The sequence below is a fragment of the Homo sapiens genome, chromosome 1 (assembly GCF_000001405.40).
Source record: "Homo sapiens chromosome 1, GRCh38.p14 Primary Assembly".
In the NCBI taxonomy this organism is placed as follows: domain Eukaryota; kingdom Metazoa; phylum Chordata; class Mammalia; order Primates; family Hominidae; genus Homo; species Homo sapiens.
The window spans coordinates 12772733-12843205 of record NC_000001.11 but is presented as its reverse complement, the minus strand read 5'-3'; the positions used below and the strand labels follow the sequence as shown (position 1 = coordinate 12843205).

At 45.0% G+C, this 70473-nt stretch overlaps 3 protein-coding genes, 1 long non-coding RNA gene and 1 pseudogene across 6 annotated transcripts, besides 1 other annotated feature; 3 read left to right on the top strand and 2 right to left on the bottom strand.

Moving 5' to 3' along the window:
* Positions 1823-4736, top strand: PRAMEF30P (PRAME family member 30, pseudogene; annotated as a pseudogene).
* Positions 11796-18601, top strand: PRAMEF11 (PRAME family member 11). 2 transcript variants are annotated; one of them, NM_001146344.3, is made up of 4 exons: positions 11796-11850; positions 14401-14709; positions 15376-15957; positions 17703-18601. In NM_001146344.3, exons 2-4 carry the CDS (start codon positions 14417-14419, stop codon positions 18262-18264), a joined length of 1437 nt encoding a protein of 478 aa, NP_001139816.2. In that variant the 5' UTR covers positions 11796-11850; positions 14401-14416; the 3' UTR covers positions 18265-18601. The 2 variants fall into 2 exon arrangements, with proteins under 2 accessions (NP_001139816.2, XP_011539781.1); XM_011541479.3 differs by lacking the exon at positions 11796-11850 and having other exon boundaries at positions 14339-14709; positions 17703-18328.
* Positions 18602-19982: 1381 nt separating this feature from the next.
* Positions 19983-20520, top strand: LINC01784 (long intergenic non-protein coding RNA 1784). Its single transcript, NR_146629.1, has 2 exons — positions 19983-20170; positions 20267-20520. It is a non-coding gene; the product is annotated as a long intergenic non-protein coding RNA 1784 (long non-coding RNA).
* Positions 44155-44656: an enhancer, noted in NCBI's record as "H3K4me1 hESC enhancer chr1:12858699-12859200 (GRCh37/hg19 assembly coordinates)". NCBI's record gives its function as "activates a minimal SCP1, AML or CMV promoter by ChIP-STARR-seq in naive H9 embryonic stem cells {active_cell/tissue: H9 hESC(naive)}" and the evidence as "EXISTENCE:reporter gene assay evidence [ECO:0000049][PMID:30033119]".
* On the bottom strand, positions 46578-51809 carry PRAMEF1 (PRAME family member 1). 2 transcript variants are annotated; one of them, NM_023013.4, is made up of 4 exons: positions 51732-51809; positions 49692-50003; positions 48713-49291; positions 46578-47768 (listed from the first exon to the last, which is right to left on the bottom strand). In NM_023013.4, the coding sequence occupies exons 2-4, from the start codon at positions 49976-49978 to the stop codon at positions 47210-47212; spliced, it is 1425 nt and encodes a 474-aa protein (NP_075389.2). In that variant the 5' UTR covers positions 49979-50003; positions 51732-51809; the 3' UTR covers positions 46578-47209. The 2 variants fall into 2 exon arrangements, with proteins under 2 accessions (NP_075389.2, NP_001281068.1); NM_001294139.1 differs by lacking the exons at positions 48713-49291; positions 49692-50003; positions 51732-51809 and adding an exon at positions 48237-48515.
* On the bottom strand, positions 65300-69468 carry PRAMEF12 (PRAME family member 12). Its single transcript, NM_001080830.5, has 3 exons — positions 68052-69468; positions 67088-67663; positions 65300-66195 (listed from the first exon to the last, which is right to left on the bottom strand). The coding sequence occupies exons 1-3, from the start codon at positions 68336-68338 to the stop codon at positions 65607-65609; spliced, it is 1452 nt and encodes a 483-aa protein (NP_001074299.2). The 5' UTR covers positions 68339-69468; the 3' UTR covers positions 65300-65606.
* Between the last annotated feature and the right edge of the window lie 1005 nt (positions 69469-70473).

Below are 70473 nucleotides of genomic sequence, written 5' to 3'. Positions count from 1 at the left end.
TGGTCTCAAACTCCTGACATCAAGTGATCCTCCTGCCTCAGCCCCCCAAAGTGCTGGAATGACAGCCTTGAGCCAATGGTGGTCAGCCTCTACAAAATATATATATCTTTTAATTTGCCAGGCATGGTAGCATGCGTCTGTATTCCCAGCTATTTGGTTTGCTGACATGGGAGAATCACTTGAGCCCAGAAGATTGAGGCTGCAGTGAGCCATGCTCACACCACTGCTGTACTCCAGCCTGGGCAACAGAGTAAGACCCTGCTAAAAACAAAAACAAAACAAAAACAAACAAACAAAAAACCTTAACCAAAGAGAATCTTTGACCTTAATTTTAAACCAATCACATCCTCACTGTAATTCTTCCTCCCGAATGGAGACATGGGTGTGGGGGTGCATGCCTGTAATCCCAGCTACGTGGAAGGTTGAAGCATGAGAATTGCTTGAATCTCAGAGGCGGAAGTTACAGTGAGCTGAGATGGAGCCGCTGCACTCCAGCCTGGGCGACAAAGTGAGATTCAGCTTCACCCACACCAAAAAAAATGAGATTATACCACCCAGGTGATCATTGGATACATGAAGATTTCTATTGTGTTTTCTTGGGGACTGTCAACTCCGTCTTTGAAAACTGTTTTAACTCTGAAAAATTTTGATAAATTTGATGTGGCCAAGGATCCCTCAACAAAGATACTTTCAAGTTTTCTTTCTTTCTATCTAATATCAGGAAGAGATTCAACCCTTCCCTATCTCACACTCAGGACTATGAAGGACACATATTAGTAAACCTCCATGTTTGTGGAGGGAATCAGTGAATGAGTCCTGGACTTTCACCCTATCCCTAAATCTTTCACTCTGATGGATGAATATCTAATTCAATCAGTTAATCTGGAAGAAAGCCAAAAATCCAATCAGGATTAACTGGGTAGAGTTTAAGAAGTCGAATCAAATGTAGTTCTCTCTCTTTTCTTTTTTTTTTTTTCTTTGAATCTAGCCTATTTCCCAGGCTGGAGTGCAGTGGAGTATTGTCAGCTCACTGCGACCTCTGCCTCCTGGGTTCAAGCGAGCCTCCTGCATCAGCCTCCCTAGTAGCTTGGATTATAGGCACAGACAACTGCACCTTGCTAATTTTTCTAATTTTGGTAGAGGTAGGGTTTTACCATGTTGGCCAGGCTGGTCTCAAACTCCTGACCTCGGATAATCCACCTGCCTCTGCCTCCCAGAGTGCTGGGATTACAGGTGTGAGTCACTGCACACAGCCAAAGTGGTTCATTTTGAATATGTGTGAGAGGTGTGTATTGGAAACATCTGTGTCTTGCCAATGATGCATAACACTGTCACATAGCTTTCAAAGCTTCTCGCTGAAATTTTCAATAATGAGACCAGGCAGAGGCTCATGCCTGCAATCCCAGCACTTTGGGAGGCCAAAGTGGGTGGATTGTTTGAGTCTAGGAGTTCAAGACCAGCCTGGACAACATAGTGAAACCCACTGTCTTTACAAAAAGTCAAAAAATAAAAGATTAGCTGGGTACGAGATCTGAGCTTCAGAGATCCTCGGTAACATTTGCCAGTGCTATGAGTTTAGTGGATCAGTGGCTAATAATTCATGGACTACGAGGGATCTTGCCTGCTCTTTAGAAGTTGGGACACATTCTTCATGGTACCAGAAGGGTAGAACTGTGTCTCTGTGGCCACTTATTGCAGAAAGGAACTGGAGTAAACTAAGGGCTCTTTCACACACGCTAGAGAAATGACTTTGGCCCTGGGAGAATTGGGGGTTGCAGGGGATTGGTCTGAGGAACTTGCCTTTTTGCTGGATTGTGCTGTAGAGTTTTTCCTTGTAGATTTGTCAGAATGAGCCTCCAGACCCCATCCAGACTCCTGGAGCTGGCAGGGCAGAGCCTGCTGAGGAACCAGTTCTTGACTATCTTCACCCTGGATGAGCTGCCCAGGGAGGTCTCCCCTCTGTTCATGGAGGCCTTCAGCATGAGATGTTGTGAGGCCCTGAAGCTGATGGTGCAGGCCTGGCCCTCCCTTCACCTCCCTCTGGGATCCCTGATGAAGACAACTCATCTGGAGACCTTGCAAGCTGTGCTGAAGGGACTTGATACACTAGTGTCCCAGAAGGTTTGCCCCAGTTGAGGTGACTCAGGTGGCCTGGTGGGAAGGGTCCAGACATCCAGGGAAGGGACAGCTGGCTCAGGAGGAGTGGCAGTGTGTGGGAGCTAGGGTGGCTCAGAGGCTTCTGATGGTGCCCATGAGAAGCCTTGGCCATTGCCCAGATCCTCTGGAAAAGGACTGCTTACCATACAGGGTCCACTGAGGAAACAGGAACCTGCTTCCTCCCAGTGGAAGGTAAAGGTACTAGAAGTGGGTACCATGCAGAATCCAAGGGGGAACAGGATGGAGAAAAGACAGAAGGAGGAGCACTGGGACAGGAGCAGCTGACTCATGTCCTGGATGCGGAGTGAAAGTTCAGGTCAAGGGTCGGTCCTTGCCTACATTCTGAGCTTTTCCCTTATGTTACTCACAGGAGGTGGAAACTTCAAGTGCTGGATTTGAGGGATGTTGATGAGAATTTCTGGACCATATGGTCTGGAGTCAGGGTCCTCCCCTGCTCCCCAGAGGCCATGAGTAAGAGGCAGACAGTGGAGAACTGTCCAAGGATGGGAGAGTGCCAGCCCTTGAAGGTGTTCATAGACCTCTGCCTGAAGGAAAGTACACTGCATGAATGCCTGAGCTACCTCTGAAGGTGGATCCACTACAGAAGAGGCCTAGTGCACCTGTGTTGTAGTAAGGTGCAGAATTACTCAATGCCCACTTCAAGTTTCAGAAATCTATTGGAAAGGATATACCCAGATAGTATCCAGGAGTTGGAAGTCTGGAAAAAGTGCTCTCTCAATAAAACGGGAAAGTTTGCCCCTTACCTGAGCCAGATGAGCAATCTTTGCAAACTTTTTAGCCTTCGGTTATGAGCCTGAATTATACGTGAGCGGCCAATGGCAGTTCATTCCTGACTTGGATTGGCCATTCCTGTGCCTGTACTACCCCCAGATGCATTATATAAGAAAGGTCAGTAATATCAAAGAGCACCTGGAGCACCTGCTCAGGTAGGAAACGATGGTGGGCTTTCTGTGCAGACCATAACACAGACTTTTGTTCTTTTTCACAGTAAATGTTAGTGGGCATCTACTGTGTGCCATCCACTGAGGATGTCACAGGGAATGGGATGCTAGAATGTCAACTCATTAAGCTGTTCAGTGCTCTATATCCTGAAGTTGGTATCACAAGACCACTCAAATAAGGGCAGAGGGATGGCCTGGGGTAGATGCTACAGAGAGAGATGTATAGGGAGCTAGTTAGTTGGGGATTCACATCTAGTGAAGGGGCATTTGTGAATTCCTCCTTAGGAAGTGTGTATAAAGTTAATATGATGAAAACGTATTCTTCATAAAGAAGAGGGTATGAAAGAAGGGAAAGTGCAGTCTGGTGTGATGTCTCATGCCTGTAATCCCAGGACTTTGGAAGGCTGAGGCAGGCAGATCACGAGGTCAGGAGTTTCAGACCACCCTGACCAACACAGTGAATCCCTATCTCTATTAAAAATACAAAATTTAGCTGAGCATGGTGCCAGGCACCTGTAATCCCAGCTACTTGGGAGGCTGAGGCAAGGGAAGTGAAGGCTGCAGTGAGCTGAGATTGTGCCACTGTAATCCAGCCTAAGTTACAATGTGAGACTCTGTGTCAAAAAAAAAAAAAGAAAAGAAAAGAAAAAGAAGAAGGGAAAGTGCATGAAACCTGTGCATTTCACAGTAGAAGCTCCGTCCTCAGCAGCTTAATAAACACCAATGATCCTGTCTGTAATTCCTTGTCTGTGAAAGGTTGTTTTGAACTCCAGGAAAGGTAATTGATACGGGAAGTGCATGCTTCTGGGATGGAGGGTGAGGGAGTAGGTGTGAGAGTGGTACCAATCACACAAGCGAGGCTGAAAGGACTGAGCCTAAAATAGAGCTGCCCCTGAATGATCTGAGTCTTCATCAGGCAGCACCTTGCACGCAGACCATCATCTGGTGATGGGAACAAACTTGTGTTTGGGTGAAACAGGCTTCCCTATTGCAGTTACTATAACACCTGTGTGGTAGTAAGGTGCAGAATTACTCAATGCCCACTTCAAGTTTACCATTGAGATGATTTCCCACCCCCCTCCTCTAACTGGCACCATTGCCCATAACTAACTTCTTGCTCTCCCCAGGTACCTCAAGAACCCCTTGGGGGCCTTTACATTCAGTGATGCTTACCTAGCTGATCGGGACATGGAGTGTCTGTCTCAGTACCCAAGCCTCAGTCAGCTAAAGGAGCTGCGTCTGATTCATATCCTAATGTGGACCACCAATCTTGAGCCCCTTGGAGCTCTGCTGGAGAAAGTTGCTGCTACTCTCAAGACCCTCGTCTTAGAGGACTGTCGGATCCAGGCCCCCCAACTCAGGGTCCCCCTGCCTGCCCTGAGCCACTGTTCCCAGCTCACCACCTTCTACTTTCATGGAAATGAGACCTCCACGAATGCTCTGAAAGACCTGCTGCGTCACACAGGCAGGCTGAGCAAGTTAGGCCTGGACATGTATCCTGCCCCTCTGGAGTGTCTTGACAACAGGGGTCATGCCAATTGGGAGATCCTCACCCCAATTACGGCTGAGCTGATGCGTACACTCAGGGAAGTCAGGCAGAACAGGAGGATCTTCTTTTTTTTTTTTTTTTTTTTTTTTTTTGAGACGGAGTCTCGCTCTGTCGCCCAGGCTGGAGTGCAGTGGCACAATCTCGGCTCACTGCAAGCTCCGCCTCCCGGGTTCACGCCATTCTCCTGCCTCAGCCTCCCAAGTAGCTGGGACTACAGGCGCCCGCCACTACGCCCGGCTAATTTTTTGTATTTTTAGTAGAGACGGGGTTTCACCGTTTTAGCCGGGATGGTCTCGATCTCCTGACCTCGTGATCCGCCCGCCTTGGCCTCAGGAGGATCTTCTTTGGTCCCACCCCCTGCCCTTCCTGTGGCTCATGGCCATCTGAGAAACTGGAGTTCCATGTGCTCCTAGGGAAGGCCTGGTTAGTGGGATGGATAAGCTTTCTTCCGGACACTTGGGAACTAAAATCTTGTACATGGGTGCATTTTTAATTTTAATTTAATTTAATTTTTTATATTTTTATTTTATTTTATTTTATTTTTGAGACAGAGTCTGACTCTGTCCCTCAGGATGAAGTGTAGTGGCACAATCTCAGCTCATGGCAAGCTTTGCCTCCTGGGTTCAAGTCATTCTCCTGCCTCAGCCTCCCAAGTAACTGGTGTTATGGGTGTGGGCCCCAAGCCCGGCTAATTTTTGTATTTTTAGTAGAGACAGGGTTTCACGATGTTGGCGGAGGCTGGCCTCTAACTCCTAACCTCAAGTGATCTGATTGCCTTGGCCTTCCACAGTTCCAGGTTTACAAGTGTGTGCAGCTGGGCCCGGTCAGCCGTTTCTTAAAGGAAGCACACAGCTGTGTGTTTCAGGTACGTGCTCACCGCGAGTGGAAAAACAAAGGTGACTCAGCCGGGGGCAGGACTGGGTAAAAATGCTGACTTGGAATCAATGAGGCCTTCAGGGACCTGTGTTCTAGACTCAGAAATGGAGCCTGAAGTTCTAGACTGATGCAGGAGTTGCCACCGCAAGGATGGTTATTTAAAAATGTCAAAAATAAATGGAACCTGAATGGAAACTTTCTGGTGTCTTCCACGATTGATCAACTTGTTTTAGACATTTATGTATCAGAAGTCTCTAGAAATCACCCTCCTGGGTTCAAGCAACTCTCCTACCTCAGCCTCCTGAGTAGCTGGGACTACAGGGCACCGCCACCACACCTGGCTAATTTTTGTATTTTAAGTAGAAAGGGGGTTTCACCATGTTGGCCAGTCTGGTCTCGAACCCCTGACCTCAGGAAAACCACTTGCCTCAGCCTCCCAAAGTGCTTGGATTGTAGACATGAGCCACTGCACCTGGCCTGATATTCTGATACAAGCATAAAATGTGTAATATTCAAATCATGGTAACTGGGATATCCACCATCTCAAGAATTTATCTTTTCTTTCTGCTAGCAACATTCCAATTCCATTATTTTAATTATGTAGAAATTTACTACGAACTATTGTCAACATGAGTTGCCCTATTGTGCTACTAAACCCTAGATCTTATTCCTGTCTGTGTTTTTGTTCCCATTAACCATCCCCTTCTTATTCTCTATTTCCCAGTACCCTTCCTAGCTTCTGATAACCATCATTTTACTATTTTTAAGTTTCATGTTTTTTAATTCCCAAATATGAGTGCGAACATGCCATGTTTGTCTTTCTGTATCTGGCTTACTTCACTCAACATAACGCCCTCCAGTTCCTTCCATGTTGTCGCAGATAACTGGATTTCCTTCATGTTTACGGCTCAGTGATATTCTGTTGTGTATATTTACCACATTTTCTTGATCCATTCATCTGCTGATGGACACTTACGTTGATTCCAAATTTTGGCTATTGTGGATAGTGCTGCAATAAATAGGAGAGTGCAGGCTGAGTGCAGTGGCTCATGCCAGTAATCCCAGAATTTCGGGAGGCTGAGGCAGGTGGATTACTTGAGGTCAGGAGTTCAAGACCAGCCTGACCAACATGGTAGTGTAGATATCTCCTGGATATATTACTTTTTTTTTTTCTGGATATATGTCCAGCAGTGGGATTTATGGTTTATATGGTAATCCTATTTTTATTTTTTGGAGGAAGCTCCATTCTGCTTTCCATAGTAGCTGTACTAATTTACATAACTACCAATGTTGTACCAGGGTTCTCATTTCTCCATATTCTTCATAGCATCCATTATTTTCTGTTGGTTTTTTATGGGGGAACTCCCCTTACTATTAAAACTCAAATCCAGTTTGGTGTAAACACAGAAACCCTGCTAGAGTTGCCTGCCACCTTTGAAACAGGCCATTGGAATGAAAATTGTCCACCTATGCACCAGGTCTCTATTGGACAGAATGTTTTGTCCCACAGGTTGTTCACATTAGAGGAGATTTCTTTTTTGTTTTTCTTTACTTTTCTGCCTTTTTTTTTTTTTTTTGAGGTAGAGTTTCACTATTGTTGCCCAGGCTGGAGTGCAATGGTGGGATCTCAGCTCACTGCAACCTCCACCTCCTGAGTTCAAGTGATTCTCCTGCCTCAGCTTCCCAAGTAGCTGGGATTACATTCATGCACCACCACAGCTGGCTAATTTTGTATTTTTAGTAGAGACAGGGTTTCTCCATGTTGGTTAGGCTGGTCTCGAACTCCCAACCTCAGGTTATTCCCCCACCTCAGCCTCCCAAAGTGCTGGGATTACAGGCATGAGCCACCACATCTGGCTAGAGGACATTTCTGATGTCTCCATATTGATGGAATTTAAAATAACTCTCTGGTAAATTGTTTTCTATAATAGCCTTAAATAAAAATGGAGAAGCTGAGATTAAGATCATTGCAGACTTAGGTACAGAATTGGTGGAAACCAGGGCTGCCATATCCAGTTTACAGCCAATATATCAGCAAATCCCTTGGAGAAAGGAAAATATTTCTGAGGAGGGGTTTCACATGAAGTTCAGAAAATTCCTGTGTTTGAAGCAGTCCAAATGACATTTGGACCATTTTTAGGAAAGTATGGCTTTTTATTAAGTGACAACATGGGGATGAGATTTGCTTTCTCCGTTAAGGTGATGCGTAAAGCTTTCTTTGGAGGGAGAGAAAACCCTAGAGTTTCCTGACCTTCCTTAACCTGAGCTGCTTGGTTCCCTAGAAGCAGAAATTGATCATATTAGAACCCAAACTCATACCAACCTTGACCTTCATGAAGTACTCAAGTGTTTCTGCTCTTCTTCCTCATGTGATGTAGAAAGTATTAAAAGTGATGAGTTTAGGCCAGGCACTAACTGGTTCACGCCTGTAATCTCAGCACTTTCAGAGGCCGAGGTGGGTGCATCACCTGTGGTCAGGAGTTCCAGACCAGCCTGGGCAACATGGTGAAACTCTCTCTCTACTAAAAATACAAAAACTAGCTGTGTGTGGTGGTCTGTGCCTGTAATTCCAGCTAACTGGGAGACTGAGGCAGGAGAATCACTTGAACCAGGAGGCAGAAGTTGCAGTGAGCCGAGATCGCACCATTGTACTCCAGCCTGGAAAACAAGAATGAAACTCTATCTCAAAAAAAAATTAATAAATAAATACATTATAAATAAATAAATTAATTAATGCTTTAAAGAAAAAAGAAATAAACTTTGCCTACAAGTTTCATATGCAATTGAGTACCTCTTAAATTTTGATGTGAATCGACCAGGCATGGTGGCTGAGGCCTGTAATCCCAGCACTTTGGGAGGCCGAGGCAGACAGACCACGAAGTCAGGAGATTGAGACCATCCTAGTTAACATGGTGAAACCCCGTCTTTACTAAAAATACAAAAAATTAGCCAGGTGTAGTGGCATGCACCTGTAGTCCCGGCTATTTAGGAGGCTAAGGCAGGAAAATTGCTTGAACCGGGGAGGCAGAGGTCGAAGTGAGCTGAGATCGTGCCACTGCATTCCAGCCTGGTGACACAGTGAGACTCCATCTCAAAAAATAAATGAATAAAATAAATAAATCAATAAAAATATTGTGACAGGAACCAACATTGCTCAACTTGTACACTAATGTCTTACAAAATCCTTTCCTTGTCACCTTCAAATCTCCATTTCAAATGCTACACTCTGCATAACTCTACCACTTTGTTGCCATTTTCTGATGGTGGAGAAGACCATACGTGTGTGTGTGTGTGGCATCAGAACTATTGACTCCTCCTATTGATGTTTAAGATATTCCATTACACAAACCTGGGTTCATACTTTTTGTTGATAGATCTTATGCCAAAAATGTAGGCAAAAAATGCCAAGCAGGAAATGCTATCACTTCTGAAGATGAATTCATAGAGATGGAAATTCTTTCAGAATTTATTTTTCCAGCTTTTTTCTTTGTTTGTTCGTTTGTGTTTGTTTGTTTTGAGACAGTCTCGCTCTGTCACCAAGTTGGAGTGCAGTGGTGAAATCTTGGCTGACTGCAACCTCCTCCTCCTGAGTTCAAGCGACTCTCCTGCCTCAGTCTCTCGAGTAGCTAGTACTATGGGTGGGTGCCACCATGCTCAGCTAATTTTTGTATTTTTAGCAAAGACAGGGTTTCACCATGTTGGCTAGGATGGTCTCAATTTTTTGGCATCGTGATCTACCTGCCTTGGCCTTCTGAAGTGCTGGGATTACAGGTGTGAGCCACCACCATGCCCGGCCTTTTTTTTTTTTTTTCCTTTTGAGATGGAGTCTCACTCTATTGCCCAGGCTGGGAATGGGACTCCTCCTATCAATTATTTTTTTAACTTTTCTTTTGTTTTATTGACCTGACAAGGGTCAAATAGAGTTGAGTTTTTGTTTTTGTTTTTTCCATTGGAAGGGACAATACAGAGGTTACAATCATTGGCTTTAGATGACACGATAAAAGAATAAAACATATTCCTTGCAAGACAACCAGCAAAACTTCATGATCAGCATCAAATCAGTGCCTTCTCACTGTCAGTGGGTGGAAGCCTTCATCAATACTTGTAGAGTTTGAAGCACTCATGAACTCACAATCAGACTCTTTACTCAGGGACAGGATGTAAGCCAATCGAAAGACCTTCCACAGGTGGTGAATTTGGGAGCCTGCCCAATGTGACCTGCAAGTTTTCACTGGCAAAATGCAGGTGCAGATATGACAAAGAATAACCATGACCTTTACATCACCCCCAGCTGTTGAGGAATGGGATCCTTTCGACCCTTTCTGTCCATAGAACCATGTTACTCATCTTGTGTGGCAACAAAATATATGGTCTACTTAACAGAGAAGAAGACTCTGTAAAAAAAAATGTTTATTATGAAGTAAGCAAAGAAGTGGCAATAGATGCGAGATTATTTGGGGAGATAAAGGAAGTTGAAGGTTTTGAAAGGAAAAATAAGGAGGATTATACAAATTGTTTTGAAAGACTCATACTTGGTCATAAGGATTAAAACCAAAAGGGCATCAGTGCAATGTTAGATAGATTCCTCTTACACCCACTCAATAACCCCCAACATGTTCAGCAAGTCTTGCTTCACTCCCAGGTTCCCATTAAAAACCCAGCTCAACCCTGACCAGCTCCACCCTCACTTCCATTTGTAATTTTGACATGACTTTATTACAGGACCATCAGGTTCCTATGCCTGCTGCACAGTAGCTTAGCAATATTCTGAGACAGCAGGGTTTGCAGCAGAGAGTTTAATGATCACAAGGTGGCTGAATGAGAAGCTAGGAGGAGATCCTCAAATTCATCTCCCCAAGGAGTACTGAAGGTTTCCAGTGGATCCTGGATAGCAAGAGGCCGGAAAGTTGGGGTAGCGGTAAGAGGGAAGAAGTCAACAGGATGTAGAAACTGCATTCTTTGGTGAGTTGGTGCATTGCATGGCCCTTCAGATCAGCTGGCATCAGCAGTTTCACTGACATGCAGAACCTGAAAGAATATCTCAGATGAAAAAATTAATGTTTTACAATGCTTGAATCGTTGTCTGCAGGGAAGTTAAGGGGAACTGTAATCTAAGGTCTATATGATTTTGGAACAGTAGGCTGCCAGCAACCATGAGGAACCAGTTCAGAGAGCAAGAAGACCTCCTGATGAAGGCTGAATGTGTTGCAAGCTTCGTTTATTTTTGTTTCTCTCCCTCCCTTCTTCACTGATTAAATTTATAAACTTTAGAGATGTGGTTTCAATTTCTTCCAAAGAAGCCTTAACCTAAGCCCTGAGACCACTCACGCCCTCAGTGGCACCTCTCCTCCACCAGAACGAGCATGTAATCTGCTACCTTAGGTTACACAAAATCCCAAAAACCATTCAATACATTGAGATTTTTATTCTGATTTCGTAGGGATGACTCCTCTGTTTTTATAAAGCTTTTTAAAGTAGAAAGCATTTTTATATTTTGATGTGGCCAAAGATCTCCTAACAACACTACTTTCAGATTTTATTTTTCTGTCTAATGTCGTAACAGATCAAATCCGTCCCTGCCTCACACTCAAGACTATGAAGTTCACATATTAGTAAAATGCCATCAGTGTTTCTGGAGTTCATGAATGAATGATTTTTTTATTTTTTGACAGAATCTCCCTCTGTCACCCAGACTGGAGTGCAGTGGCACAATTCTGGCTCACTGCAACCATTGCCTCCTGGGTTCAAGCAATTCTCCTGCCTCAGCCTCCCAAGTAGCTGGGTTTCAGGTGCCTGCCATCATGCCCAGCTAATTTTTGTATTTTTGTATTTTTGTAGAGACAGGGTTTCACCTTTTTGACCTGGCTCGTCTTGAACCCCTGACATCAGGTGATCTACTCACCTTGTCCTTCCCAAGTGCTGGAATTACAGCTATGAGCCACCTCACCCACCCTTGAATGAATGTATTCTTGACTTCTACCCTATCCCTAACACTGTCAATTTCTTGCTTCACGAACTGAATATAGATATGTGATATGAACGGATATCTGACTCAATCCATTAATCTGGGGAGAGCCAAAAACCCAATCAGGATTAACTGGATGGAGCTTCACAAATGCAATCAGATATTGCTTTTTGATTGGAAGCTAGCAGTGCAAACGTGGAAGGGCATGGGTGGGAGTTGTGATTAGAAAGGTCAATAAAATCTTCTAAAGACCCACAGGAGAGACCCAAAGTCTTCAAGCCTGGAGTTCCTGCTTGGTTCTTCCTGAGGTCTGAGCACCTTCTAGACTACATCCAGATCTGGTAAGTCACTAATTTCTGTAAGGACACTCCCATCTGACCTACAGTCAGTCAGTCTGGGATGGTGACAGTGCAGCCTACGATGGCACAGAGCTATATCCTGTCCTTTTTTTTTCTCATATGAACAATTTGAAGCTTTGAATTTTTTCCTCTAAATGCAGTTCTGTCTTTATTTCAAAAAAGTTGATTGTGCTTTGGTTGATGTCATTTCAAAATTCTTGAAGGGAGCAGTGACTCATGCCTTTAACCCCAACACATTGGGAGGCCAAAGTGGGAGGATCATTTCAGCCCAGGGGTTTGAGACCAACCTGGGCAACATGACAAAAGCCCTCCTCTACACAACGTTTTTTTTTTTTTTTGAGGGTGGGGATGGAGTCTCACTGTGTTGCCCAGACTGGAGTGCAGTGGCATGATCTCAACTCACTGCAACCTTTACCTCCCGGGTTCAAGCAATTCTCATGCCTCAGTCTCCATCCTCAGAAGCTGGTGTCACAGACATCTGAAACCATGCCTCGCTAATTTTTGTATTTTTAGTAGAGGTGGGGTTTCACCATGCTGGCCAGGTTGGTGTCGAACACCTGACCTCAAGTGATCCACCTGCCTTGGCCTCCCAAAGTGCTGGGATTACAGCTGTGAGTCACTGGTGCTTGGCCTCTACTTTTTTTTTTTTTAATTAGCCGAGCATGGTGACATGCATCTGTAGTCCCAGCTATTTGGGTGGCTGGTGTGGGAGAATCACTTGAGCCCAGAAGATTGAGGCTGCAGTGAGCCATGCTCATACCACTCCTGTACTCCAGCCTGGGCAAAAGAGAGACACCCTGTCCAAAAAACAAAAACAAAATCAATCAAAAAGGATCTTTGACCTTAATTTTAAACCAATCACATCCTCTTCCACCCAAATGGAGACATGGCTGTGGGGGGTGCATGCCTGTAGTCCCAGCTACGTGGAAGGCTGAAGCATGAGAATTGCTTGAATCTTGGAGGCCGAGGTAACAGTGAGCCGATATGACACCACTGCACTCTAGCCTGGCCGATGAAGTGAGATTCAGCTCCCTCAACACCAAAAAGAATTACGCCACCTAGGTGATCTTTGGATATATGAAGATTTCTACTGTGTTTTCTTAGGGACTGTCATCTCTGTCTTTGAAAACTGTTTTAACTCTGAAATATTTTGATAAATTTGACATGGCCAAGGATCCCTCAACAAAGATACTTTCAAGTTTTCTTTCTTTCTGTCTAATATCAGGAAGAGGTTCAACCCTTCCCTATCTCACACTCAGGACTTTGAAGGACACATATTAGTAAAACTCCATGTTTGTGAAGGGAATCAGTGAATGAGTCCTGGACTTTCACCCTATCCCTAAATCTTTCATTTTGATGGATGAATATCTAATTCGATCAGTTAATATTTAAGAAAGTCAGAAATCCAATCAGGATTAACTGGGTAGAGATTAAGAATTCTAATCAAATGTAGCTCTCTCTGTCTCTCTGTTCAATCTAGCCTATTTCCCAGGCTGGAGTGGAGTGGTATAATGTCAGCTCACTGCAACTTCTGCCTCCTGGGTTCAAGTGATCCTCCTACCTCAGCCTCCCTATTAGCTTGGACTACAGGCGGAGACCACTGCATCTCACTGAAATTTTCAATAATGAGGCTGGGGCGGAGGCTCACACCTATAATCCCACTATGTTGGGAGGCCAAGAGGGGTAGATTGCTTGAGACTAGGAGTTCAAGACCAGCTTGGACAACATAGCGAAATCCACTGTCTTTACAAAAAGTCAAAAAATAAAAGATGAGCTGGGTGTGGTGATGCATAACTGTGGTCCCAGCTACTTGAGAGGCTGAGGAGGAAGAATCCTTTGAGCTGGGAGGTCAAGGCTGCACTGAGCTGAGATCCCACCACTACACTCCAGGCTGGGTGACAGCAAGACCCTGTCAGAAAGAGAGTGAGAGAGGGAGAGAGAGAAAGAGAGAGAGAATGAGAGAAGGGAGGCAGGGAAAGAAGACAAGAAAGAAAGAAGGGAGAGAGAGGAGGAAAGAAAGAAAGAAGGGAGGGAGAGAGGGAAAGAAGGAAAAAAGAAAGAGAGAAAGAGAAAGCAAGCTTAAATAATGAAAAGAAAACAAATAGAACCTGTTCTAGGGATGCCCCATGAATGTTCCCAACAAGCTTATTTTTAGGAACTGAAATTGTGGGCATGTAGGCTTGTGACACTCCCATTCCCATTGTTTTAGAACCTTAAGTAATTAATAATTTCCCCCAATGGTAGGAGGGGTTCACTTTCAGGTTCCTCCACACTCACTAGTCACTGGATGGAGCACTGGATAGAAAGGAAGGGCTCGTGGTGGCCCTGCTTCCTCACTGCTTCGGAGACGCTCATGCTGATGCAGCAGAGGCAGAATGCTGGCTTAATGGCCACTGAGTACAGAGTAGAATTGGAGTAAACTGAGGGCTGTTTCACCATTGCCAGAGCAGTGACTTTGGCCCTGGGAGAAGATGAGATTGCATGGGCTTGGCCTGAGAGTGATGCCTTTTCTCTGGGTTTGTCCTCTGGAAGTTTTCCCTGCAGATTCATGAAGATGAGCATCCGGATTCCACCCAGACTCCTGGAGCTTGCGGGGCGGAGCCTGCTGAGGGACCAAGCCTTGGCCGTCTCCACCCTGGAGGAGCTGCCCACGGAACTTTTCCCCCCACTGTTCATGGAGGCCTTCAGCAGGAGACGCTGTGAGGCCCTGAAGCTGATGGTGCAGGCCTGGCCCTTCCGCCGCCTCCCTCTGAGGCCTCTGATAAAGATGCCTTGTCTGGAGGCCTTCCAAGCTGTGCTCGATGGGCTGGATGCACTGCTTACCCAAGGGGTTCGTCCCAGGTGAGGTGGCCCAGGTGGGCTGGTGGGGAGGGCCCAGGTGTCCAACTGAAGGAACAGCTGGGTCATGTGAAGTGAGGAGGCCCAAGGGGGATGGTGGTGGTGAGGAAGCCGAGAGGACTTGGCCATTCACCAGCTCCTCAGGGAAAGCACTGCTCACCAGGCAAGGTCCATAGAGGTAACAGGAACCTCTCCTCTAATGGCACTGAAAGGCACCATGAAAAGTGAGAACTGGGCCGGGCACGGTGGCTCACAATGTAATCCCAGCCCATTGGGAGGCTGAGGTCAAGAGTTGGAGGCCAGCCTGTCCAACATGGTAAACCCCAACTCTACTAAAAATACTAAAATTAGCTGGGCATGGTGGTGGGTTCCTGTAATCCCAGCTACTTGTGAGGTTGAGGCAGGAGAATCATTTGAACCCGGGAAGAAGAGGTTGCAGTGAGGTGACATCACACCACTGCACTCTAGCCTGGGCGACAGAAGGAGACTTGGTCTCAAAAAAAAAACAAAAAAATGTGGAAGTGGGTAGGATCCAAGGGGAAAACAGGGTGAAGAAAACTCAGAGAGAGGGACAACAAGCAGGGAGGGGAGGAGCTGCTATGCAGGATGTGGAGTTTAAGTTCAGAAATGAGTTCTTAAATTCTCAGTCTCACCTCTATTTTCCCACAGGAGATGGAAACTTCAAGTGCTGGATTTACAGGATGTCTGTGAGAACTTCTGGATGGTTTGGTCTGAAGCTATGGCCCATGGGTGCTTCCTCAATGCCAAGAGGAACAAAAAACCAGTGCAGGACTGTCCAAGGATGAGAGGACGGCAGCCCTTGACTGTGTTTGTAGAACTTTGGCTCAAGAACAGGACTCTGGATGAATACCTCACCTGCCTCCTTCTATGGGTCAAGCAGAGGAGAGATTTACTACACCTGTGCTGTAAGAAGCTGAAAATTTTGGGAATGCCCTTCCGCAATATCAGAAGCATCCTGAAAATGGTGAACCTAGACTGTATCCAGGAGGTGGAAGTGAATTGCAAGTGGATACTGCCCATCCTGACACAGTTTACCCCATACCTGGGCCACTTGAGGAATCTTCAGAAGCTCGTTCTCTCCCACATGGATGTCTCTCGCTACGTTTCCCCAGAGCAGAAGAAGGAGATTGTTACCCAGTTCACCACTCAGTTCCTCAAGCTGCGCTGCCTCCAAAAGCTTTATATGAACTCTGTTTCTTTCCTCGAAGGCCACCTGGACCAGCTGCTCAGGTGAGGGAGGGTGGTGAGCTTTCTCTGCAGACCACAGCAGAGCCTGTTACAGTGAACACTAGTGGGCATCTACTGTGAGCCAGCCTATGAGGATGTAACAGTGAAGGGGACACTAGAATGTCCATGCATTGTCCTGTTGGCGGCCCTGTCCTGAAATGGGTATCATGCAACCCTCCCAATAGAGTCAGAGGGATCAGTCAGGGGAGATGCTATAGAGAGGCTGCCATGCTAGGAAGCTAGCTACTGGGGGGTTCAGATCTAGTGAGGGTGCCTTTCTGAATTCTTCCTGAGGATGTGTGTCTAAGTTAAGATGATGAAAAATAGGCCAGGGGCGTTGGCTCATGCCTGTAATCCTAGCAGTTTGGGAGTCTGAGGCAAGAGGATAGCTTGAGCCTAGGAGTTTAAGAGCAGTCTGGGTAACATCCCAAGACCCCTGTCAGAAATGAATAAATAAAAGTAAAATCAAACAAGATAACTTTTTTTTCTGAGATGGATTTTCACTTTGATCATCCAGGGTAGAGTGCACTTGTGACATCTCAGCTCGCAGCAACTTCTGCCTCCCAGGTTCAAGCGATTCTCCTGCCTCAGCCTCCTGAGTACCTGGGATTACAGGCGTGGGCCACCACACCTGGCTAATTTTTATATTTTAAGTAGAGACAGGTTTTCACCATTTTGGCCAGGTTATTCTCCAACCCCTGATTTCAGGTGATCCACCCACCTTGGACTCCCAAAGTGCTGGGATTATAGGCGAGAGCTACCACGCCCAGCCAACAAGATAATTTTTAAGAAGATGATGTGAAGTAGGGAAGTGAAGTGGGCACTGAAGAGGGGAATGCTCAGCAAACCTGCACATGTCAGAAAATCAGCTTTGTGCCCCACAGTTTGGTGAACATGAATGATCCCATCTCTAATTCCCATTGTAAAAGTTTCTTTTGAGCTCCAGGTAAATTAATTACCTAGGAAATGTATGATTCTGAAACAGAGGGTCAGGGAGCAGGCACAAAGAATGATGAAAGTGATAGATGGTTTGCTGATGATACAGGTGTGTCAGGGACGCCTGCAGCCTGCCCACCCCAGCTGATGTTGCAGGATCCTGTCTGGGTTTGTCCTTTATGCCTGCATCTCCACTGGGCTTCTGTGGCCCAGGGATGTGGTTTTCTGCCTGACAGATGAGGAAAGGGAGCTTTAGGGATTCTGTGAACTTGATCCATTCCTATAAATGATGGTGAAATGACTCAGCCTGAAATGGAATTATTTTTTCTCCTTTTTTTTTTTTTAATAGAGTATCACTCTGTCACCCAGGCTGGAGTGTAGTGGCATGATCTCTGCTCACTGCAACCTACACCTCCTGGGTTCAAGCGATTCTTCTGCCTCAGCTTCCCAAGTAGCTGGAATTGCAGGCTCCCGCCACCACACCTGGCTAATTTTTGGATTTTTAGTAGAGACGAGGTTTTGCCATGTTCAGCAGGCTGGTCTCAAACTCCTGATCTCAAGGAATCCACCAGTCTCAGCCTCCCAAAGTGCTGGGATTACAGGTGTGAGTTACTGGGCCGGGCCTAAAGTGGAATTGACCTCGGTGGCAAAGCTCTTCATCACACATCATCCGAAGTGTTGACCATCCGGCCATGAGAATGATCCTGGACTTGGGCAAAATGGTCTCCATCCATTACCTTGAAGCCATTCCCCACCACCCTCCACTCACCCCTATGATTCCCCAGAATTAACTTCTTGCTCTCTCTCCCCAGCTGTCTGAAGACCTCGTTAAAGGTCCTCACAATAACTAACTGTGTGCTTTTGGAATCAGACTTGAAGCATCTATCCCAGTGCCCGAGTATCAGTCAACTAAAGACCCTGGACCTGAGTGGCATCAGACTGACCAATTACAGTCTTGTGCCTCTCCAAATTCTCCTAGAAAAAGTTGCAGCCACCCTTGAGTACCTGGATTTAGATGACTGTGGCATCATAGACTCCCAAGTCAACGCCATCCTGCCTGCCCTGAGCCGCTGCTTTGAGCTCAACACCTTCAGCTTCTGTGGAAATCCCATCTGCATGGCCACCCTGGAGAACCTGCTGAGCCACACAATCATACTCAAAAACTTATGCCTGGAGCTGTATCCTGCCCCGCAGGAAAGTTATGGTGCTGATGGTACTCTCTGCTGGAGCAGATTTGCTCAAATTAGGGCTGAGCTGATGAAGAAAGTGAGGCACTTAAGGCACCCCAAGAGGATCTTGTTCTGTACTGACAACTGCCCTGACCATGGCGACAGGTCATTTTATGACCTGGAGGCAGATCAATACTGCTGTTGAATGCCTGCCTATTTGGATGGGTATGTCAAACGCTTTCTTCTGGACACTTGGAAACTAAAACCTAGGTCTTAGGTACATCCTAAAGGGAGCACAGAACCCATCGTTTCACACATGGGCTCTGAAAGTGGGAAAGGAAAGCTGATCAAGCAGGGGCAGGACTTGGGGGAAATGTTGCCATGGATTCAATGGGACTTTGGGAACCTGTATCCTGTAGAGTCGAAAATGGGAATCTGAATGTCTAGAGTGGAATTCAGGCTTGAGAATACATGAGGGAGTTACTCTTGCATGGATGGTTGTAAAGAAACAATCAGAAATAAAGGAAAACTGAGCAGAATCTGTCTGGTGCCCTCTATTATTAAGTAACCTGTTTTCCAGTTTAAGCCTCAGGAATCTTCAGTTATTGATGGAAAAAACAAAAGGCACTGACTGAGTTGTCCAATCAATAAGATGCAGCCCAAGAAAATCAAGGCATTTAAATGAAATTTGGTTATTGTAACCAGTTTCCTCCCATTCTTTTATTTGAGACAGAGTTTCACTCTTGTCGCCCAGGCTGGAGTTTAGAGTGCAATGGTGCCATCTCAGCTGACTGCAACCTCCACCTGGGGTTTAAATGATTCTCCTGCCTCAGCCTCCCAAGTAGCTGGGATTACAAGCATGCACCACCATGCCCAGCTAATTTGTGTATGTTTAGTAGAGACAGGGTTTCCTCACTATGTTGGCCAGGCTGGTCTCAAACTCCTGACTTTGGGTGATTCACGCAAGTAGGCCTACCAAAGTGCTGGGGTTACAGGTGTGAGCCACTGTGTCAGGCTTTTGTTTTTGTTTTTGTTTTTGTTTTTTAAAGGTCTCCTGTCACTCAGGCTACAGTGCAGTGGCACAATCATACCTCATTGCAGCCTCAATTTCCTGGGTTCAAGCGATCTTCCCACCTCAGCCTCCTGAGTAGCTAGGACTACAGCTGTGTGAGCCACCACACCTGGATACTTTTTTTTAGTAGAAACAAGGCCTCGCTGTCTTCCCCAGGCTGATCTGGAACTCCTGAGCTTGTGATTCTCCTGCCTTGGCCTCCCAAAATGCAGGGAGTATAGGCGTGGACCACCACGCTTGGCTTGGCCTCCTCCAGTTCTTCACTTCTTTAGATGTCTGTTAACTCCTTGTTAGTTTCTGTGGCTGTTCAGTGGGTTAATACACACTAGGTGGACACCAAAGGCCTGGAACATTGCTGGGCAAGAACAGTGAGCCAATCCACACGGAAAGCACCTTCTTCTCAGCGTCTTTCACCGCTATCCAGATGCTGAGACCCTGCCCACTCCCTGTGAGTCTCCACATGCTTCCAGAAGCCTTAGTTGGTGGATGTCAGCTTCACTGCACAAGGAGCCAGTCTCTTCCCGCTGCCCTGGAAGGGGATGTCCATATTGTGTATTAGCTGGAGACTCTGGGCAGCACCAACCCTTGCTTGTTCCCCTGATGACCAGCAGCCCTTCTTGAATTAAACTTGTTGTAGCCAGTAAAGACAGCCACATTCCCTTTAAGTAAAATACTAAAACTATACAGGCATGTAACACTTTTTAAATATTTCCATCTGACATTTTAAAAGTTACATCTTTTTGGGGAGCTAGGTCAGATTGATGAGAGATTTTCTCATAACACCTTCCCTCTCTCCCTATGAAGGAAGTGACTAGTGCAGCATGTTCTGGAATCTGACATCATCAAAGGGTGGATAACGATCAAGTGCCTGTGGGTGATGAGTGACCTTCCCTGTGGTGAGGAAGCCTGCATAGTGGGCACCCAAGTGAAGGATCCTGCTGTGTACTCAGGGGCTGGTGTTGCTGTCAGGGATGTTAGCCTAGAGCCTCAGCTTCCTGTAAAATGAGGATGATGATATCCAACAGCTTATGGGACCTTGGTAGGATCCAATGAGATGGTTCATGTTTAGGGCTTGGCATGGGGTCTGGCATACAGTAAGATCAATACATCTTGTTCTTTTTTCTCTTCTCAGCAGAAGTCCCAGCATTTTTCATCTTTCAATCTCACCTCCTTTTCCTGATAATAGAGAGGCAACAAGAACTCAGGGCATGCAATGGGGCTCAACTTCTACTCTCTGCCACAATTTCATCATGATTCCCCCAAAGAGCAGAGCCCCAGGAGCCAGCAGGGGGCAGGGTGGGCATTTCTGGACTGGATTCATTCATAATAAGATCAAAATTTCCAATCCGTATGTCTCGGGTGCCATCTGCTGATAGATCGGACCAGATGGTATAATTGAGTGTTGCAAGGATTATATTTTATGGTGTTTTTAAAAATGTACTATTATGAGCCAGGTGCAGTGGCTCATGCCTGTAATTCCAGCACTTTGGGAGGCTGAGGCAGGTGGATCACCTGAGGTCGGGAGTTTGAGACCAGCCTGAGCAACATGAAGAAACCCCTTCTCTACTTAAAATACAAAAAATAGCCAGGCGTGGTGGCACACGTCTGTAATTGCAGCTACTCGATAGGCTGAGGCGGGAGAATCGTTTGAACCTGGGAGGTGGAGGTTGCGGTGAGCTCAGACTGAGCCATTGCACTCCAGCCTGGGCAACAGTAGCAAAACTCCATCTCAAAAAAAAGATAAAATAACATTTATTATTATGGCTGGGCATGGTGTCTCACACCTCTAATCCCAGCACTTTGGGAGGCCGAGGCAGCCTCGGGATGTTGAGACCAGCCTTGCTAACATGGTGAAACCCCGTCTCTACTAAAAATACACAAAATTTGCTGGGAGTGGTGGCATTCGCCTGTAATCCTAGGTATTCAGGAGGCTGAGGCAGGACAATCACTTGAACCCGGGAGGAGAAGATTGCAATGAGACGAGATCGCGCCACTGCTCTCTAGCCTGGGCGACAGAGCATGAAAAAAAAATTTACTATAGTGTGAATACTATTAGAGTATAACTATTTGTGTTGTAATTTATGTATATGAAAGATTAGAACTTTGAAAGAATGCAACGTGATATTTTAAGAATGGTTAATGGCCAGGTGTGGTGGTTCATGCCTGTATTCCTGGCACTTTGGGAGGCCGAGGTGGGTAGATCACGAGGTCAGGAGTTCCAGACCAGCCTGTCCAACATGATGAAACCCGGTCTCTACGAAAAATACAAAAAATTAGCCTGGCGTGGTGACAGGTGCCTGTAATCCCAGATAGTCAGGAGGCTGAGGCAAGAGAATCGCTTGAACCTGGGAGGCAAAGGTTGCAGTGAGCCGAGAATGCACCACTGCACTCCAGCCTGGGTGAAAGAGGAAGACTCCGTCCCAAGGAGGGTGAGAAAAAGAATACTTAACTTGGTTTGAAATGTCAAAACAAATGAGATTTTGAAAACTAATTTTAAAGACACTGAACAATAATCATTTCTTCTTTAAAATATATTTAGAACAATACAATTTTATCTTTGAAAGGAAACATTACAGTTTTTAAAAATCTTGAGTTTATTTCATTTTATTTTATTTTGAGACAAGGTCTCACTCTGTCGTCCAGATTGGAGTGCAGTGGCATGATCACGGCTCACTGCAGCCTTGACCTCCTAGGCTCAGGTGATCTCCCTGCCTCAGTCCCCCTGGTAGCTGGAACGACAGGCATGCACCATCATGCCTGGCTTATTTTTGCCAGGTTTCACCATGTTGCCCAGACTGGTCTTGAAATTCTGGGCTCAAGCGATCCACCTGCCTCGGCCTCCTAAATTGCTGGGAGTGAGCCCTTATAGGCATGAGCCACCGCACCCAGCCTTGAGTTTATTTATTTATTTATTTTGGAGATGGAGTCTCATTCTGTCATCCAGGCTGGAGTGCAGTGGTACGATCTCAGTTCACTGCAACCTCTGCCTCCAGGGTTCGAGCAATTCTCCTGTGTCAGCCTCCAGAGTAGCTGGGATTACAGGCATGCACCACCACACCTGGATAATTTTTGTATTATAATTATTATTATTTTTTAATAGAGACAGGGTTTGTCATTTTAGTCAGGCTGATCTCGAACCCCTGACCTCAGGTGATCCACCCACCTCAGCTTCCCAAAATGCTACGACTATAGACGTGAGCCACCACGCCCAGCCTATTTTTTTCTTTATAGCAGCTTTAGATTCACAGAAAAACTAAGCAGAAACTGCAGAGTTCTCATCTACCTTCTTCCCCCTTCAATACACAGCACCCCCACAGGATCAGCACCCACACCAGCACAGAGCATTCGTCACAATCAATGAGCCACAGGGACACATCATTATCACCCAATGTCCATAGTTCACATGGGGGATCATTGCTGGTTTTGTACATTCTATGGATTTTAACAAAGGGATAATGACACATATCCACCATTAGAGCATCATGGAGACTAGTTTTGTTCCCCTAAAAGTCCTCTGTCCTCTTCCCATTCATCCCATTGTACTCCCAACCCCTCACAACCACTGGGCTTTCTACTATCTCCATAGAAAAAGGCAAATGTCTAACAGGATGAGTCTTTTCACATTGCCTTCTTTCACTTGTACAATAACGTGCATTTAAGAATCTTTCATGTCTTTTTAAGGCTTCATAATAGTTCACTGACTGGATGGATCAGTTTGCTTATCCAGTCACTGACTGAAGGCCAACTTGCTAGCTTCCAGGTTTTAGTGATTATGAATAAGCTACTATAAACATCCAGCTGTGGGTTTACTCATTTCATTAAATATCCAGGAGCATGATTACGGAATTGTAGGGGTATGGTATGTTTTACAATGATTTCTTCTTTCTTGACAATCTCACTTGTTCGATATTGCTGCTAAAGGTCAGGAACTTTGTCTCAATCATCCTATGTTCCTACTGCTGAGCATGGAACGTGGCACTTGGTAGCAAATGCTGTTGACCACGTGATGCATGGAAACGTTTATCATGGGTATAGTCACTAAATTGCTACCTTGGCGACATCAACATTAGCTCACTACCAATAATATAAATAAATTGGATTATGGAAAAAATGGCCCTTGTGATACTGTGGATACTCCATGTGTATCATGAAAGTCCAGCAATTGACAAGGCACAGTGGCTCACATCTGTAATCCCAGCACTTTCAGAGACTAAGGTGGGTGGATCACTTCAGTCAGGAGTTTGAGACGACTCTGGCCAATATGATGAAACCCTTTCTCTATTAAAGACACAAAAATTAACTAGGGGGTTGAGCCAAGATGGCCGAATAGGAACAGCTCCAGTCTACAGCTCCCAGCATGAACAGTGCAGAAGACGGGTGATTTCTGCATTTCCAACTGAGGTACCAGGTTCAACTCAATGGAGAGTGTCAGAAAGTGGGTGCAGGACAGTGGGTGCAGTGCATCGAGCGTGAGCCAAAGCAGGGCAAGGCATTGCCTCTCCTGGGAAGGGCAAGGGGTCAGGGAATTCCCTTTCTTAGTCAAAGAAAGGGGTGACAGACGGCACCTGGAAATTCAGGTCACTCCCACCCTAATACTGCACTTTTCCAATGGTCTTAGCAAATGGCACACCAGGAGATTTTATCCCATGCCTGGCTCAGAGGGTCCTATGCCCATGGAGCCTCACTCATTGCTAGCAGAGCAGTCTGAGATCAAACTGCAAGGCGGCAGCAAGGCTGGGGGAGGGGCGCCTGCCATTGCCGAGGCTTGAGTACGTAGACAAAGCAGCCAGGTGGCTGGAACTGGGTGGAGCCCACTGCAGCTCAAGGAGGCCTGCCTGCCTCTGTAGACTCCACTTCTGGGGGCCGGGCATTGCCAAACAAAAGGCAGCAGAATCCTCTGCAGACTTAAATGTCCCTGTCTGTCTGACAGCTTTGAAGAGAGTAGTGGTTCTCCCAGCATGCAGCTGGAGATCTGAGAACGGACAGATTGCCTCCTCAAGTGGGTCCCTGACCCCTGAGTAGCCTAACTGGGAGGCACACCCCAGTAGAGGCAGACTGACACCTCACATGGCCAGGTACTCCTCTGAGACAAAATTTCCAGAGGAACGATCAGGCAGCAATATTTGCTGTTCACCAATATTCGCTGTTCTGCAGCCTCTTCTGCTGATACCCAGGCAAACAGGTTCTGGAGTGGACCTCCAGCAAACTCCAACAGACTTGCAGCTGAGGGTCCTGACTGTTAGAAGGAAAACTAACAAACAGAAAGGACATCCACACCAAAACCCCATCTGTACATCAGCATCATCAAAGACCAAAGGTAGATAAAACCACAAAGATGGGGAAAAAACAGAGCAGAAAAATGGGAAACTCTAAAAATCAGAGTGCCTCTCCTCCTCCAAAGGAATGCAGCTCCTCACCAGCAATGGAACAAAGCTGGATGGAGAAGGACTTTGATGAGTTGAGAGAAGAAGGCTTCAGATGATCAAACTACTCTGAGCTAAAGGAGGAAGTTCGAACCCATGGCAAAGAAGTCAAAAACATTGAAAAAAAAATTAGAAGAATGGCTAACTAAAATAACCAATGCAGAGAATTCCTTGAAGGACCTGATGGAGTTGAAAACCATGGCATGAGAACTACGTGACAAATGTACAAGCCTCAGTAGCTGATTCAATCAACTAGAAGAAAGGGTATTAGTGATGGAAGATCAAATGAATGAAATGAAGTGAGAAGAGAAGTTCAGAGAAAAAAGAATAAAAGGAAATGAACAAAGCCTCCAAGAAATATGGGACTATGTGAAAAGACCAAATCTATATCTGACTGGTGTACCTGAAAGTGATGGGGAGAATGGAACCAAGCTGGAAAACACTCTTCAGGATATTATCCAGCAGAACTTTCCCAATCTAGCAAGGCAGGCCAACATTCAAATTCAGGAAATACAGAGAATGCCACAAAGATACTCCTTGAGAAAAGCAACTCCAAGAAACATAATTGTCAGATTCACCAAAGTTGAAATGAAGGAAAAAATGTTAAGGGCAGCCAGGGAGAAAGGTCGGGTTACCCACAAAGGGAACCCCATCAGACTAACAGCGGATCTCTTGGCAGAAACTTTACAAGCCAGAAGAGAGTGGGGGCCAATATTCAACATTCTTAAAGAAAAGAATTTTCAACCCAGAATTTCATATCCAACCAAACTAAGCTTCATAAGTGAAGGAGAAATAAATTTCCTTACAGACAAGCAAATGCTGAGAGATTTTGTCACCACCAGGCCTGCCCCACAAGAGCTCCTGAAGGAAGTGCTAAACACGGAAAGGAACAACTGGTACAAGCCACTTCAAAAACATGCCAAATTGTAAAGACCATCAAGGCTAGGAAGAAACTGCATCAACTAACGAGCAAAATAACCAGCTAACATCATAATGACAGGATCAAATTCACACATAACAATATTACCCTAAAATGTAAATGGGCTAAATGCTCCAATTAAAAGACACAGACTGGCAAATTGGATAAAGAGTCAAGACCCATCAGTGTGCTGTATTCAGGAAACCCATCTCACGTGCAGAGACACACATAGGCTCAAAATAAAGGGATGGAGGAAGATCTACCAAGCAAATGGAAAACACAAAAAGGCAGGAGTTGCAATCCTAGTCTTGGATAAAACAGACTTTAAACCAACAAAGATCAAAAGAGACAAAGAAGGCCATTACATCATGGTAAAGGGATCCATTCAACAAGAAGAGCTAACTATCCTAAATATAGATGCACCCAATACAGGAGCACCCAGATTCATAAAGCAAGTCCTTAGAGACCTACAAAGAGACTTAGACTCCCACACAATAATAATGGGAGACTTCAACACCCCACTGTCAACTTTAGACACATCAATGAGACAGAAAGTTAACAAGGATATACAAGAATTGAACTCAGCTCTGCGCCAAGCGGACCTAATAGACATCTACAGAACTCACAATCCAAAATCAACAGAATATACATTCTTCTCAGCACCACACTGCACTTATTCCAAAAATTGACCACATAGTTGGAAGCAAAGCACTCCTCAGCAAATGTAAGAGAACAGAAATTATAACAAACTGTCTCTCAGGCCACAGTGCAATCAAACTAGAACTCAGGATTAAGAAACTCACTCAGTGTGTGATGTTCCCTTTCCTGTGTCCATGTGTTCTCATTGTTCAACTCCCACCTATGAGCGAGAACATGCAGTGTTTGGTTTTTTGTGCTTGTGATACTTTGCTGAGAATGATGGTTTCCAGCTTCATCCATGTCCCTACAAAGGACATGAACTCATCATTTTTTATGGCTGCATAGGATACCATTAGGAGGTATACCTAAGGCTAAATGACGAGTTAATGTGTGCAGCACACCAACATGGCACACGTATACATATGTAACAAACCTGCACGTTGTTCACATGTACCCTAAAACTTAAAGCATAATAATAATAATAAAAGAAACTCACTCAAAACCGCTCAACTACATGGAAATTGAACAACCTGCTCCTGAATGACTACTGGGTACATAACGAAATGAAGACAGAAATAAAGACATTCTTTGAAACCAATGAGAAAAAAGACACAACATACCAGAATATCTGGGACACATTCAAAGCAGTGTGTAGAGGGAAATTTATAGCACTAAATGCCCACAAGAGAAAGCAGAAAAGATCTAAAATTGACAACCTAACATCACAATTGAAAGAACTTCTCACTCATAGGTGGGAATTGAACAATGAGATCACATGGACACAGGAAGGGGAATATCACACTCTGGGGACTGTGGTGGGGTCGGGGGGAGGGGGGAGGGATAGCATTGGGAGATATACCTAATGCTAGATGACACATTAGTGGGTGCAGTGCACCAGCATGGCACATGTATACATATGTAACTAACCTGCACAATGTGCACATGTACCCTAAAACTTAGAGTATAATAAAAAAAAAAAAAAGAAAGGAAAAAAAAAAAAAAAAAAAAAAGAAAGAACTAGAGAAGCAAGAGCAAACATATTCAAAAGCTAGCAGAAAGCAAGAAATAGCTAAGATCAGAGCAGACCTGAAGGAAATAGAGACACAAAAAACCCTTCAAAAAATCAATGAATCCAGGAGTTGGTTTTTTGAAAAGATCAACAAAATTGATAGACTGCTAGCAAGACTAATAAAGAAGAAAAGAGAGAAGAAACAAATAGATGCAATAAAAAATGATAAAGGGCATATCATCACGGATCCCACAGAAAGACAAACTACCATCAGAGAATACTATAAACACCTCTATGCAAATAAACTAGAAAATCTAGAAGAAATGGATTAATTCCTCGACACATACACCCTCCCATGACTAAACCAGGAAGAAGTTGAATCCCTGAATAGATCCATAATAGGCTCTGAAATTGAGGCAATAATTAATAGCTTACCAACCAAAAAAAGTCCAGGACCAGATGGATTCACAGTCGAATTCTACCAGAGGTACAAGGAGGAGCTGTTACCATTCCTTCTGAAACTATTCCAATCAATAGAAAAAGAGGGAATCCTCCCTAACTCATTTTATGAGGCCAGCATCATCCTGATACCAAAGCCTGGCAGAGACACAACAAAAAAAGAGAATTTTAGACCAATATCCCTGATGAACATCGATGCAAATATCCTCAGTAAAATACTGGCAAAGTGAATCCAGCAGCACATCAACAAGCTTATCCACCATGATCAAGTGGGCTTCATCCCTGGGATGCAAGGCTGGTTCAGCATATGAAAATCAATAAACAGAATCCAGCATGTAAACAGGACCAACGACAAAAACCATATGATTATCTCAATAGATGCAGAAAAGGCATTCGACAAAATTCAAAAACCTTCATGCTAAAAACTCTCAGTAAATTAGGTATTGATGGGACATATCTCAAGATAATAAGAGCCATCTATGACAAACCCACAGCCAATATCATACTGAATGGACAAAAATGGGAAGCATTCCCTTTGAAAACTGGCACCAGACAGGGATGCCCTCTCTCACCACTCCTATTCAACAAAGTGTTGAAAGTTCTGGCCAGGGTAATCAGGCAGGAGAAGGAAATAAAGGATATTCAATTAGGAAAAGAAGAAGTCAAATTGTCCCTCTTTGCAGATGACATGATTGTATATCTAGAAAATCCCATCGTCTCAGCCCAAAATCTCCTGATAGGCAACTTCAGCAAAGTCTCAGGATACAAAATCAATGTGCAAAGTCACAAGCATTCTTATACACCAATAACAGACAAACAGAGAGCAAAATCATGAGTGAACTCCCATTCACAATAGCTTCAAAGAGAATAAAATACCTAGGAATCCAACTTACAAGGGATGTGAAGGACCTCTTCAAGGAGAACTACAAACCACTGCTCAATGAAATAAAAGAGGATACAAACAAATGGAAGAACATTCCATGCTCATGGGTAGGAAGAATCAATATTGTGAAAATGGCCATACTGCCCAAGGAAATTTAAAGATTCAATGCCATCCCCATCAAGCTACCAATGACTTTCCTCACAGAATTGGAAAAAACTACTTTAAAGTTCATATGGAACCAAAAAAGAGCCCATATAGCCAAGTCAATCCTAAGCCAAAAGAATAAAGCTGGAGGCATCACGCTACCTGACTTCAAACTATACTACAAGGCTACAGTAACCAAAACAGCATGGTACTGGTACCAAAACAGAGATATAGACCAATGGAACAGAACAGAGCCCTCAGAAATAATGCCACATATCTACAACCATCTGATCTTTGACAAACCTGACAAAAATAAGAAATGGGGAAACGATTCCCTATTTAATAAATGGTGCTGGGAAAACTGGCTAGCCATATGTAGAAAGCTGAAACTGGATCCCTTCCTTACACCTTATACAAAAATTAATTCAAGATGGATTCAAGACTTAAACATTAGACCTAAAAACATAAAAACCCTAGAAGAAATCCTAGGCAATACCATTCAGGACATAGGCATGGGCAAGGACTTTAAGTCTAAAACACCAAAAGCCATGGCAATAAAAGCCAAAATTGACAAATGGGATCTAATTAAACTAAAGAGCTTCTGCACAGAAAAAGAAACTACCATCAGAGTGAACAGGCAACCTACAGAATGGGAGAAAATTTTTGCAATCTACTCATCTGAAAAAGGGCTAATATCAAGAATCTATAATGAACTCCAACAAATTTACAAAAAAGAAACAAACAACCCCATCCAAAAGCGGGTGAAGGATATGAACAGACACTTCTCAAAAGAAGACATTTATGCAGCCAAAAGAGACATGAAAAAATGCTCATCATCACATGAAAAAATGCTCATCATCACCGGCCATCAGAGAAATTCAAATCAAAACCACAATGAGATACCATCTCATACCAATTAGAATGGTGATCATTAAAAAGTCAGGAAACAAGGGGTGCTGGAGAGGATGTGGAGAAATAGGAACAGTTTTACACAGTTGGTGGGACTGTAAACTAGTTCAACCATTGTGGAAGTAAGTGTGGCAATTCGTCAGGGATCTAGAACTAGAAATACCATTTGACCCAGCCATCCCATTACTGGGTATATACCCAAAGGATTATAAATCATGCTGCTATAAAGACACATGCACAAGTATGTTTATTGCGGCACTATTCACAATAGCAAAGACTTAGAACCAACCCAAATGTCCAACAATGATAGACTGGATTAAGAAAATGTGGCACATATACAACATGGAATACTATGCAACCATAAAAAAGATGAGTTCATGTCCTTTGTAGGGACATGGATGAAGCTGAAAACCATCATTCTCAGCAAACTATCGCAAGGACATAAAACCGAACACTGCATGTTCTCACTCATAGGTGGGAATTGAACAATGAGAACACAGGGACACAGGAAGGGGAACATCACACAGAGGGGCCTGTTGTGGGGTGGGGGGAGGGGGGAGGGATATCATTTGGAGATATACCTAATGTTAAATGGCGAGTTACTGGGTGCAGCACACCAACATGGCACATGTATTCATATGTAAGTAACCTGCACATTGTACACATGTACCCTAAAACTTAAAGTATAATAAAAAAAATTAACCAGGCATGGTGGCATGTACCTGTAGTCCCAGCTACTGGAGAGGCTGAGGGAGGAGAATTGCTTGAACCCAGGATGTGGAGGTTGCAGTGATTGAAGATCGTGCCACTGCACTCCAGCCTGGGCAACAGAGCTAGATGCCATATCAGAAAAAAAAAAAAGAGAAAAGAAAACAAAACAAAAGAAAGTCCAGCATGGTAAGAGGTACATAGAGGTACATGGGGGTGAGCTTCATTTGATTTTCATCCTTTTTCCCTTCTCTGGACAGAATTCTCAATGCAAAACATTCCAAAAACACAGAGCAAATGTCTTCTATAATCTTCCCCTTATCTGTGACTTCCCTTCACAGTGTATGTGCTAGCGTCTTCCAGACTTTTTTGTATGACGTGCTATACAGAAGATCAGATCAAATGGGCACATTCCCAATCCTAATAAGTGGTGACTTGCCAGATCTGGACTCACGTTGCAGGGTGCTGGGACCTCTGCCAGAATCAAGCAGTAGCTCCAGGAGCCAGGGCTTTGGGTCTCTTCTGTGCATCTTCAGGAGCTTTTATTGACCTTTCTCACCACGACCCCCTTCTCAATTACCAACTTCCAATCCAAAAATGACATCCAACTAGATCCTGAACTTCCATCCAGTTAACCCTGATTGAGTTTTCAACTTTCTTCTTATTAAGTGATTAAATTAGATATAGATTCATAAAAGTGAAAGAATTAATAATAGGGTGAAGGTCTAAAACTCATTTATTCACTTATTCCATAAACACTGGTAAAGTTTGACTAATATGTGACTTTCATAGTGATACAGGGAAGGATTTAAGCTGTTTCTGACATTAGAAAAAAAAATATATATATATGTGGTATCTTTATTAGAGAACCTTTGGCCACATCAAAAGCATCAAAATGTTTTAGAGTTAAAACAACTTTAAGAAGACAGTGATGTCATCCCTGAAAAACACAATAAAAATCTTGGTGTATCCACTTGTCACCTGGGTTTTGTGCTACCTAACATGGTAGATCATATGCCCATTCAGGTGGAAAACAGGAACTACTGAGGGTGTAATTTATCTCAAGGTTAAGGTCAAGGATTCACTGAAAGAAATCAGGCCTAAATTACAAAGTGATGTGGGGGCTGGGCTGGACAGGACTGAGTGTTTTCATGGGACCCTGGGAGGGAAGCTAGACAACATAAAACATGGCAGGTATTTTGTGGGCATTTAGACAAAAGGATTGAAAGACTTCCTTCTAGATTGAGTTTAAAAATTTTAAAAAAACATAATTACAAAAGAGATAATGCAGATCCTTAAAGCATCACAGTGTCTTTGAGGGCAGAGAGAGCAGACACAGTCTTGGCTCCTACTTGAAGGTGAGGCATCATTACTCACAAACGTGTTGGGCTTCCCTCAGAATACCAGCTTGGGAAGAGTGAATCTGAGTGTGTGAGCTGGGGCAGAGCCCAGAGAGGAGCAGTGTGGTCAGACATAAAGAGGGAGACTTTTCGATCTGGAAGCATGAATGGTGGAAGCTGTGTATCTGCAGAATTTGTGAGAGAAATGAACCCCTTGGGGAAATCCTGCACCATCCTCAGGACCCCAGCGAGAATCCTGCAGTTTGGGGGGTCTTTCTACCATGTTCTGGTTGCCTGTGCTTCTGAAGGTGCTCCTCTGCTGTCCAGGTCAGTGCAGCCTTTTGAGTCCATCTGAAGGGATGGCTTAACCTCAGTTCCACTCACTGAATTTCTACTGGGATTCCAAAGCTTCTCCAGGCTTTTCATCGGGGTTCTAAAGTATTTCTGAACTTGAATTTTCCTCCCCCAGCCTGAGCTGTCAGAGAAGCTGAGTCCTCTGCTTCCTGGAAATGTCAGCCAATCTCTCCTGCACCCAGGAGTATGGCCACAAACAATGCTAAGAAACACTCTCCCTGGAATCAGCAGTGACTCATACATTCTCCCCAAATTCTACTGAGCTATTTCAGTGCCCACAGCAAGGCATAAAGCAGGGAGCTCCTCAGCTGCTGCTCTGGACCTAAAGAGGCAACCGGGACCAATGGAGGGGAACCTTGTCTACCTTGCACAGGAAGAGCCGACTCCTCTGGTTCTCCTAGAAGTGCCAGGCTGTTGGCAGAGCCTGGGATGGTCCCAGTGTGGGGGCCATCCCTTCCCAGGCTCTGCTGGCCCAGCCTTAGAGCTGAGGAGGCTGCACCTGGAATGCAGTGAGTCTGTTTCTGAGTCAGCGCTTTTCCTGTGGTGTTTGCCCTCTGTGCATTTCTAACAGTCAAAAATCTCTGGTCAGGCCCTGCTGGCCTCCTCTAGTCCTCAAGGGGGTTTTATTCCAGATTGCATTTATAACTATCTTCCCCAAGACCAGGGGCTTCCCCTCTTTTTTCCTCCAATAAAGATATGAGGAGAAGGTCACTCTGAGAGCAGACAGTGGATGTTGAGGGAGGTGCCTGTAGCAGCCTGGGGTCCAGGAGATCTGCGAACTCACTGCCGCCGGATGGAGCCAGGGGGACTCCAGAAAGGGAGTGGCCCAGAGGAGCTGATGGGGGCCAGAGTAAATGAGGAGGAGAGAGATGGCAGCAGCCCTGGGGACCGGGTTCTCTGGCTTTCACAGAGCCACATCCCTGATAAACTGGGGACTTGGATCTGAGACTCTGAAAGGACTGGGGCCTGGATGTGGGGCTGTGAGTTTCCAAGGCCCTTTGATTTCACCCTGGTCTGCATGAGGTTCCATTGGCTGCCCCACCCAATCCCAGGGGCAGAAAGTCAGTCTAGCAGGGAAACCTGGGGAGAGAGGGTCAGTGGCAAGCATCCACCCTAGATGCAAAGACAAGGGACAGGTCAGAGGGAGGAAGCCTTGGCATGAGTCCAGGGGAAGGGAGGCACTTTGGATAGGCGCAGTTCTGTTTCTGCACTTGCCACAGCCTCAGAGGACTGTGAGGATTGAACTTTGCAGGAGGGAATGAGGGAGAATGGGGTCTGGACTGGAGTCCCTGTCATCCAAGTGACCCCCTATCTACTCCTGCAAACCAGATGAAGGTCTTGCTAGATGTAAGTCAAACCAGGGCCTATCAGGCTAACCAGCACTTTCTGGTGGATCCTGAAGGAGCACAGTGATCCTCGGTCAAAAAAATCTCACATTGTCCAGGGCTGAGGATTGTCAGGTGGTGCTGAAGGGGGAGACTCTGGGGAAAAAACAGAGAAGATTTTGGTACATTTCACACTCTCAACGCCCAGTGCTTCCCCCTTCCTATTAGTCAGGCGTGGTTCCAGGATAATCACTTGAACCCGGGAAGCCGAGGTTGCGGCGAGTTGAGCTAGAGCCATTGCACCCCAGGCTGGGTGGGCAACAGGAGCGAAACTCTACCTCAAGAAACAACAACAACAAGAACAACAACAAGAAAACTTCCACTGAGTGCCTGGGTCGTGCCACCTGGTATTCTGGGTGCTGCTGAGAAAGATGCTGAGAAAGATCCTGGTATTCTGGGTGCTGCTGAAACAAGACACAAGGCAGCTGGAAAATGAGCTCAGCAGAATATACCTGGCTCAGAACTGCAGTGCAGATCAGAAAAAGAATGCCTGTGCAGGATAAAACACGAACAGCCATCTTTTCTTTTCTTTTTCTTTTTTTTTTTTTTTGTTTCTTCTTTTTAAAGACAGGGCCTCACTCTGTTTCTAAGACTGGTGTGCAGTGGTGCAATCTCAGCTCACTGCAGGCTCAGCCTCTCAGGCTGAAGCAATCCTCCCATGTCAGCCTCCCAATTTGCTGGAAACGCAGGTGTGTGCCACCATGCCTGGCTCATTTTGTTTATCTTTTGTAGAGACGAGGTCTCACTGTTGCCCAGGCTGGTCTTGAATGCCTGTACTCAAGTCATCCTCCCAATTTGAGCTCCCAAAGTGCTGAGATTACAGGGGGGAGCCCCATGTCCTGCAAAGCCATCTTCATAATCCATGTGGAAAATGATGGTTATCCCAAATCCTTTCATCACTCTTTGTCAGAACATTCACTACTCTCACTGCCAATTAGAAATGTACAGGAGAATGAAAGAAAAAAGTTAATATTGTCCAGGTGCGGTGGCTCAGCCCATAATCCCAGCACTTGGGAGGCCAAGGAGGGCAGATCACCTGGTGTCAGCAATTCATACCAGCCTAGCCAACATAGTGAAACCCCATCTCCACAAAAGTAGAAAAATTAGGTTGGCATGATGGCAGGTGGCTGTAATCCCAGCTACTCAGGAGGCTGAGGCAGAAGAATCTCTTGAACCAGGGAGCCAGAGGTAGCAGTGAGCCGAGATTTTGCCTTTGCACTCCAGCCTGGGTGACACAGTCAGACTCCATCTTAAAACAAAACAAAAAGAAGTTAATATTTATTAAGTGCACCGTAATTCAAAATACTAAGAATTCAAGTGCTTTATTTCCTTGGAAAAACTCACCAAGAGGCGTTAAAACGGTGATGGCCTTCCCCACAGCACAGCACAGAGGAAGCAGCTGACATCTTCCAGGCCTTGGGGCACTGTCTTGCTTCTTTCTAAGTGGGGATCCGCTCCCAACACACTCTCCTTTGTGCCCCTCAGGCCATGAATATCTCTGAGGTCTGTGAGTGTGAGGTCTCTTGCTGGTGGTGTTCCTTCCTGTTTCTTGGGACTTTCTTTTTTGGTGGGTCTCTTGGCATAAGGAATGCGAGCCTGGTGAGAACAGGCTGGACTCTGCATCAGGACACAGAGGCCCTGGAGGGGCAGACAGTGGAGCAAGCAGGGGCTGAATTTACCTGCTTTTTACTCAAAGGAAGCCCCTCACCACTGTCTTCCCTGCCACAGCGGCTCCAATAAAAAGAAAAAAGGTGTTAACTCAGCACATTCCCTGGAACAGCAAGAAGAAAACATCCCTCTTGGTATTCGTATAAGTATTAGGACTAGTGTTAGCTGGTTTCTCTCTCCTTTTGACATAATAACTCAAGATACCCTGGGGATCTCGAGTGCATGGACCAGCGAGTCTGAAGGAGTTTGTTCTTTGGATATGAACCCATGAGAAGTGGATGTGTATTCTGTGGCCAAAGTCACTGACCTCTTTTATTAGAGGAGACAGAAGTGCCCAGGAACCACCCCCAGACCTGTGCTTCCAGGGACCGCTCTCTCTCTTTCCATGTGCATGCCTGAGACGGTTCTGGGTCTTCACTCATCACCATTTGCTCTTCTAGAGTTGATGCATCTACTGTATACTTGCAGGGGACCCAGTGAAGAAAGAAATCCAAGAACCCACGTGGGTCCACATAGAGTGAGGTTGCCTCCAGACAGGCACAGGAACCCCGAGCCTCTTAGCCACTGCCAGAGCCTGAGACTGGGGCACTCACATGCAGACAAATGCATGGGACTTTAGAAGAAGCAGGGTTGGAGGTAAGAGAGGAGGGCATGGATGGAACGCAGGGGTCACTGGAAGCTTCAGGGCCAGAAGCACTTGGGAGTGGGGAAGGCATCATCAACAGAAAGGTCAGAGCTCCTTCCATGCCCTGAGGTCACAGCGGGTGTCCTTCTCTCCCAGCTCCTCCCTGGGCTCTTGTGTCTGGAGTCAGGGCTGGCTCAGCTGGGGTTCTTTGGTGAGTGGGAAGGACATAGGGCACTCAGGGTCTCAAGTGCAACTTTTAAAATGATACTCAAATGAGAGGTTTCACACAGTGGCCTCCTGTCCACAGATCCCATGTCTTCTTGCTGGACTCCTGGGGGATTTGCCCAGCCAGGGACATGAGGTATTTTACATTTATCTGCCAAGTGCAAAACATCTTAATCTATATGAGGCCAGCTCCATCCTGGAGGGTTGTGACTTTCTAAGTGCTCACACCACATACACATATATGTACATACCATGAAGTCATTGCAGAGATGCCCTCTGGGCCTGGGGTTCTCTCACAGAACCCAGTTGATAAAAGCCTCCCTTCTACTCACCTGAGACCTAGAGACATCAGCCACCCCCTGCCCCATTCGCCCAGCATTTTTCCTAAAGTGGAAACCAACTCAGAACGCACATAAATGAACACAGCCTCTAACTCATGGACTTAGGGGGAACAGACAGAATGAGAAGACCAGGGTTGAAAGTGGCATGTCGTGAAGTGGCACAGGCAGATGAGGCTGGAGAGGTGCAGTCAGAGGCAGGGGTGGCACAGGAGTCATTGGCAGTTTTGGACTGGGGTGGTGAGGCCACCTGAGGCCTGTTTTCCAGTTCCCCATTATGGCCAGGAGGACTTTGATCCCTGAGAGAGGTAACCAGGAGGCAGGGGCAACAATAAGGTGGCCACTGCAATGCCCAGGCAGGAGGTCTTGGCATCACCTGGTGTGGCTGCAGACAGCCTGGGGACATCCTGGAGGTAGAGTCAATGTGACTTGCTCTTATGGTTTCAGGAGTGGGTGTGAGGCCTGAGGAAAAGCGATGGGTTGACAGCACCTCCTAGAGTTTGGTCTTGACTCAGCGAAGTTGGGAAGAGTAAGTGAAAAGCCAGCATGAAGACAACGACTCAAGGTCTTTGTAGGACATTTTAAATTCAAGGCATTTATGTTATTAAGAGAAAAAAACCCAAGAACAATATAACACTCATGAAATAACCCTGTTCAATAAAATTGTAAAGGTGTATACAATTTATTCATTCTTAGGACTCACACGATAGATGTTCCCAGATGCTTCCCATGGACTATATATCCTACTGGTGTAGGTGGGAGTAAGGTGAGAGCCAGGATTCCAATCCCAGCAGTTTTCAAATCCCAGACCTTCAACTAAGGTCAACATCAGATCTGGAAGAGGAAAGAGGTGCAGTTTCTTTTCTAATTCCATCAGGATCATTCTGGGTCTGGCCACAGGGCACACTGCACTGTTCTCCTATCTCAGAGGAGAGGGTAGGATCCCAAAAGCCAAATGTGTCCAGATATGTGTTGGCATAATGTTTTAAAAAATAGAGTTTCAGTTAGAAAGGAGGAGTGAGTTGAATATCTATAGCATAGTAAGGTGACTATAGTTAGTAATAATATATTATATAATTGAAAATACTGAGACAGTAAATTTTAAATGTCTCCCCATAAAAAGAGTAAGAATGTGAAGTGGTAGGAATGCCAAATAGCTTGATTTCACTATTCCACATTGTAGAGTATGAATATATCAAAACATCATACTGTACCCCATGAACAGATACAATTTTTATTAATAAAATTTTTATAAAATAGACGAAAAAAACCTTATGGGCATCACATAGGAATACCAGTGATTGGTCTCAGGAAGACGGAAAACTGCAAAGATAAAATAAGAACTCAGCAAAGGAACACAAGGTAAAACAAAACTCAATATAAGAGCCAGAAAATGGCAAAAGTCCCGGTCAGAGTGACTTGTCCAAGATTCTTCCAAAGAAACCCAAAGAAGGAAGAAAGGGGTGGTAATTTCAAGTCTCTGAAATCCTCTGCTTTCCTGGAATATCTAATGACTATTCTACCTTCTAATTAAAGAAACACCCCTGTCAATATTAGACAGATCAATGAGACAGAAAATTAACAACGATATTCAGGACTTGAACGCAGCTCTGGACCAAACAGACCTAACAGACATCTACAAAACTCTCCACCCCAAATCAACAGAATATACATTTTTCTCAGCACCATATCACACTTATTCTAAAATTGACCACATAATTGGAAGTAAAACACTCCTCAGCAAATGTGAAAGAATGGAAATCATAACAAACAGTATCTCAGACCAAAGTGCAATCAAATTAGTACTCAGGATTAAGAAACTTACTCAAAACTGCACAACTACATGAAAACTGAACAAGCTGATTCTGAATGACAACTGGGCAAATAACAAATTTAAGGCAGAAATAAATAAGTTCTTTGAAAACAATGAGAACAAAGACACAATGTACCAGAATCTCTGGGACACAGCTAAAGCTGTGTTTAGAGGGAAATTTATAGCACTAAATGCCCATAGGAGAAAGGAGGAAAGACCTAAAATTGACATTGCAATTAAAAGAACTAGAGAAGCAAGAGCAAACAAATTCAGAAGCTATCAGAAGACAAGAAATAACTAAGATCAGAGCACAACTGAAAGAGATAGAGACATGAAAAACCCTTCAAAAAATCAATGAATCCAGGAGCTGGTTTTTAGGAAAAGATCAACAAAATAGACCACTAGCCAGATAAATTAAGAAGAAAAGAGAGAAGAATCAAACAGACACAATAAAAAATGGTAAAGGGGATATCACCACTGATCCCAGAGAAATACAAACTACCATCTGAGAATCTATAAACACCTCTATGCAAATAAGTTAGAAAATCTAGAAGAAATGTGTAAATTCCTGGACACATAGATGCTCCCAAGACTAAACCAGGAAGAAGCCAAATGCCTAAAGAGACCAATAACAAATTCTGAAATTGAGGCAATAATTAATAGCCTACCAACAAAACAAAGTCCAGGACCAGAAGAATTCACAGTCAAATTCTACCATTCCTCTGAAACTATTCCAAACAATAGAAAAAGAGGGTCTCCTCCCTAACTCATTTTTATGAGGCCAGCATCATCCTGATACCAAAACCTGGCAGAGACACAACAAAAAAAAGGAAATTTCAGGCCAATATTCCTGATGAACATCGATGCAAAAATCCTCAATAAAATACTGGCAAACCGAATCCAGCAGCACATCAAAAAGCTTATCCACCAAGATCAAGTTGGCTTCATCCCTGGCATGCAAGGCTGGTTCCACTTATGCAAATCAATAAACGTAATCCATCACATAAACAGAACCAATGACAAAAACCACATGATTATTTCAATATGTGCAGAAAAGGCCTTTGATAAAATTCAACACCCTTTCAGGCTAAAAACTCTAGATAAACTAGGTGTTGATGGAATGTATGTAAAAATAATAAGAGCCATTTATGACAAAGCCACAGCCAATATCATACTGAATGGGCAAAAGCTACAAGCATTCCCTTGGAAAACCGGCACACTGCATGGATGCCCTCTCTCACCACTCCTATTCAACATAGTATTGGAAGTTCTGGCCAGGGCAATCAGGCAAGAGAAAGAAATAGAGTATTCAAATAGGAAGAGAGGAAGTCAAATTGTCTCTGTTTGCAGATGACATGATTGTATATTTAGAAAACCCCATCGTCTCAGCCCAAAATCTCCTAAAGCTGATAAGCAACTTCAACAAAGTCTCAGGATACAAAATCAATGTGCAAAAATCACGAGCATTCCTATACATCAACAATAGACAAACAGAGAACCAATCATGAGTGAACTCCCATTCACAATTGCTAAAATAAAATAAAATACATAGGAATACAACTTACAAGGGATGTGAAGAAGAACTACAAACCACTGCTCAATGAAATAAAAGAGGATACAAACAAATGGAAAAACATTCCATGCTCATGGGTAGGAAGAATCAATATTGTGAAAATGGCCATAATGCCCAAAGTAATTTATAGATTCAATGCTATCCCCATCAAGGTATCATTGAGTTTCTTCACAGAATTAGAAAAACTACTTAAAACTTCATATGGAAGCAAAAAAGAACCTGTATACACAACACAATCCTAAGCAAAAAGAACAAAGCTGGAGGCATCATGCTACCTGACTTCAAACTATACGACAAGGCTACAGTAACCAAAACAACATGGTACAGTTATCAAAACAGATATGTAGACCAATGGAACAGAACAGAGGCCTCAGAAATAATGCCACACATCTACAACCATCTGATCCTTGACAAACCTGACAAAAACAACCAATGGGGAAAGGATTCCCTATTTAATAAATGGTGTTGGGAAAACTGGCTAGCCATATGCAGAAAACTGAAACTGAACCCCTTCCTTTCACCTTATACAAAAATTAACTCAAGATGGATTAAAGATTTAAATGTAAGACCTAAAACCATAAAAACCATAGAAGAAAACGTAGGCAATACCATTCAGGACATAGGCATGAGCAAAGACTTCATGGCTAAAACACCAAAAGCAATGGCAACAAAAGCCAAAATTGACAAATGGGATCTAATTAAAATAAAGAGCTTTTGCACAGCAAAAGAAACTGTCATCAGAGTCAACAGGCAACCTATAGAATGGGAGAAAAATTTTGCAATATATCCATCAGAGAAATGACTAATATCCAGAACCTACAAGGAACTTAAACAAATTTACAAGAAAAAAACAAACAACCCTGCCAAAAAGTGGGTGAAGGATACTAACAGGCAATTCTCAAAAATAAAACGTTTATCCGGCCAACAGACATATGAAAAAATGCTCATCATAACTGGTCATTTGATTTGCACTTCTCTAATGCAAATCAAAACAACAGTGAGATACCATCTCAGGCCAGTTAGAATGGTGATCATTAAAAAGTCAGGAAACAACAGATGCTGGAAAGGATGTGGAGAAATAGGAATGCTTTGACACTGTTGGTGGGAGTGTAAATTAGTTCAACCATTGTGGAAGACAGTGTGGCAATTCCTCAAGGATCTAGAACCAGAAATACCATTTGATCCAGCAATCCCTTTACTGGGTATATATCCAAAGGATTATAAATCCTTCTACTATAAAGACACATGCACAAGTATGTTTACTGCAGCACTATTCACAACAGCAAAGACTTGGAACCAACCCAAATGCCCATCAATGATAGACTGGATAAAGCAAATGTGGCACATATACATCATGGAATACTATGCAACCATAAAAAATAAGTTCATTTCCTTTGCAGGGACATGGATGAAGCTAGAAACCATCATTCTCAGCAAACTAACACGGGAACAGTAAACCAAAACACCTCATGTTCTCACTCATAAGTGGGAGTTGAACAATGAGAACTCATGGACACAGATAGGGGAACATCACACATCAGGGCCTCTCAGGGTGTGGAGCACTAGGAGAGGGGTAGCATTAGGAGAAATACCTAATGTAGATGACGGGTTGATGGGTGCAGCAAACCACCATGGCATGTGTATACGTATGTAACAAAACTGCACATTCTGCACATGTATCCCAGAACTTAAAGTGGAAAGAAGAAAGACAGAAAGAAAGAAAGAAAGAGAGAGAGAGAGAGAGAGAGAAAGAAAGAAAGGAAGGAAGGAAGGAAGGAAGGAAGGAAGGAAGGAAGGAAGGAAGGAAGGAAGGAAGGAAGGGAGGGAAAGAAAGAAAGAAAGAAAGAAAGAAAGAAAGAAAGAAAGAAAGAAAGAAAGAAAGAAAGAAAGAAAGAAAGAAAGAAAGAAAGAAAGAAAGAAAGAAAGACAGACAGGACAGGGGAGGGGAGGGGAGGGGAGGGGAAGCAAAGGGAAGGGAAGGGAAGGGAAAAGAAAAGAAATACCCATAAAATAGGAAAGCTGGCTGGTCACAGGAGAAGCATGAAAATATCAAGCAGTGATTTCATACAGCAGCAAGAGAAGAGCTTGTAAAATTAGCTACAAGAATAAGGATAAGCCTTGACCAATAAGACCCAAACAAGCAGGACGGGGCTAAGCTGGCTGACACTGAATTGGTCAGACATGGCACTGGGTTTGACCCTTGCCCTACCCCAGGCCTAATTATACACCCATTATGACAGTAAATCACACACCAGCGCCAGGACGGTTCTGAGAATGCCCATATTTAGTACAAAAACAGGTGAAACCTAGCCAGGCCCAGTGGCTCATACCTGTAATCCCAACACTTTGGGAGCCCAAGGTGGGTGGATCACCTGAGGTCGGGAGTTTGAGACCATCCTGACCAACATGGAGAAATCTCGTCTCTACTAAAAATACAAAATTAGCCGAGTGTGGTGGCAGATGTCTGTAATCCCAGCTACTCCAGAGGCTGAGGCAGGAGAATTGGTTGAACCCAGCAGGCAGAGGTTGCAGTAAGCCAAGATCATTGCACTCCAGCCTGGGCAACAAGAGCGAAACTCCATCTCAAAACATAAATAAATAAATAAATAAATACATAAATAAATAATAGGTGACACTTCAGTTCTAAGAAAACTTCACCATTTTTTCTTAAAATCCTAACGATTATTTCAACCTCTCCTTAGAGATCCTATAAAATTAGAAACCCAAACTCCCTTGTACACAACTCACTCTCCTGAATTGGCCCTCTCTTGAGTATCTACCTTTGCTTTGCAATAGACACTTCTTGCCTTTTGCTTCATTCTGCCTACTTCCTAAACTCTTTCTTGCAGCGATGACAAGAATGTGGACACTGGTTGGTGATTGAGTCTCTGGGTACCTGGAGATGACCTAATCACTATGGCAATAGTCAGAGTCTAAAAATCACACCGGATATTACAATTCACTCTGGTTTTTCTTGGGGGAAAAATCCAGTAACTTTGGCCCCATTTCTCCAAAGGACATCACTCAGCACAAACTGATAAACAGCAGTCCTACCACTGGGTTGTAAGTATATGGCTTTATTTCTGGATTCTCTATTCTGTTCCATTGGTCTATGTCTTGACCTTCATACTGGCACCATGCAGTTTTGCTTACTATTGCCTTACCATATAAATTGAAGTCAGGTAATGTGATGCCTCCACATTTGTTCATTTTGCTTAGGATTGCTTTGGCTCTTTAGCCTCTTTTTTGGCTCCAAATGAATTTTAGGATTCTTTTTGTAATCCTGTGGAAATGATGTTTGTATTTTGGTGTATGCAATTTTTAGATTGATGTTTGATGTTCGCAATTTTTAGATTGCTTTGGGCAGTGTGGTCATTTTCACGATATTGTGTCTGTCAATCCATCAGCATGGGACGTTTTTCTCCTTTTTTGTCATCTATGATTTTTTTCAGCAGTGTCTTGTAGTTCTCCTTGTAGAGATCCTGTACCTAATGGTTAAGTGTATTCCTAGGTTGTTTTTGTTATTGTCAGTTTTTGTTGTTGTTTTGCAACTATTGTAAAGGGATGGAGTTCTTCATTTGATTCTCAGCTTGCTTGTTGTTGGTATAAAAGGGTGTTACTGATTTGTACATACAGATTTTGGACCTGAGACTTAAGTGAATTCATTTATCTCATCTACGAGTCTTTTGGTGGAATATTTCAGGTTTTCTAAGCACATACGATCATATCATTGGCAAACACAGGTAGTTTCACTTCCTTCTTTCCAATTTAAATGTCCTTTATTTCTTTTGCTTACCAGATTGCTCTGACAAAAACTTTCAGTCCTATGTTGATTACAAGTGGATAAAGTGAGCATTTTTGTCTTCTTCTGGTTCTTAGTGGGAATACTTTCAACATTTCTTCATTCAATATGATGTTGCATATGGATTTGTCATTTTTGGCTTCTATTATTTTGATGTATGTTCTTTCTAGGCATAGTTTGTGTAAGTGTAGTCCATTATTTTACAAGCTTAGATTTGTATTCTGTTTTACCTGAGTGCGTTCTGAGATTTGGCATCTATTTTACCTGACATAAGTACAGATGCTCGTGCTGTTTTTTGGTTTCCAGTTGCATGGAATACTTTATTCTACCCCTTCACTTTCCATCTACATGTATCCTTATAGGTGAAGTGAGTTTCTGGAAAACAGCATATAGTAGGGTCTTATTTTTTTACTCATTCAAAGACCCTATGCCTTTCACTTGCAGAAGTGAGATAAATTATATTCATTGTTTTTATTGATAAAGGCTTAGTACTCCCATTTCATTTCTTGTTTTTTTGGTTGTTTAGAGACTTCTCTCTTCCATCCTTTTCTTATTGTCTTTCTTTGTGTTTAAGTAATTTTCTCTTCTGGAATCCTTGGAATGTGACTTTTCTGGCCAGAAACCTCTGTGGCTGGGGGCACCTTTGCCAGAGTTTTGATGGGGATCACTGGGTTCGTTCTGCCCATGCAGCCTAGTAGACTATGCTTGACTCATGTTTTAGGCCTGGAGCACATGCCTATTAAGGGCGGGTCAGGGGTAGAGCAGTGAGGGGTGTGTGAGTGAGCAGGGGGTCTGGCCACTTTGGACAGTCACTGGCTGCTGCTGCAGCAGTGGGGCAGGCAGCTCCAGGTGCCAGCACGGGTGCCAGATTTCGTCAAGGCTGCAAATGAACCAGGCACAGCACAAGCAGCTTCCATGGTTGTCACTGGAATACACAGTGACACCAATACTGAAAGCTTGGAAATGCCAGTAACTGCAGAACCCCCAGAAAGGAGTAACAGCCCTGGCTCAGGAAGCTCCCATGTCTGGGCTCCTGGAAGATTAGTAGCTCTTCTCTTTTTCTCTTCACCTACAACTTGGTGAGCAAGGGCTGTGTTTCAGCTTTGTTTGTGTTATTGCTCTTTTAGTCCCACCATTAGGCGGGTCCCAAGTTCTTGTTCTGTGACCAGGAAGAATGAATTATGCAGACAAGTGGAGGGTGAGTGAGATAAAGAGGAGCTTTACTGAGCAATAGAACAGCTCAGAGACCCACAGTGGGTAACTTCTTTCTGCAGCCAGGGTGTCCTGATGAGTGTTCAGCTCTGAGCAGACAGGAGGCGCTGGAGTGGGTGACCCCTCTCTCCTGGCAGGTTATTCCATCATCACCACTGCTCTCAGTAGAGAGGAGGCCCTGGAGTGGGTTGCTGCTCTCTGCAGGAAAGTCATCTCATCATCTCTACAGCTCTCAGCAGAGAAAAAGACCCAGAGTGGGTTGCTTGTCTCTGCAGGAAAATCATCCCAGTAGTGGGTAGTTCCTCTCTGCCACTGGTCTTCCTGATGTTCTCCCTGAGTCTGGGGTTTTTCCAGCATCAGACTGGAGAAAAGTATGTGCTCATTGGGTCATAGGTGGCCATGAGCAGGCACAGAAAAGGCAACATATGTTCCCATTCTGGTCCGTAGGACTGGTGGCCTAGCCTACGGGCTTCAGGCCCTCCTTGGTCAGAAGGTGGAGCCTCACCAGTGACTCTCACCTTCCTGTCCAAGATTCTGCCTCCCTCCCACCACCAACCATGTTGCCCAAGTCACTTGTACCAAGGAGCATCCAAAGACCAGCGCTGATCTGTCCGCAATCCCCCCTCAGCCCCCCTTCTATACTCATCAGGGCCCAAAGTCCAGAGGGTTCAAGGCAGCCATGGGATGCTGTATATGCACTGACCAAAATGTTCACAGACCCACCTGGGCTGTGACAGCATCCGGGCTCGACCACAACCACACCCCAAAATTAGGGCAGGCGCCATGAGAGACCAGGCAGTGGGAACAGACACCCTGAAGCTGAAGGAGAAGTGGGGATCTCCTGGGCCCTCAAGAGCACTGGGGGACCTCAGTTGGTAACTGTGACCTGGGCAGATTCAGTTGCACCTTTGGAGCTGCTGCCCTGCCAACTCGAGAGGACCAGGACTCCCTCTTGTCCCAGGCTCCCATCAGCTCCGAAGTGTACGCAGCCTTGGCTGTGCCCTCTCTCTGTGTTTCCCCACAGAGAGGACAGGTGAGATGCAGGTTCACAGCAGCTCTGACCAACCCCGCACAAACAAACCCAATGCTCCTGGGTGTGGTTTAACCAGCCCCAACTGTACTATCATCCAGGAGCTTGCAGGCTAACAGCAGGCAGTGGGCAGTGAGGTAGAGGCTGTGGTGGAGACTCCAGACCTGGGTCCAGGTTCCATTTTGCCATGAGAGGGTGTGGGTGGCACAGCTGGCTGCCTCAGGGACATGGAGCACAGGCCTGGCTCATGACCCTGCCAAGAGGGGGGCCTCCAGGAGTGGTTCGTGGTTCCCAGGCCCAGCAATCAGACTCCATGGTCTCCCCTACAGGGGGCAGATCTTGGAAAAACAGCCTGGGGTGGATCCGCATGGAACCTCCCTTCAAGACCCAGGAGCTTGACACTGTTAACAGGATGGGCACAGTGGCCAGATAGCTCAACAGGACCTTGAAGCAGGTGCCACTTGTGCTTCTCACCCTGGCCCCCTGATGGATGGCCCCAGCTCTGTTTTCTGGGCCTGGCATCCACACTTCTTGTGCGAGCGGGGCACCACCCCATTCCTATCTTCTCCTTGGGGCCCCTCTCTGCCTGTCCCTTTGTGCCTGACCGAGCTGCTCCCTGCAGGCAAAAAAAGGAAGAAAAAAACTGATGACTGAAGAGAAGTAAAGAATGGGTGGAGATCATCTGCACACCTGTTTTCCCAGCACTTTGGGAGGCCAAGGTTGGTGGATCACTCGAAGACAGGATCTTGAGACCAGGCTGATCAACATGGAAAAATCCCATCTTTATTAAAAATACAAAAATCACCCAGGCTTGGTGGAATATGCCTGCAGTCCCAGCCATTTGAGTGGTTGAGGCACGAGAATCACTTGAGCCCTGAAGGACAGGATTGCAGTGAGCCCAGATTGCACCATCGCACTCCAGCCTAAATGACAAACTGAGATTTTGTCTCCAAAACAAAACAAAGAACAAGAATGGGTGGGAAATACTCAAAATGATCTAATTTTTATTTGGTTGCTTTGATGTTCTACAACTGAAACTCAATCACAGACAAATTAGTATTTCGTTATTTTTCCATCCGTAACTCGATAACTAGAGATTTCTGATGGATAAATTGCACAACAGGTTAAAAGTTTTCATTCAGGTGCTCTTTATTGCTGATATTCCTTGGTAACCATCCTTGCAGGGATAACAGTCTCATCACTGTAGAACTTTAGCTTCTCTTTCCGACTCTAGGACACGGGTCCCTGAAGTTCTCACTGATGTCACCTCAACATTTTCCTCCAACCTTGCCCCCTGCTGTTATGTTTTTTCCCTCACACTGAACACTTGCCTGTGCTTCCTTTAAGTTGCATGTGGCCTGGACACAGTCACTCATGCCAGTAATCCCAGCACTTTAGGAAGCTGAGGCAGGAGGATCCCATAAGCCCAGCAGTTTGAGACCAGCTGGAGCAACACAGCGAAACCCTGTCTCAAATTGTCTTTAATAAAAATTTTGGAATTATTAAAAAATGAAATAAATAAGAAAAGAGAAAAATAGTTTGCACCCACATAGTAGATTTTAGTGTCCAAGTGCCTGGAAGAGAACTTTGGATTTCTCTACCCCACTGGGCACGCCTTCCCTAGCAGCAAAGATGGAGCTCCAGTTCCTCAGACGGTGATGAGCCACAGGAAGGGCAGGGGGTGGGGCCAATGAAGATCCTCTTGGGCTGCCTGACTTCCCTCAGTGTACACATCAGCTCAGCCCGAAGTGGGGTGAAGATCTCCCAATTGACACGAACCAAGGAATTCAAACTCTCCTCAGGGGCAGGATACGTCTCCAGGCTTAACTTGCTCAGCCCACTGGTGTGGCGCAGCAGGTCCTTCAGGGCGTCAATAGACATGCAATTTCTGCCAAAGTAGAAGGTGGTGAGCTGGGAGCAGCGGCTCAGGCCAGGCAGGATGGCACTGAGTTGGGAGTAGTGGATCTGACAGCCCTCCAAGATGAGGGTTTTGAGAGAGGCAGCAATTTTCTCCAGCAGAGCTCCGAGGGGTTCAAGACTGATGCGGAACAGCAGCACGTAGCTGAGATTCAGATGCTTTAGGTAACCGAGGCTTGGGTACTGGGAGAGACACTTCATGTCTTCTTCCAATAGGTAGCCATAAGTTAATTCCAAGTTCTCCAAGGGGTTCTGGAGGCACCTGTGGAGATCAAGAAGTTAGTTCTGGGCAGTGATACCAGTTAGATGAAGGTAGTGCCTTCATCTAGGAAAATGCCTGCGTCAAACAAACACAAGTTTGTTCCCACCATCTGATGATGGTCCTCATGGAAGTTGCTGCATGATGAGGACCCTGATCGTTCAGGGGCTGTCCCATTTTAGCCTCAGCCCTTTCACCATTGCTTGTGTGATTGGTTCAAGGCCATAAAATCTCTAAAGCCTTTTTTTTTTCATCTTTTAGCAGAAAACTTCATCTCTGGGCCACAGGTACCCGGTGGGAGATGTGAACAAAGAACTCAACTGAGCAAGGTCTAGGGACATCAGCTAGAGCTACATGTCAGCAGGGGCTCCCTGACATGCCTGCATCTGCAAACCAACTGTCACTTTTTACCACTCTCACGCCTACTCCCTCACCTCCATCCCGGAAGCACGCATTTCCCATGTCAATTACCTTTCCTGGAGTTCAAAACAACCTTTTACAAACAGGGAATCAGAGACAGGATCATTCGTGATCACTAAGCCGGTGAGGACAGACGTTCTATTGTGAAATGGACAGGTTTGATGCGCTTTCCCTCCTTTCATACCCTCCTCTATTATCTCTTTGACATCATATCAACTTGAAACACACTTTGTAACAGGAAATTCACACGTGCACCCCCAATAGAGCTGAAACCCCCACTAACTAGCTTGTACATGATGTCCCTCTCTAGCTTCTACCCCAGGTGACGCCTCTCCCCTTATTGGAGCGATCCTGTGATAGCCACTCCAGGACATGGAACACTGAATGGGACAATGTGTTGACATTCTGATGTCCCCTTCACTGTGACGTTGCCACTGGCTGGCACACAGTACATGCATTCTAATGTTTGCTGTTACAGAACAAGGCTATGCTGTGGTCTGCATACAAAGTGCATGATCCTTTCTCACCTGATCAGCTGTTCCAGGTGCCCACTGAAGAAGGTGATCAATTTTATTTTAAGCAACTGAAGGTGTTCCAGCCTGAGGAACACAGAGCTGAATTTGGCAACTAACCGTCCTTCGAGTTCATTATCTGACGTGTAATGATGGCACCTGGAGAAAACGAGTTTGCGAAGATTCTTCATCTCCTTCAGGTAACAACGAAGCTTTCTTATCAGACGTGGCCAGGACATGTTGCGAATTTCCAGCTCTTGAATACTATTCAGGTATATTATTTTCAATGACTTTCTGAGATATTTAATCGGCGTTAGATAATTGACCAGCTTACTACAGCACAGGTGTACTAAACCTCTCCTTTGGTAAACCCACTGGAAGAGGTATCTCAGGCATTCATCCTGGGGTATTTCCTTGAGGCAGATGTCTATGAACACCTTTAAGGGCTGGTGCTCTCCCATCCTTGGACAGTCCTCTGCTGTCTGCCTCTTACTCGTGGTCTCTGGGAAGCAGGACAGGGCCCAGGCTCCAGGCCATCTGGCCCAGAAATTCTCGTCAACATCCCGCAAATCCAGCACTTGAAGTTTCCACCTCCTGTGGGTAAAGTAAGGGAGAGACTCAGAATTTAGAAGGACTCATCCCTGACCTTTGCTTTCATTGTCATCCCATAAATCAGCTGCTCCTGTCCTCAGTGCTCCCTGTTCTCTTTGTCTTTTCTCAATCCCTGTTCCCTTTTGATTCTGACTTTTGATTCCCCACTTCTATTCCCTTTACCTTCCACTGAGTAAAGGCAGGTTTCTGTTCCCACAGTGGACCCTGTATGGTGAGCAGTCCTTTCTCTGAGGATCTGGAAAATGGCCAAAGCCTCCCTGATCTTCCTCGCCAACACCATCAGAAGACTCTGGGCCACACTTGGGCTACTTCTCTGCCTGACCCTGCTGTTCTTTCCCTGGACACCTGAGCCCTATCTACCAGCCCTCCTGGGTCACCTCACCTGGGGCGATCCTTCTGTGTAAGCAGCATATGAAGCCCTTCCAGCAATGCTTTTAAGGTCTCCAAATGAAGCGTCTTCATCAGTGATCCCAGAGGGAGGCAGGTGAAGGGCCAGGCCTGAACCATCACCGTCAGAGTCTGGAAGTGTCTCCTGCTGAAGGCCTCCATGAAGAGTGGGAGATAGAGCACCCTGGGCAGCTCCTCCATGGCAGAGATGGACAAGGCCTGGTCTCTCAGCAGGCTCTGCCCTGCCAGCTCCAGTAGTCTGGGTGGGGCCTGGATGCTCATCCTGATAGATCTGCAAGGAAAATCTCTAGAAGACAAATCCAGGGAAAATGTGTCACTCTCAGGGCAAAGACAATCATCTGCTTCTACTGGTACCAGGAAGAATGTCTTCCAAACACCAAGGAGGGAGGGGTCATGGAGACCACTGACTTATTAATTTTCTTCCATTGCTCCACTGAATCCCAGAACCACCGGACAGTGCCACTGAGGATCCTGAAAGCCAAGCTCTACCTCTTTGAAGAAAAATTTCTTGTCACTTACCACCCTAAAGCAATGAGAATGAGAGTGTCCTGTGGCCCCAGACAGCCTCCATTCTCAGTTTACACCATAAACATGCTGGGGGAACACTAAAGGGACTCCCTAAAATCGATGCCATTATTTTTTATTTTGAAAATTTTCTACCAGAAATGGACCAGGTGCTGTGGCTCATGTCTGTAATCCCAACACTGCTGGACACCAAGGAGGCAGATCACTTGAGGTCCGTAATTTGAGAACAGCCTGGCCTACATAATGAAACCATGTCTCTACTAAATATAAAAAAATTAAGAATCATTTGACTCCAGAAGGCAGAAGTTGCAATGAGCCAAGATCGCACCACTGCTCTCCAGCCTGGGTGACAGACTTGGACTCTGACTCAAACAAAAACAAATTGATAAATAAGTTAATTAAAATGTTAGCCAGGTGTGGTCATGCATGACTGTAATCCTAGCTACTCTGGAGGCAGAGAAAGGAGAATCACTTGAAGCCCAGAGGCAGAGTTTCCAGGGAGCCCAGCTCAGGGCCCTGCACTCCAGTCTGGGTGACACACTCAGAGTACATCACAGAAAAAAACAAAATTCACTGGAACTGTAAAAGTGGTGTGATGGTATTCCACAGCATTTGGAAGGTATGTATAGAAATGCTAACTGTAGCTGGGCGCGGTGGCTCACTCATGTAATCCCAGCACTTTGGGAGTCTGAGGTGGGCAGATCTCCTGAGGTCAGGAGTTTGAGGACAGCATGGCCAACATGGCAAAACCCTGTGTCTACTAAAAATACAAAAATTAGCTGGGCATGGTGGTGAGTGCCTGTAATCCAAGCTACTCAGGAGGCTGAAGCAGGAGAATCGCATGTAACTAGGAGGCAGAAATTTCAGTGAGCCAAATCACACCATGGCACTGCAGCCTGGGCAACAATAGGGAAACTCCATCTGAAAAAAAAAATTAACCAGAAACCGTAAAAGTGCTACCATGCTATTCTAGAGCACTGTAACTCTAAGATGAAGGTTCCTATAGACATCACTTCCACATACTCACAATTACCCACTTTTGGACAGATCCTAGGGGCAAAGATGAATCCCATGATCTGAGCAAAACTGCACTCTTGAGATTGCTGTGTGGGATACCTTTAAGGATTTTATGAAAATGAAAGCATACTTGGAGAATCACAATAACACCAAGTCTATGAACTGTAATTGAAGGGCACAAAAACAAATAACTTCAAATGTCAAGAAATAAAAATTCATGTCACTGTAAATTTTTAATATATTTTTAAAAAACCTGCTTCGATAAGAATTTTAAAATGACAAAAACCAAGCACAAATCACAATTTGATGGATGAAGACAAAACTACATTTAGAGGAAAAATGAAAGCCTAAATCTGTTCATCTCACGAAACAGACAGAAAAATATTGTGTGCCACTTTGGGATGTGTGTCACCGTCCCTGACTGGCTGGCTGCTGATCAGATGGGCATGACCCTAAGCAGGTGGTGACTTACCAGCGCTGGACTCACTTCGCAGAGTTCTGGGACCTCTCAGGAAACCAACCAGTAGCTCCAGGAATGAGTGCTGTGGGTCTCTTCTGGGTACCCTCAGGAGCTTTTATAGACCTTTCTAACCCCACCCTTCCCTTCTCAATCACCAGCTTCCAATCAGAAAGTGATACCTGATTAGATCTTGCAGTCACACCCAGTTAATCCTGATTGAGTTTTCAGCTTTCTTCTGACTAATTGATCGAATTAGATACACATTTATGGAAGTAAAAGAATAAATAATAGGGTGAAAGTCCAAAACTCATTCATTCATTTATTCCTCAAATACTGATGAAGTTTCGCTAATACACGACTTTCATAGTGATACAGGGAAGGGATTAATCTGTTCCTGATATTAGACCAAAAAAAAAAAAACCTTAAGGTGTCCTTATTGGAGGATGTTTGGCCACATCAAAATTGTCAAAATGTTTCAGAGCTACAACAGCCTGAAGAAGATAGTGATGTCATTCCCAAGAAAACAGAATAAAAAGCTGTGTATATCGAATGGTCACCTGTGTTTTATGCTATCTAACATAGCAGATCATATGCACATTCAGGTAGAAGAAAGGAACCACTGAGGGTGTGATCTATCTCAAGACTAAGTCAAGGCTTCACTGAAGGAAATCAGGACAAAGTGACCAAGTGAGGTGGGGACTGAGCGGAATGAGACTAGGTGTTCTAATGGGAACCTGCAAAGGAAACAAGACAATGTAAAACATGGCGGTTATCTTGTGGGCATCTAGATGTCAGGACTCAAAGTCCTTTGTCAAGATTGAGTTTATTTATTGATTCTTTGATTTTCAGACTGGGCCTACATCTGTCACTCAGGCTGGAGTGCAGTGGCACGATTTCAGCTCACTGCAGCCTCAACCTTCTGGGTTCAAGCAATTCTCTCACTTCTGCCTCCCAAGTAGCTGGGAATTACAGGTGCACTCCAACAAGCCCTACTAATTTTTGTATTTTAGTCGAGATGGGGTTTCACCATGTTGGCCCGGCTGGTCTCAAACTCCTGACCTCAAGTGATCTCCTCACCTCAGCCTCCCAAAATGCTGGGATAACATGCATCAGCCATCTCACCCACCCTAGATTGAGTTCAGAAATTAAAAGGAGAATCATCAAAAGAGATAGGGCAGACTTAAACCATAACATTCACTTTGAAAACACAGGGGGCAGGTATAGTCTTGGCCCTACTAGAAGGTAAAGGGTGTTTACCCACAAAAATGATGGGCTCCTCTCAGAAAACCAGCTTGCAAAGATGGAATCTGAGAATGTGAGCTGGAGCAGAGGCCAGAGAGAAGATTGTGGCTAGACCTGGGAAGGGTGGCTGTCCCAAGCTGGAAGCCACCCAGGTAGAAACTGTGGGCTCTACAGGATGTGAGAGAGAAATGAACGAGGGTCCATATGTCCGTCATTGTTCTATCATTTGGAAACCTTTCCTTTAGACTCTGGGATCTTCCCACAGTGGAACATTTCCCAGCAACCATTGGCCCCAGTCATTTTCCAGGACCCTTCATCCAAATCTTAATCTCACCCACTCCCTTCCTACTCTAATTTGATAATTCATGTTTCCTCCTTCTTAGAGTCCTTTCCTGTCGCTAATATTGAACATAGAGATTCTTATCAGAGCATCAACATTAGGCCTACAAAGAAAGCTCAGACCCAGGCACAGTGGCTCATGCCTGTAACATCAGCACTTTGAGAGGCCAAGGTGGGCTGATCATGAGGTCAGTATATCAAGACCATTCTAGCTAACACGGTGAAACTCCGTCTCTACTAAAAATACAAAAAATTAGCCGAGCATAGTGGCAGATGTCTGCACTCCCAGCTACTCAGAAGGCTGAGGCAGGAGAATCGCTTAAACCCAGGATGCGAAGTTGCAGTGAGCTGAGATGGCGCCACTGCCTTCCATCCTGGGTGACGGCATGACACTGTCAAAAAGGAACAAAAGAAAAAGCAAGCAAGCAAGCAAGCAAGCAAGCAAGAAAGAAAGAAAGAAAGAAAGAAAGAAAGAAAGAAAGAAAGAAAGAAAGAGGGAAGGAAGGAAGGAAGGAAGGAAGGAAGGAAGGAAGGAAGGAAGGAAGGAAGGAAGGAAGGAAGGAAAAGAAAGAAAGACCTCAGGCCTCTAATCCCAGCCCTTTGGGAAGCCAAGAAAGGCAGAGTGCTAGAGCTCAGGAGTTTGTGAGGAATATGGGCAATGTGATGAAACCCTGTCTCTAATACAAATACAAGATATTAGCTGGGGGGAGGCAGTGTGCACCTGTAGGCCAAGCTGCCCAAGAAGTTGAGGTGGGAGGATCACCTGAGCCCAGTGAGGCTTCTACTTCCCATGCCCCACTTTGTAAACCTGAGGCTGAGGGTGAGCTCAGCACCAATAATGGTTGTTAGAATCTGTGTTCACTGAGCATCCACGAGGCACAACAGATGGCTGGTACCGATCATCTCGGACCTCAGCTCTTCTTCATGGAGAATCTAAGGCACGTTGCTATTTTCCCCATTTCTAACCTGATAAACCTGAGATTTGGCCAGAGAAAAACCTGCCCATGTTCTGGCAGCAAATGATTGGCAAACCCCTCAGGTGAGGGGCTCAGTGGAACGCCTAAGGTGTTCAATAAGCTAAATATTGGAAAGAACTGGCTGACTGACTCCCTCTTCCTGCCCATTTCAAGGGGTGCAGTAGCACCCCCAGGACCCCAGTGAGAATCCTGCACTTGGGGTCTTTTCTACCATGTTCTGTCGCCAGGTCTTCTCGAGGTGCTCATCTGCTGCCAAGCTCAGAGCAAGCTTCAAAACCCATCTCAGGAAACGACCTGACCTATTCTCCAATCCCAGAATCCACACTGGGATTCCAAAGCTCCTATGAGGCCCTTGCTTAGGCTCTCTAGAATATTCCTGAGCCTCTGTTTTCTCCCCCAGCCTGAGCTGATGGGGCCGGCGTCACTTTATGCATCCCAAGGCCATCAGCCCATCTCTCCTGGACTTCAGAACATGGCCACAATGCAGAGAGACCCAGCAGTAATTAAGAAATTTTCCCCAATTTATATTGAGTGATGTTGGTGAACATGGCAAGGCACAAAGCAGGAAACTCCACAGCTGCTGCTCTGGACCTAAAGAGGCACCCTGGACTTCTGGGTGGTGACACTGCCTGGCTTGCAGAGGAAGACCTGACCCCTCTGGTCTTCCAAGGCTGCCAGGATGATGACAGAGCCTTCGACAGGTCCCAGCACAGGGGCCATCCCTTCCCAGGTTCCCCTGGTCCAGCCTTAGAGCTGATAAAGATGCACCTGGAATGCAGTAAGTATTTTTTTGTCCAAGCCATGTCTCTTCTTAGCCTTAGGTGAGGCTTTTTTCAGCTGGGTGCTATGGAAGAACCCGAAGCCCAGTGGGCATCACTGCAATGGCCACATGGTAAGTATGTGTGTGTGTGTGTGTGTGTGTGTGTGCGGCCACCTAGAAAGGCACAACTCTACCTGACAGAGATGGTTCCATGGAAGAGAAAAGTAAAACATCCAATGTCCCTGGTAGGACAACTTCCTCTGGGAGTCCAGCAAGAAGACGTGGGATCTGCGGACAAGAGATCCCTGGGTAAAAGCCCTCATTTGAGGATAAGAGTAAAGTTGAACCTTAGACCCTGAGGGATCTATGCCCTTCCCACAGGGCTGCAGCGGAGCCAGCCTTGACTCCCAGGCACAATAGCCCAGAGAGATCTTCGGAGGGAAGTAAACCTGCTGGGGCCTCAGGGCTCAGAAAAAGCCCTGGACCTATCTCCCAGTCATGCCTCTCCCACTCCCAAGTGCCTCTGGCCCTGGAACTGTCAGAGACCCCTGTGTCTTTTCCATGTGCTCTTCTTCTCCTTTCACTCAGCCCTGCCTTTGCCAATGCTCCCTGCATTTGCCTCCATGTAGGGCCCCCAACCCCAAGCTCTGGCAGTGGCTGGGGAGCTAGGGGTTTTTGTGCCCACCTGGAGAAAGCCTCACTCAGCATGGGCCCGTGTGGGTTCTGCAATCTTTTCCTACACAGGGTCACCTACAGGTGTTATAGATGCATCTCCCCTAGAAGAGCCAACGGGGATGGGTGAGGAATCTGAAATCACTCAGGCACCCCACATACAAATGAGAGCCAGGGTCCCTGCAAGCACAGGCCCCGGGGTAGGTCCTGGCCCTTGTTGTTGCCTTCTGATCCCAGAGGCCTTGGGTTTGTGGTCACAGGAGCCCTACCTACTTCCCATGCACCCCCAGCCCAAGATAAACAAATTCCTGCAGCCTCCCCGGTCCATGTACTTGAGATCTCCAGATCGTGCCACTTCACTCCAACCTGGACGACAGGGCGAGACTCGGGGCCAAAAAAAAAATTAGCTGAGCATGGTGGCAGGCACTTGTAGTCCGAGCTATTTGGGAGGCTGAGGTAGGAGAATCGCTTGAAGCCAGGAGGCAGAGGTTTCAGTGAGCTGAGATAGAGCCACTACACTGCAGCCTGGGAAATAGAGCAAGACTCCGTCTCAGGAAAAAGAGACAAGAAAAAGAGAAAATCAGAAGCACCGAGCTGTGTTTTTAATGAGGTCCTGCCCCAGGAAGTCAGGCATCCAAATGAAATTTCCTCATTTTTATCAATTCCCTTCTGTTCTTTACTTCTCTTTATAAATCTATTACCTACTTGCTTTGTTCTGTGGCTGATCAGTGGGTGAATACCCACAAGATGCACACACAGGGCCGGGAACATTCTATGTGGGCAAAGAGTGTGAGTCACTCAAGTAAAGCCCCTTCTCAGGGTCCCTCCCTGCTAACCAGATGCTGAGACCCTGTTCAGTCCTAATGGGCAGATTGAGAAGAATCCATTTCTGACCATTAGCTGTGCTGGGACAGAGATTCACTGCACAAGGCATGGCCCCTGCTTTGGAAGGGGACATTCACATCATTGATTACCTGGAGCTTCAGGGCATCACCAACCCATACCTGTCATCATGGTGGGCAGTGCTCCTTCCTTAATTAAACTAGTTGTGTCTTATAAAGATATCAAAATTCCCTTTTAGCAAAATACTACCTATAATATATAAATATGGCCAGGCGTGTTGGCTTATACATATAATAGTAGCACTTTGAGAGGCTGAGGCAGGAGAATCACAAGATCAAGAGATCGAGACCATCCTAGCCAACATGGTGAAACCCTGTCTCTACTAAAAATACAAAAATTAGCTGGACATGTTGGCACATGCCTGTACTCCCAGCTGAGGCAGGAGAATTGCTTGAACTCAGGAGGTGTAGGTTGCTGTGAGCTGAGATTGTGCCACCACACTTCAGCCTCATGACAGAGTGAGACTCCATCTCAAAAACAAAACAAAACAAAACAATATATAAATACTAATAATCATATAGACATAAAACATGGTTTAAATATTTCTTTACCACATTCAAAAATCAAGCATGCTTTTTGGGGGCCAGGTCATATTGATGAGAGATCCCTTCTTAACACCCTTCCCATATCTAGCAGACTAAAGAAGAAGAATAGTGTATGCAGGGAAAAGAAAGAGAGATCAGACGGTTACTGTGTCTATGTAGAAAAGGAAGACATAAGAAACATCATTTTGATCTGTACCCTGACTTTGCCCTGAGATGCTGTTAATCTGTAACTTTAGCCCCAACTTTGAGCTCACAGCAGCATGTGTTGTATAGAATCAAGGTTTAAGGGGTCCAGGGCTGTGCAGGATGTGCTTTCCTAGCAAAAGGTTTACAGGCAGTATGCTTGATAAAAGTCATCACCATTCTCCATTCTCAAGTAACCAGGGGTGCAATACACTGTGAAAAACTTCAGGGACCCCTGCCCTGGAAAGCCAGGTATTGTCCAAGGTTTCTCCTCATGTGATAGTCTGAAATATGACCTCATTGAATGGGAAAGACCTGACCTTCCACCCAGCTTGACACCCATTAAGGGTCTGTGCTGAGGAGGATTAGTAAAGGAGGAAGGCCTCTTGCAGTTAAGAGGAAGGCTTCTGTCTCCTGCCTGCCCCTGGGAACTGAATGCCTCAGTATAAAACCTGATTATACATTTGTTCTATTCTGAGATAGGAGAAAAACTGCCTGTGGTGGGAGGCGAGACATGTTGGCAGCAATGCTGCTTTGTTACTCTTTACTCCACTGAGATGTTTGGGTGGAGAAAAGCATAAATCTGGCCTATGTGCACATCCAGGCATAGTACCATCCCTTAAACTTATTTGTGACACAGATTCCTCTGCTCACATGTTTTCTTGCTGATTTTCTCCCCACTATCACCCTGCTCTCCTGCCACTTTTCCCTTACTGAGTTAGTGAAAATAGTAATCAATAAATACTGAGGGAACTCAGAGACCAGTGGCGGTGTGGGTCCTCCGCATGCTGAGCACCAGTCCCCTGGGCCCATTTTTCTTTCTCGATACTTTGTCTCTGTGTCTTATTTCTTTTCTCAGTCTCTTGTCCTGCCTGATGAGAAATACCCACAGGTGTGGAGTGGCTGACCCCCTTCATATGGCGCCCAACATGGGCCTTTCTCTAGGGTGAAGGTACACTAAAAACGTGAGCATTGAAGACAGTCAACGAGAGATTCCCAAGTACTTCCATGGTCAGCCATGCGGTAAGCTTGTGCGCTCAGTGGAACTCAGGGTAACAATGGGACAAACTGAAGGTAAATATGCCTCTTATCTCAGCTTCATTAAAATTCTTCTAAGAAGATGGGGAGTTAGAGCTTCTACAGAAAATCTAATTATGTTATTTCAAACAATAGAACAATTCTGCCCATGGTTTCCAAAACAGGGAACTTTAGATCTAAAAGATTGGGGGAAAATTGGCAAAGAATTAAAACAAGCAAATAGGGAAGGTAAAATCATCCCACTTACAGTATGGAATGATTGGCCCATTATTAAAGCAACTTTAGAACCGTTTCAAATAGAAAAAGACAGCCTTTCAATTTCTGATGCCCCTGAAAGATGTGTAGTAGATTGTGAAGAAGAGGCAGAGACAAAATCCCGGAAATTAATGGAAAGTTCACATTGTAAAAATGTAGCAGAGTCTGTAATGGCTCAGTCAACGCAAAATGTTGACTACAATCAGTTACAGGAGGTAGTATATCCTGAATCATCAAAACTGGTGGAAGGAGGTCCAGAATTATTGGGGCTACCAGAGCCTAAACCACCATGGCCATCAACTCCTCCTCCAGTGGTTCAGATGCCTGTAACATTACAACCTCAAATGCAGGTTAGACAAGTGCAAACCCCAAGAGAATATCAAGTAGAAAAGGATAGAGTCTCTATCCCGGCAATGCCAATTCAGATACAGTATCCACAATATCAGCTGGTAGAAAATAAGACCCAACCACCGGTAGTTTATCAATACTGGCCGCCAGCTGAGCTTCAGTATGGGCTGTCTCCGGAGGTTCAATACAGACCTCAAGCTGTGTGTCCCGTGCCACATAGCACGGCACCTCACCAGCAACCCAGTGGTGTTTAATCCTACATCACCACCTAGTGGACAAGGTAGTACACTGCATGAAATCATTGATAAAGCCAGAAAACAGGGAGATCTTGAGGCATGGCAGTTCCTTGTAATTTTACAACCAATACCAGCTGGGAAAGGGGGGCAAGCTGGAGCGTCTGTCCAAACTGAGGCTAGATATGAATCTTTCACCATGAAAATGTTAAAAGATATGAAGGAAGGAGTTAAACAATATGGACCCAACTCCCCTTATATGAGAACTTTATTAGATTCCATTGCTCATGGAAATAGACTTATTCCCTATGATTGGGAAACGTTGGCTAAATCTTCCCTTTCACCCTCTCAGTTCCTACAATTTAAAACCTGGTGGATTGATGGAGTACAAGAACAGGCATGAAAAAATCAGGCTATTTATCCCGCTGTTAATATAGATGCAGATCAATTGCTAGGAACAGGTCCAAATTGGAGCACAATTGGCCAACAATCAGTAATGCAGAATGAGGGTATTGAACATCTAAAGGCTCTTTGCCTCAGGGACTGGGAAAAAATTCAGGACCCAGGCACCTGGGTGCCCCACGCACCGCTTGCCCAGGCATCGCTTGCCCAGGCACTGCTTGCCCTTCTTCTAATTCAATTAGACAAGGCTGTAAAGAGCCATATCCAGACTTCGTGGCAAGGTTGCAAGATGCCTCTGAAAAATCTGTTTCAGATGATAATGCCCAAAAAGTTATTGTAGAAATAATGGCTTTTCAAAAGTCAAATCCAGAATTTCAACCAGCCATAAAGCCATTAAAAGGAAAAGGTCCAGCAGGAGTTGATGTAATTACAGAATATGTGAAAGCTTGTGATGGGATTGGAGGAGCTATGCGTAAGGCAATGCTAATGGCTCAAGCAATGACCGGAGTCACTTTAGGAGGATAGTTAGAGCATTTGGGGGGAAATGTTATAATTGTGGTCAAATCGGTCATCTAAAAAAGAACTGCCCAGTCTTAAATAAACAGAGTAAAAATAAAGAGCCACCTGGCCTGTGTCCAAGACATGGAAAAGGAAAACATTGGGCTAATCAATGTCGTTCTAAATATGATAAAAATGGGCAACTATTGTCAGAAAAAGGGGTGAGGGGCCAGCCTCAGTCCCAACAACAAACTGGGGCATTCCCGATTCAGCCGTTTGTTCTTCAGGGTTTTCAGGGACAGCAACCCCCACAGCAAATACCACCACTTCAGGGAATCAGCCAATTACAACAATACAACAGCTGTCCCCCGCCACAGCAGGCAGCACAGCAGTAGATTTATGTTCCACTCAAAAGGTTTCTTTACTCCCTGGAGAGACCCCGCAAAAGATTCCTACAGGGGTATATGGCCCACTGCCAGGAGGGACAGTAGGCCTCATTTTAGGGAGATGAAGTCTAAATTTGAAGGGAGTCCAAATTCATACTGGGGTAATTGATTCAGATTATAAAGGGGAAATTCAGTTAGTGATCAGCTCCACTGTTCCCTGGAGTGCCAATCCAGGTAATAGAATTGCTCAATTATTGCTTTTGCCTTATATTAAAATTGGGAAAACAAAACGGAAAGGACAAGAGGGTTTGGAAGTACCAACTCTGCCAGAAAAGCCACTCAATGGGCTCGTCATGTCTCAGAGAATAGACCTGTGTGTACAGTCACTATTCAGGGAAAGCAGTTTATAGGATTATTGGATACCGATGCTGATGTTTCCCTTATCGCCTTAAATCAATGGCCAAAAAATTGGCCTAAACAAAAGCCTGTTACAGGACTTGTCGGTGTGGGCAGCGCCTCAAAAGTGTATCAAAGCACCATGATTTTACATTGTCTAGGACCTGATAATCAAGAAAGTACAGTTCAACCTATGATTACTTTTATTCCAAATAATTTTTTGGGCCGAGACTTGTTACAACAATGACATGCAGAGATTACTATCCCAGCCTCCTTATACAGCCCCACGAGTCAAAAAATCATGACTAAAATGGGATGTCTCCCTGGCAAAGGACTAGGGAAAAATGGAGATGGCATTAAAATCCCAATTGAGGCTGAGGGAAATCAAGAAAGAAAAAGAATAGGATATCCTTTTTAGGAGTGGCCACTGTAGAGCCTCCAAAACCCATTCCATTAACTTGGAAAACAGAAAAACCTGTATGGGTAAATCAGTGGCTGCTACCAAAACAAAAGCTGGAGGCTTTACACTTACGGGCAAAAGAACAATTAGCAAAGGGACATATTGAGCCTTCATTTTCGCCTTGAATTCTCCTGTGTTTGTAACTCAGAAAAAATCCGGCAGATGGCACATGTTGACCGTCTTAAGAGCCGTCAATGCTGTAATTCAACCTATGGGGGCTCTCCAACCTGGGTTGCCCTCTCTGGCCATGATCCCCAAAGATTGGCCTTTAATTATAATTGATCTGAAGGATTGCTTTTTTACCATTCCTCTAGCAAAACAGGATTTTGAAAAATTTGCTTTTACTATACCAGCCATAAATAATAAAGAACCAGCCACCAGGTTTCAGTGGAAAGTGTTGCCCAGGGAATGCTTAATAGTCCAACTATTTGTCAGATTTTTGTAGCTGAAGCTCTTCAACCAGTTAGAGACAAGTTTTCAGACTACGTCTTTCATTATGTTGATGATCTTTTGTGTGCTGCAGAAACGAGAGACACATTAATTGACTGTTACACATTTCTGCAGACAGAGGTTGCAAACGCAGGACTGACAATAGCATCTGATAAGATTCAAACCTCTACTCCTGTCCATTACTTGGGAATGCAGGTAGAGGAAAGAAAATTTAAACAACAAAAAATAGAAATAAGAAAAGACACATTAAAAACATTAAACGACTTTCATAAATTGCTAGGAGATATTAATTGGATTTGGCCAACTCTAGGCATCCTTACTTATGCCATGTCAAATTTGTTCTCTATCTTGAGTGGGGATCCAGAATTGAATAGTAAAAGAACATTAACTCCAGAGGCAACTAAAGAAATTGAATTAATTGAAGAAAAAATTCGGTCAGCACAAGTAAATAGAATAGATCACTTCGCCCCACTCCAACTTTTGATTTTTGCTACTGCACATTCTCAACAGGCATTATTGTTCAAAATACAGATCTTGTGGAGTGATCTTTCCTTCCTCACAGTACGATTAAGACTTTTACATTGTACTTGGATCAAATGGCTACATTAATTGGTCAGGCAAGATTACAAATAATAAAATTGTGTGGAAGTGACCCAGATAAAATCATTGTTCCTTTAAACAAGGAAGAGTTTAGACAAGGCTTTATCAATTCTGCTGCATGGCAGATTGGTCTTGCTGATTTTGTGAGAATTACTGATAAGCATTACCCAAAAACAAAAATCTTCCAGTTTTTAAAATTGACTACTTGAATTTTACCTAAAATTACCAGACATAAACCTTTAGAAAATGCTCTGATGGTGTTTACTGATGGTTCCAGCAATGGAAAAGTGGTTCACACCAGGCCGAAAGAACGAGTCATTGAAAATCAGATTCTGCATATGTAGCACAGCTACAAAGGATGTTGAGACAGCCCTAATCAAATATAGTATGGATGATCAGTTAAACAAGCCCTTTAATTTGTTACAACAAATTGTAAGAAAAAGAAATTTCCCATTTTATATTACTCATATCTGAGCACGTACTAATTTACCAAGGCCTTTAACTAAAGCAAATGAACAAGCTGACTTGCTAGCATCATCTGCATTCATAGAAGCACAAGAACTTCATGCTTTGACTCATGTAAATGCAACAGGACTAAAAAATAAATTTGATATCACATGGAAAGAGGCAAAAAATATTGTATAACATTGCACCCAGTGTCAAGTCCTACACCTGCCCACTCAGGCGCACTGGGACAAAGTTTTTCTGTGAGTTCATTATAAGAATGATGCCAGCAGAGAGAAATTTGGGAACCAACAGCTACAATGTCTCACATGTAAGAGGGCACCTCCTCATTGTTACGGGACTAGGGAAACCGTGGATTGTCTTTATTATTTCAGATGAGATGGAAGCTTTCCCTGCACTTGGATTATGTCCTAAGTAAGGACCTTTTCTCTAGAGAATGGAAAAGTTTTCATGGAGGTCTTAGGGCCCTTGTAAGCTTACTGCTCTAAAAGATAAATGGAATCTATTAGAGTGTCCCTTGGTAAGAGAACATAACTGCACACCTACTGCATATTGAATGAGAGTGGAATTTCTAGGGAATGGTAAGGTTAACAGGTCCTGGTGTTATCCCTGCGAGAACTATGATGGGACTCCAGTGAACCCCTGTGGCGTTACAACCCAGGCGTGTTGCTGAATTTTTCAAGTAAAGGCCAACAAGTATTGGCTCTCCTCATCAACAGGAATCCTAAGGAAGGCAGAGGAGAAATCTCTCACTGGGTACCATTTAGAGTCTGTAGTCACCTTACATAACAAGATATTTCATGTGAAGCCACAGTATATCTCACTATTACAATTTTCTTTATTGCATGTAAGTCTTGCACAAATCATTAACCTTGTCAGTTAGGTTTTATATCTGGCAGGATGGAAGGGTTACATGGATTGGGACAAGGAATTGTAAGTCCTTGTTCTATTAAATCTTCTCCAATTGGGGAAAGTCTTTGGATTACCTCTGACTTTAAGGGGTATTGGGGCAACATGGCCAATTATTTAGAATAGCCAACAAATGAATAGTGACACTCCATAAACATTTACATAATAGCAGATTTTTGGAAGTACCACTTAATATACTCCTGCTTTCATCACTAAATTACACCAGACGGTCTAACTAAATTACAGCAGATGGCACATGAGTCCCGTGGTTTGGAAATTTTTATCTCATGATCACTAGAGATGAATTCAGTCCTGCACTGCCCACCCCGTTCTTTGCTGGTTGTTGAGGTCCTGCTGTTTACAGGAATCATGATTAAGCGGTGGCGGCGTGTAGAAGCTGAGTCCCATTGCATGCCCTGGGTCCCTACTGCCTCCCTGTTATGAGGAATAGGAGGTGAGATTGAAGGATGAAGAATGCTGAGACTTTTATTAGGAGGAAAAAAGAAAGACAGGATGCATGTATTAAGCTTTTACTGTATGAAAGGCCCCATTCCAAGTCATAACCATGTACCATCTCACTGTGTCCTAAGAGGGTCCCACAGGCTGGTGGGCATAATCCTTCTCATTCTACAGGAAAATTGAGGCTCTTTCCTCAGCTTCCTGCCCAACAGCACCAGCCCCTGTGTCCTCAGCAGGGTCCCACACTCGGGAGCCTTTTGTGTAGGGTCCCTCAGCACAGCGAAGGTCACTCATCACCCACAGGCACTTGATCATTATCCACCCTCTGATGACGTGTGATACCCAAACACACTGCACTAGTCTTCCTTGAGAGGGAGAGAAGGCAAGTGTTATGGGAAAATCTCATCAATATGACCTAGCTCCCCAAAAGGATAAAATGTTTGTTAAATGTGGGCTAGAAATGTTTAAAATGTACTATATGCCTGCATAATTTAAGCATTTTCCCAAAAAGGGAATTTGGATGTCTTTATTGGCCACAACTATTTTAATATTGCAAGGGTCACTACCCTCCATGAGAACAAGCATGGGTTGGTGATGCCCTGAGGCTCCTGCTCATACAGTGTGGAGCTCCCCTTCCAGGGCAGAGGCCACACCTTGTGCAGTGAAATCCTTTCCCAGCACAGGTAATGGTCAGCAACTGAGCGTTCTGAATCCACCCATCAGGAGTAAACAGGGTCTAAGCATCTGGACAAAAGTGAGGGCCCTGCGAAGAAGGGGCTGAACTTCAGTGACTGACCCTCACTGCCCACCTAGAATGGTCCAGGCCCCGTAAGTGCATCTCACGTGTATTAACCCACTAAATAGACACATGCCCAGAGAGAAATTAAAAAAAAAGGAATTGAGCAAAACGATCACATTCCACTTTGATGCCTTTATTTCCTTGGGCTGAACCTCATTAATTTTAGAGAACTTAGTGCCTTTTGTCCCCCATGAGTAACTTGAGATTCCTTAGGTTAAAATTGTTAAGCCAGGTGAAGCAATCATGGAGGACACCAGACAGTTTCCACTCAGCTTCCCTTTATTTCTGACTGTTTCTTTACAACCATCCGTGCAGGGGTAACTGTCTCATGTGTCTCTCCTACCTGATTCTCATTCTAGCAATTCAGATTCCCATTTCTGATTCTCTGGGACACAGGTCTCTAAAGCTCCTATTGACTCCAACTCAACTTTTCCCCCAGTCCCTCCCTTCCTGCATCCCCTTTCCTTTCCGGTTCACATTGAGCAGGCATATGAAACGATGGGTCTGTGCTCCCTTTGACATACACTCATGGCCTAGGATTCAGTTGCCAAATGACCAGAAGAAAGCTTTAAATAAATCCACCCTGACAGCAGGCATTCAACAGACAGTGACTGGGCTCCAGGTCATAGGAGGCCCTGATGCCACAGCGAGGGCAGGGGACAGTGCTGAACACAATTATCTTGGGCTGCCTTAAGTCCCTCAGTGTCTTCATCAGCTCAGCCCCAAGTTGAGAAAATCTTCCCCAGCAGAGAGCACCCTGGGCATCATAACTCTCCAGAGGGGCAGGATACAGCTCCAGGCTTAGCTTGCTCAGCCCGACGGTGTGGCGCAGCAGGTTCTCCAGGGCGGCCATGGAGATGAGGTTCCCACAGAAGCTGAAGGTGCTGAGCTGGGAGCAGCGGCTCAGGGCAGGCAGGATGGCGCTGAGTTGGGAATCCACGATCCCACAGTCCTCTAAGTCCAGGGTCTGCAGGGTGGCCTCAGCTTGCTCCAGCAGAACTGAGAGGGGCTCAGGACTGAAATGGGTCAGTGTGATGCCCCTCAGGTCTAGCTCTTTTAGCTGACGGATGCTCGGGCACCAAGAGAGATGCTTCAGGTCCGACTCTGACAGCAGGCATTCGGTCATTACGACTGTCTCCAAGGGGGCCTGGAGACACCTGGGAGAGAACAAGAAGGAGTTAGAGGAGAGTGGTGGGGAAGACCTCAAGGTGAGAGATGACACTTTTCACAACCCAAGGCTGTTCTGCTTATCTGAGGATAATCAGCACCTGGGGTGTGGGAATGGAGACTCTGCTCATTCAGGGCAGACCCAATCGAGGCTCAGTCCTTCACCATCACTCGGGTGACTGGGTCAAGTCCATGAACTCTAATGCTCCCTTTCCTCATGTGTCAGGTAGAAAACCACATCTCTGGGCCACAGGAGCCCGATGGAGACACAGGCATAAATGACAAACCCAGGCAAGATCCTGCAACCTCAGCTGGGGTGGCCAGGCTGCAGGAGACCCTGACATGCCCGTATCATCAGCAAACCATCTATCACTTTCACCATTCTTCACTCCTGCTCCCTCACCCTCTATTCCATCATGTTTTGGAGCTCAAAACATTTTACTGACAGAGGGAGACACAGGATTTTACCTGTTCACTAGGCAGGTGAGGACAGACCTTATATTTTAAAATGGAGGGGTGTGATGGACATTCTCTTCTTTAGTGCCCTCTTCAACTCCCCATTTCCCATCGTCTTAACTTAGACACACATCCTCGGGAGGAATTCACGAATGCACCCTCACTAGATCTAAACCCTGCAGTACCTTCCTAGCATGGCAGCCTCTCTATAGCATCTAGCCCAGGAGATCCCGCTGGCTTATTGGGATGGATGTGTGACACCTATTTCAGGACAGAGCTGCCAACAGGACAATGCATGGACATTCTAGTGTCCCCTTCGCTGTTACCTCCTCACAAGCTGGCTCACAGTAGATACCCCCTGGTGTTTACAGTAATAAAGAAAGTCTTTGCTGCGGTCTGCAGAGAAAGCTCACCATACTTCCTCACCTGAGCAGCTGGTCCAGGTGGCCTTCGAGGAAAGAGACAGAGTGCATGTAAAGCTTCTGGAAGTAGTCCAGCTTGAGGAACTGAGAGGTGAACTGGATGACAAACTGCTCCTTCCTGTCTAGGGGAATGCAGGCAGAGACATGGATGTTGAAGAGAACAAGTTTGCGGAGATTCCTCATCTGGCCCAGGTAAGGGGCGAACCTTATAAGAATGGACAGCTCCCACGGGCAGCACACTTCCACCTCCTGGATACAGTCTAGCTCCACCGTGTTCAGGACCTCTATGATCCTGTGGATGGCTATTCCAAAAATCTGCAGCTCCTTGCAACACACGTGCAGTAAGCCTTTTCTCTGCTTGCCCCACTCTAAGAAGTGGGTGAGGCATTCATCCAGCGTCCCATTCTTGAAGCAAAGGTCTAGGATCACCATCAAGGGCTGCTGCCCACCCGGCCTTGGACAGTTCCCTGCTGTTCGTCTCTTACTCAGGGCCTCTGGGGAGAGTGCAGAAGCTCCAGACCATATGCCCCAGAAGTTCTCATCCACATTCCGCAAGTCCAACACTTGAAGTTTCCACCGCCTGTGGGTAAAAGAGAAGAGAGGCTCCAAATTTAGGAAGGATTTGAGCTTTTATCCACATCCCGGACATCAGCGACTCTCCTCCCTGCTGCTTCTCCCACTCTCTGTCTTTTCTCCATCCCTCTTTCTCCTTGAAACCTGCCTGGTCCCCACTGCTAGTGTCTTCAATTGCCACTGGCAGGAGGCAGGTTCCTGATCCTTCAGTGGACCCTGCATGGTGAGCAGTCCTTTCCCAGAGGAGCTGGACAATGGCCAAGGCCTCTCTGAGCTTCCTCCCCAGCCCCATCAGAAGTCTCTGGGCCACCCTTGGGCCTCCCACTCCTTCTGACCCAGCTAACCCTACCCTGGATGCCTGAGCCCTCCCCACCTGGTTAGCTGGGTCACCTCACCTGGGGCGAACCTTCTGGGCAAGCAGTGCATCAAGCCCCTCCAGCACAGCTCGAAAGATCTCTAGATTACATGACTTCATCAGGGACCCTAGAGGAAGGCAGGTGAAGGGCCAGGCCTGCACCATAGTTGTCAGGGTCTCGCAGCATCTCCTGGTAAAGGCCTCCATGAACAGTGGGGGAAAGAGCTCCCTGGGCAGCTCCTCCAGGGTGGGGATGGCCAAGGCCCGGTCTCTCAGCAGACTCTGCTCAGCCAGCTCCAGGAGTCTAGGTGGGGCCTGGAGGCTCATCCTGATGAATCTAGAGAAAAAAACATCATTCTTACGGCAAATCACATCACTTCATCATCTCCTAGTGCCAATGTCATTGCTCTGGTAGAGGTGGAAAGGTAATTAGTTCACCCCAATTCCACTCTGCACTTTCTGGACACAAATCTGTAATTCTGCCCTTGCTGGTACCATAAAGAATGTCTTCCAAACAATGAGGAGAGGGCAAGGTAACCACTGGCCCATTCATTTTCAACCATTGCTGCACTAAATCTCAGTAACACTGGGAAGCGTTGCTGAGGATCCTGAAAGCTAAGCTCCACCTTTTTGAGAAAATATTTCTTGTCACTTACCACCCTAAAACAATGGGAACGAGAATGTCCTGTGGCCCCACACAGCCTACATTCTCAGTTCCCACAATTGACATGCTTGCAGAAGACTAAAGGGACTCCTTGGAATCAGCGCCATTATTTTTTATTTTGAAAAATTGTAACAAGAAATTGTAAAAACAGCATGACAGTGTTCTAGAGCCTGTGAAAGTTAGGGATAAAAACACTAACTCTCAGATGAAGGTTCCAATGTTGATCTCTTACACAGACTCACAATGACCCACTTTGGGATGGAATCTAGGGGAAAAAAATGGGTCCCATGTTCAGAACAAAGACTCCACTCTTGAGAATGGCCTATGGAATATCTTTAAGGTATTAGTAAAAACTAAGGCCTAACATGTAAAATCACGATGCCACCAAGTCTATGAACTATAATTTAAGGGCACAAAAACCAATTATTTCAAATGTCACGAAATAAAAATTCAACCAGTTGTAACTTTTTAATATCTCTTGTTAAAAAAAAAACTGCTTCAATAAGAATTTTGAAATGACAAAAACCAAGCACAAATCCAATTTTGGGGGATGAAGACAAAACTACATTTAGAGGAAAAATCAAAGCCTAAATTTGTTCTTCTGAAAACAGACAAGAAAATTCTCTCTGCCACCTTGGGCTGCATGTCACCATCCCTGACTGGCTGGCTGGCTGCAGATCAGATGGGCATGACCCTAAGGAGGTGGTGACTTACCAGATCTGGACTCAGTTTGCAGGGTGCTGCAACCTCTCAGAGAACCGAGCAGTAGCTCCAGGTGTCAGCGCCTTGGATTCTCTCCTGTGCACCTTCGGGAGCTTTTATGGACCTTTCTAACCACACCCTCCCCATCTCAACAACCAACTTCCAATCAGAAAATGATGTCTGATTAGATTCTGAAGTTCCACCCAGTTAATCCTGATTGAGTTTGCGACTTTCTTCTGATTAATTGATTGGATCAGATATACGTTTATGAAAGTGAAAGATATAAATAATAGGGTGAAAGTCCACAACTCATTCATTCCTTTATTCCACAAACACTGATGGAGTTTGACTGACATGAGAGCTTCATAGTGATGCAGGAAAGGGTTGAATCTGTTTCTGGCATTTGACAGAAAAAACAAAACCTGAAGGTATCTTTGCTGGGGGATCTTTGGCCACATAAACATTATCAAAATGTCTCAGAGCTAAAACAGCTCTAAGAAGACAGTAATTTCATCCCTAAGAAAGCAGAATAAATATCTCTGCGTATCCAGTGGTCAGCTGGGATTTACGCTTTCTAACATGGTAGATCATATGCCCATTCAGGTGGCAGAGGGGAACCACTGAGGGTGTGATTGATCTCAAGACGAAGGTTCAGGCTTCTCCGGAGGAAATTAAACCAAAATTACAAAGTGAGGTGGGGGCTGGGCAGGATGGGACCGGGTGTTCTAATGGGACCCTGGGAAGGAACCAAGACAGCATAAAACATGGTGGGTATTTTGTGGGAGAGGAGACGGAAGGATTGAAAGACTCCATTTAGATTGAATTCAAAAACTGAAAAGGAAATAATTACAAAAGAGACACTGTAGACTCAAAACACAATATTGCCTTTGAGGGCATGGGACGAGATACAGTCTTGGTCACCTCTAGAAGGTAAAGCGTGTTTACTCACAAAAATGATGGGCACCCCTCAGAAAACCAGCTTCGGGAGATTGAATCTGAGAATGTGAGCTGGGACAGAGGCCAGACAGAAGCACAGTGGCCAGGCCTAAGAAGGGAGACTCCCCCAAGCTGGAAGCCACAGAGGGTGGAAGCTGTG

What these genes read in the sequence shown, in the direction of transcription:
- PRAMEF11 (NM_001146344.3), top strand. Translation starts at nt 14,417, where the DNA reads ATGAAGATGAGCATCCGGATTCCACCCAGACTCCTGGAGCTTGCGGGG. An exon ending in ACCCAAGGGGTTCGTCCCAG is followed by an intron (nt 14,710 to 15,375) that starts GTGAGGTGGCCC and finishes ATTTTCCCACAG; the next exon opens with GAGATGGAAACTTCAAGTGC. An exon ending in CACCTGGACCAGCTGCTCAG is followed by an intron (nt 15,958 to 17,702) that starts GTGAGGGAGGGT and finishes CTCTCTCCCCAG; the next exon opens with CTGTCTGAAGACCTCGTTAA.
- PRAMEF12 (NM_001080830.5), bottom strand. Translation starts at nt 68,338, where the DNA reads ATGAGCCTCCAGGCCCCACCTAGACTCCTGGAGCTGGCTGAGCAGAGT. An exon ending in GCCCAGAAGGTTCGCCCCAG is followed by an intron (nt 67,664 to 68,051) that starts GTGAGGTGACCC and finishes TTTTACCCACAG; the next exon opens with GCGGTGGAAACTTCAAGTGT. An exon ending in CACCTGGACCAGCTGCTCAG is followed by an intron (nt 66,196 to 67,087) that starts GTGAGGAAGTAT and finishes GTTCTCTCCCAG; the next exon opens with GTGTCTCCAGGCCCCCTTGG.
- PRAMEF1 (NM_023013.4), bottom strand. Translation starts at nt 49,978, where the DNA reads ATGAGCATCCAGGCCCCACCCAGACTACTGGAGCTGGCAGGGCAGAGC. An exon ending in ACACAGAAGGATCGCCCCAG is followed by an intron (nt 49,292 to 49,691) that starts GTGAGGTGACCC and finishes CTTTACCCACAG; the next exon opens with GAGGTGGAAACTTCAAGTGC. An exon ending in CACCTGGAACAGCTGATCAG is followed by an intron (nt 47,769 to 48,712) that starts GTGAGAAAGGAT and finishes TGATCTCCACAG; the next exon opens with GTGCCTCCAGAACCCCTTGG.